The sequence below is a fragment of the Solanum verrucosum genome, unplaced genomic scaffold (assembly GCF_900185275.1).
Source record: "Solanum verrucosum unplaced genomic scaffold, falcon-dt-bn FXZP01000060.1, whole genome shotgun sequence".
Classification (NCBI taxonomy): Eukaryota; Viridiplantae; Streptophyta; class Magnoliopsida; order Solanales; family Solanaceae; genus Solanum; species Solanum verrucosum.
Window position 1 is genome coordinate 2,734,460 of NW_026020129.1, and position 71,239 is coordinate 2,805,698.

The window sequence follows — 71,239 nt, forward strand, 5'->3', positions numbered from 1 at the left end:
TGATTGCATCATTCCAAGGGTACTTTGCAAGCCGAGCTAACGTTATTGTGCATCTTGTCGAAGCTATAGGTGTGTCATTAATTACTACTTGTGTTCCTTTTCGTAAATGTAGTCTATCTATCCTCCTTTCTATCTGATGATTTGCTATGCAGAGTAGCTCCCGATGCACGTTATAGTTTTATACTGTCATCCTCCTTGGATATTCATCCTTTGCTCTAATATGTTCTATGATTTCTACCATAGCACAATCTCTTAGTTTCAATTTCACTAGTTTAAGAAGTTCTTGACGATGTATTATATTTCTTCTAGATATATACCTGTTAGGAACAGTGATGTTAGTCTTCGGTATGGGTCTCTATGAGCTCTTCATCAGCAATCTCGACAAAGGAAAATCAATGTCAGGGGAGATAACTCCATATAGATCAAATCTCTTTGGCATGTTCACTCTAAAGGTTAGTCTCAGTAATTTGAAAATGTTTTTATGAGCTATACTTGTGTCAATACTAAGTTGCACCTGCACAACTCTATATTCTGGTTTTATATGTTGTAGTCTCTTCCATCCAATAGTACTCTAAGGACCCCTGAAAATTTCTTGCTCCGTGCTGATGCAATTCATAGGGTTACCTACTTTTCAATGAATCACATGCTATGTTGCTCAGACTCTTCAAAAATTTAGATTTGTGTCTGATCTTTCAAAAGTAATGCATTTTTAGAGTATCCGACATGGCTGCAACAACATTTTGGAGAGTCTGAGCAACATAGATCTCATGTACTTATCGGTACTTGTTGTTTTTATGATCACCAATGTCTAGCTCCTCCGAGTTGAAAAAGGAAAGTTTTTGAAGAGATGAACTCAAGTAGTACTCATAACTCATAAATGATTAGTTCATATGCTAAGGAGAAAAGGCAGAGGATTAGTTCATGTTGGTTCCTTCTTGCTTGAATGATTCTCTCCACACAATGTGATTCTTGCTTTCTACATGTCACTAAATTGCCAGGAACGACCAAGATGGTTGGAAATAACTACTGTGAGCGGGCTGAAAACCAAAATCGGACATGTTATCGTGATGCTTCTTCTCATCGGTTTGTTTGACAAGAGCAAGAGGGCTGTTATACATTCACCATTTGATCTACTTTGCTTTGCAGCTTCTGTGCTTCTTTGCTCTTGCTGCCTCTATCTCCTTTCAAGACTCACTGATGAGAACTAAGCATTTTATAGATAGTTTGCAGTCTACAATTCCTAATGAAATGCTGTGGTATGTTTTACATGTTCTTGCACATGTATATATTTCTATGTAAAAAGGGGCAGCCCCGTGCTCTCCTGCTATGCACAGAGTCTGGAGAAGGATCGGACAACAAGGGTATATTGTTCCTTCCTATGTATATTACACAAATGCAATGTATAATATAAACTCTTTTGAGTGAAACTTGGAGCGCTCTTTTATTTTCCTTGTGATATAATTTATTGCGAGATTTATAACATTCAGCTTTTCTATTCAAGAAGAAAAAATGAATTTGATTTAAGTCAACAAAAAGTGTTGAAATGCCATAATTAGATTCTACTACGGATGTCTCTTAAAAGATATAAGTCTTAATTGAGGTATTTAAGATGAAATTTCATGTCAACTTTAGACAATAAGACTAAGACAATATCTCGTGCGAACAACAACCTTTACTATAAATAGTTATTTGCTGTTTGTTGTGTCTCACGTCAGAGTGGAGCTACCATTCTATTTATTAGTTTGCAAAAATTAATAGTTTTAGCCTATGTTCTGTGTTGTCTTAAAAATTCACTTTATATGTATAATCTATACAAAATCAGGACGGTTCAATAGAAAATATAACCTAAAGTCGAAATATATTATCTTTTATTTGAAAGATAGTTGATAATTATAGTTGATTTTGTAAATATTCACAAACAACATATTTAAATGTACGATTCAATCAACTTAAGATTTAATATGCTTCGCAAAAGTTTCAAACTAAGTATTAATTCTAAACCCCTCATTCTTGAAAGAACAATTATTTTTTATTAAAAAAATCATACAATCCTTATATATTTGAAAAGAGGCGAAGTATTGTTGGTATCATATTAGCTTTGTTGTCTAAAAATCTCATTTAATTATCAAAATATTTGTAAATTATAGTACTCTTTCCTTTTTTTCAAAAATAGGTGTGGAAAATCAAATCATTATCAATAGGTGAGAGTTCACGTAGCCAATCGACTTAGCTACTAAGATTCACCGTCAATTATTGTACTCACTCCACTTAAGTCTATTTTTTTTTAAATGGGTTCAAAATAGTTGTGACAAACTAATTGTAAGCATCCAAATCTAGGGGCCACCATAAATTGGTATTTGTGGAAATTTTACTATCTAAAATACCAAATTCCACAATTTTTTAATTATTATTTTTTAGTTTCTTTCTTATTTTGTCTTTTTGCTTTCCAGATCATTTTGCAAAATTGCATCATTCGGTGGCAAATACAGCTCAACAGCTCAAATATGCATTTAATTATTTTCTGTCTTTGTGCAATTTATCTAATTCCTCAATCTGACCTGTAATTGAGTAACTTAATAGAAATTTTTCCTTTTTTCTTATTTGTAGAAGAGAATTTAAACTTCTTAGTCATAATTTTTCAAGTTGTGTGATCATTTTTCATTTTTAGATTAAGGTATTAAAAATAATATATTTTTCTTTAATTACTTATTATCTTCACATATTTTTCCTGAGTGACTTTGACTCTTTTCCATGAACAAGCATATATATATAATGAATGATATAAGATTCAAACTTAATATTTTTATCTACTCTAATATCATATTAGAACATACTTTTATTTGTTTAATTTTTTATTTTATTTTATTTTTTTTTAAACCCTCCCAGGAGCTCCCACCCCTTTTGCTCTCTTGATGACTCGAACTCGCAACCTTCGAATTAAAAGTGAGGAGTGCTTACCATCCGAGCAACTCCCTCTCGTCATTTGTTTAATTATCATCTTCGTTGAAAGAGAATATAAATACATCATAAGAGTACAAAATTTTAATCATCTTAGTATAATACCTAATATTGCCTATGTTTGTTTTAGTAAAATATAAATTTCTTTATTATTAATATTGAAGAAAGGTGACTGAAAAATGAATTCCTTAATTTCAAAAAAGTACCTTATTTATACTCCTTCCTTCCTTTTTTTCAAAATTGTCATAATTTCTTTCTTTATAAAAATTAAACTTTATGAATTTTAATCAGCATTTTAACTTTAAAAATTAATGAAATAATTCTTGAAAAATGAAACGCTACGAGTATTTTATAGGGGAGAAAATATAATAAGATATATTACAACTATACAATAATATAATCCCATCAATTATAGAAAATGTGTGATTAACCTCAAATTTTCCCCATCCCCACATAAACCTCTTCAAAACCAAAACAAATAAACATTTCCTCACTTCCAACCATAAAAGACACTCCCCCCCAACCCCCAATATGTCTCTCTCCTTCAACAACTTGAAAATCCACTAAAACAGTTAAAGAGTTGACTAGTTGAATAATTACAAATCAAGAATTGATGCCTATCAAATATTTCTACCACCAAACTATATATCCTTTGAGTAATCTTCAAGTTTTCTTTGTGAAACCTCTGTTTTTTCTCTCTTTATTCTTCTTTTCTCATTGAAAAAATACAACCCCATAAAAAGAAAAAAAAAGTGTTATGGAAAATCATCAATTCATTTACCCAATTTTTATCTCTTTTATCACTGCCCTTGCCCTTGTTTCCATCTCTCTATGCATAGCTGCTGAATTCAAGAAAACAAAGGTAATTTTTTTTTACTTTTTAGTAAAGTTTGCGTACATTCTATCCTCCCAGACTCTGTTTTCTAGAATTACACTGGATATGTTGTTATTGTTGTTTCTTTTTCTTTTCAATTGGATTTTTTTTTTGTTTGTTTAATTTTGTTTGATTGTTTTTTTTTTTTATATTTGTAGAAGGAAGATCTGAGGTTTGATGGGAAATTGTGTTACTTGCCAAAAAGTGTAGCTTTTGAATTGGGTATTGGAGCTTTAATTTGTTTAATTATGGGTCAAGTGATTGGAAATTTGTTGATTTGTATAAATGTCTTCTCAAGGGATCATCAAAACAATTCAAAGACTAGCAAGAAACCTACCATTACTGGCCTCATTTGTTTTATCTCATGGTAGGTACTCCATCCATTTCTAAAATCAATTTTTTTTTTTGAGTTTAAGTTATGTACATCGTGAATATAAAAAAGAAAATTATTAATATACCCAACACATAAGCATTCTTGAAAAGTGAGAACTACAATTTTAAAAATATGACAGGATAATTGCTATAACAAATAAAGATGATCTTATATAAAGTTCTTTATATTGGTGATATAAATCATTTAATACTTTTATCAGGTCTAAATAAGGGGAAATTATGAAATTTTAATAGAGAAATTTTTATACTTATTCATTTGATAGAATAGGAATTAGTATTGAAGTGGCAAGATACGAGTGTTAAAACAAAATGTGCAACATATGCACATGAATGTTTGAAGTTAAATTAATTCAAGAATTTTTTTTCGTATTTTAATTGATCAGGTTTCTCTATTTTTCTGATGACAAATAATATTGCATGTGGCTTATAGTTACCCACCAATAAAAGAATTATAAGTTTCAATATTAACTTCTTAAAAGTTCATTGCTACCTTCATTTTATAAAACAAATTAATTTATAAAATATTAGTACTATTTTTTCTTGATGCACATTTGGATAATTTTCCCATCAAAATATCCTCACCTTCCGCTTTTACTCGTTCAGTATTTACTTGGACACCTTTAAGGAACAATAAATAGAATATCAATTTTACAATATTGCCTTTTGAATGTAATAAATTTAATATTTTGAGAAATGACTATATTTTGCAGGTTGAGCTTTGTGATGGCAATAATTTTGATAGGAACTAGCATTAGCATGAGCAAAACCCAACCACTTGGTGAAGGGTGGCTAGATGGTGAATGTTACATAGTCAATAATGGTGTCTATATTATTTCAGCTATTTTGGTATTTATAACTTTGAGCACAACACTTGGTCCCCTTATCTTCAAAATAAGAAAGAAGGACCAAGTACAAACAAGCTGGCAAAATACCTCTACAACAAGTTGAATATATAGAAGAAAAAAAAAGATACAAATGTATGAGAAATTATGAATTACAAAATGCATAGACTTACTTAGCAACAACTTTTTTCTTATTCTATTTTTATGATAGAGAATCAATGCTCTCCAACCTCCTTTAAAAAAGCTCATAAGATCCAACTTCCAAATACAAATGTGTATCTCTTTCTTTTCTCATTCCTTTTTATAATTATGATGTTCATATCGACTTACACATATCTCAACTGATTATATTATATGGAGTACACCTTATTACCTCCTACATGTCAACACCCCTCACCCTCCGTTTTGGGGCCGGGGTAAGGGGTGGGGGGATGGAAGGAGAATAAAGTGAAGACCTATGTTTTATGTGGTCCCTTTCAATCTAAGAAAAAGATTGGAAATGCACAAACTTTTTTTCTTCCTCCACACATGGTGGTGATGTGTTATAAATTGCAAATTAATACATTGAGATCATGAGATGTATAATTAATATTTCAAGGAGTCAGAAAATGCACGTGTCCAGCAGAAAAATCCTCCACCATCTAGGAGACATTTGTTAATATCACTTGTCTAAGAAAATCTTTCTAAAAAAAAACACAGCTAAATTAGGGGACCAGTTCCTCTCCAAGAATCCTGTTCGTATTCACTGAATACGCCAAATATATGTAATTATTTATACAAAAGTGTCTACTTATGTTTTTTAATACTGAAGAGAAGACCAAGTTCATTTCCTCAGTCTAATTTGAGCTAAAGAAACTAACAGACAACTTACACATCAAATCTCCTTGATCTAACGACAAGTTGTGTGTATACCAGACGAGATAACAAGTGAACTGATTGAAAAAATCAAATCTCCACTAGGGCATACATACACGATAGCAATAGTCGTGTAAAGCATGTAGAAAACCTGGCTCGCTGGACCAAAAAATAAAACATGAACCAGCCATGAATAACAATTCCTAACACACCTGCAACTGTAGTAATTGGTAGTTTGGTAACATTTGGTATTGAACTCCTCAGCAAATGTCATAAACTAGCGGGAGATTTACTCTGCCATTGCGTTGAATACTGCAGAAAATGACATAACAAGACACCATGCAGAACTCCAATGAATACGTTACATCCTCATGTGCGCTCCTCCACGGCCCCTACCGCCATAGTTATTATACCCCCTTCCCCAACCATAGCCATATGCACCACGGTGCCCACCATTTCCAGGCCCATAGCCATATGCACCACGGTGCCCACCATGTCCAGGTCCATAGCCACCAGGCCCAGGCCCATAGCCACCATTCGCATAAGGCCTTTGTTGATGGTTACCGAAAGTCTGGAGGCAATAACAAAAAAAGGAGTGACTTGTTAGTTACTGTCACTAGTGTGTATTAGTAATTGATCAAAACTCAGTGAATATTTAGTTGAGGGGTAGACGAACCTCACTATCCTGCCTCATCCTCTGAGAAAGGCGATTCTGCCCATTCCTACCTCCACGAGCAACTGTATTGCGGGATATATTATCAAAGAAGTCATCCTTATTATAGGCAGGCTGTGCAGAAATCAGGAGGAGAATTAAATGATCAAAAACTTAAAACGCTTATGGCAATCATATTATATGAGTAATACGACTCAAAGGCTGGTAAAGAGGAATATAATGCAAAATAACATGTGGATAATTCGATTATACGTGTTTAAAATGCTTGACACCTACTTTGGGATCAGCATTAGAATCCAAGCCATGATCTACTTCATTCCCCTTGTTATCATTGACCAAAGCAATATCCACGCCGTCCATCTTTTTAGCTGTTTGTTTTGCTTTTCCAAGATAACCCCACACCTCATCTTTGTTGAACTTCTCATTCATTGCAACAAAATCAAACTCTTCGGTAAACTCTGAAGATGATTGCAACTGCAAAAGTTCAACACAAAAATAAATTCATAAGCTGGTTACGAAATTGCTTCCAGAGGCAGAAACAGTTTTTGACAAAGAAGAAACAAATTTATAAAGCAAAGGTAATTTGCATTGTTACGGAAGCATCGTTCGTTTTGGAACACTTTTGGAAATGGTATGGATCTTCAAGTCCCTTAACTTATTGATAACAGAGAATCTTAAAGAAGCTATGTTTGATGCAATTCCACCCTTTAGGTATTATGCCCGAGGAATGCAGGAGCTATAGGTTAATTATTCTCGTTTAAAATGTTAGACCAGTCATTTCATAAACCCCGACCGCCTAAACCCCTTATTCGATCTCTTACATTCTTTTTATGGCCCAAAACGAATACCACGAAAGCTCTTCTCCTTCTTCATCCTTCGCTCTATATTTTCAGCTTGAATTGCCAGTGGTAAAACCTAAAAGGTATACAAAGTGAATTCTCACAACACTCTTACTTTAGTAATGCTATTTCTTCCATCGTTTCTCCATCTCATCTCTCTTTCTCTACTGAAAATGCATCCCTTCTACCATCCCCTTCCGTCAGGGGCCTTAATACGTCCTACATCAATTTGCTAGGCTTTCACCACAACATATTCATACCCACCACATGCCTATACAGACACATTATAAAAAAAAACTTTACTTGAGCTTCAGACAGGTAGTAAGCAGGAATTAGCTTTTGCATCTTAAATCCACATTGTGACAAGAAAGCTGCATCTAGATTTATTGAGTTCTAGTTCTCCATTGCTTCTAGATTTTTCTTTTTCCAGAAAACAGTAAAATAAATGTAAACCCATTGATTGTTACAAGATAACCGCAAATATGCATAATTGTGTCAATCCAATCTACTTTACCCGTAGAAGAGTACATGCAACATACTATGTCCAGATCAATATAGAACACGGATGTAAAGTTTGAATTTAAAGGCAAAGGAGGAAACAGTGATAGAATCAAACTACCAAGCACATCACACTTTGACGAGCAAGGGCATAACTTAGGATCCTAGTAGCACCCAACCTCAAATAAAAATGGAAAGCAAGCAAGCATCGGATGTACATGGTCACTTGTCGAGCAATTAAATGAATGACAAGCAGAACCAGTTCCACAGTAATTCAACCACTTTAATACTGGCATCCAATGGACTTGCCACTACAAATCATAGAATAAGGCAATTGAACTACGTAAGGGCAGAAATGGTTCTATATCAATAATTACAGTAAAAATTCAACCAGACACTGGTCAAAAAATGAAGAGCAAATAACCTTCTTTGCAGCAGGTGGCAGTGGCAACAATGGCGCTTGGACTGCTGAAGTAGTAAATGATGACGAGGGATTCTGAGGTTCTGAGCTGAGAACACCAAGGTTCTTCTGATCTAAATATAATTGCCCAGAAAAACTAGGTAGAGATAACTGATCTGGAGTTAGCAATCTGGGAGGTTGTTGTGGAAAGACACCTGATGAGGAATCTACAACTGGGGATACAGGATATAAGGGTGAAGCATTAGAACCTATTCTAGAAAAGATTGGAGCACCAGAGTTGCCCACAGTTTGACTAGATTGGGGAAATGCAGGAGTATATGCATAAGAAGGCATGGAAGAGGTTACAGATAATAAGGGAGATACAATGTTAGTACTGGGAGCCATAGGAAGTTGCTGTGGTGCAAGACTTTGTCTGCTAGTTAAAGATAAAGAATTTGCAGTGGTAACCACAGGCACTGGAGCTACGCTTTTTGGTAGAACAGCTGAAGTGAAATGTTCAGGGCCTTGGAGTGGGTAAGCCTGCTTCAAATCCTGCATCATCACATGTGAAGCAGAAGGTGGAAGAGAATGTTGTGAAGCATGGTGACTGCTAGCGGGTTCACTGTATCTTTGCTGGTAAGAGGGAGCTGCATAAGAACCCATGTTGGATTGAGTTGCCTGAGAAGCGCCATATTCAGTCTGGTTTACCGATTGATGCAAAGGTGGCACACTATTCAAGGAAGCAGGTCCCTTGTAAGAGCCATATTCTGTAAAAGATCCACCATTAAGTGACACCGATTTTGAAGAGCTTGGGGAGACTCCAGCATAGCGTGACTACAGAAATCAAAATGGCATTATATTACTGTGGAAGAAAAATAAAATCTAGCAACTACTATCAGATTTTTTGGGTACATATTATCAGCATAATCTCCCATGCAAATTTTACAATAGATAGTTTAAGGCATCATCTATTGCAAATAAAGCAGATTAAGCACCTGAATAATTGCAGGATCATTATCCAATGATTCTTCCACTTGAGGAGATGGCGAGGATTTTACTTGCAAATCCTGAAAGAGAAGATATTTTTCTTAGAATCAACCTTCAAAGGCAAAGAGAGAAAATGCTGATCTTCTGACTAAAAGGAAACCGATTACCACAAAATCAGTGAAGCACAAAATTTACGAATAAATTGATGCAATGAAGTCACTCCAATTGGTCATTGCAAGGACAACAACCAGGCAGACTTCTTGTATGTAACCTCCTTCCGTTAATTGCCCCACCACCACCCACCTTTTAGGGACAGAGAGTTATTTTAAGAATGGGAAATAATTTTTCTGAACTTATTTTTGAGAAAGGCAACAACTTGCATATATAGCAAAAGGCGGCAGTGCCGGCACTTGGGTAGTGCTGAAATGAGTAGTTACAAGCTCATATAAGAGCCAAAAGGAGACTGTCCAGAACTATAGAGCTGCACTATTACAATTTTACCTATTTTGATCTATCAAATCCCCTGTTATCCCCAAAAAGATTGTGTTTACACCAAAAGTAGAAGAGACTACGACACTTCATCCTAATTTTGTGAATGGAGCTGCTTGTATCTTCAAAAATTCTTGAGTTTTGCTCTATCCAGACTATCCAGCATATGCAAGCTGGGATCAATTGCCACTAATTCTCACCTCTATATCTTTTTCCAATCTCCTTCCAGTTACTAAGTACATCAAAAGTGGTTATGGGCATGACCCAGCTGATACCTAGGATACAAAAGAACATGTGCCACAAAATTGTAGTTATCTTGTGATAAATTAATAGGTGCATTGACTTTCAACTCAGGGTCAGGGCCAAAACACTGTTACAGAGGTATTATAGTTTAGATTCCAATACACAGATTTAACAGTGAAGATTTCTTCGCTATTCAGCTTCCAACTTGGATTGTCTGGAACTTTAGCAGTCATCTTGAAAGCTTCCAGAATGTGTAGCAAGTTTGCTACTTAGTTGAGTTCCCCGTCATTTAAAGCTCTCCTAAAAATCAGGTTTCATTTGTGTTTGCCCATACCTGATTAACCTTTGGTTGTAGTCGCATGCTGATAGAGTATAGTTCAGAGAAGAGGTTCTCTTTAGAGGACTTTGACCCGTCGAAATATCATCCCAAAAATCAGTTTTTAGGCCATTCCCAACCTTGACACATATGGTTTATTTAAAGCTGGTCATTGATTCCTGATTATTCACCATAAGATGGTAGTCTGGTACCATAAGTGGATCTACTTGGCACTTGCTAATGTTGTCCATTGGCTTGGGCGATTGGCAAAACATACTTTTGGGAGATGAACTTTCTCCAGATTGTGTTGTCTTCAAAATTGAATCTCCATACCCATTTTTGGAGAAGACTGATTGTGGAAACTGAGGTTCCTAATGCCCAAACCTCCTTGCTTCTTATTGAGAGTTAGTTTCTCCCATTTCAACAGGTTCCAGCTTCTTCTTTGTTTGTTGTCTTGCCAAAGGAAATCTCTTCTCAACTTATCAATCTTTTCTTCCACACTCCCGGGAATAGGAAATAAACCCATCATATAAGTTGGGAGAGCATCTAGTACTGAATTGATTAGAGTTAATCTTCCCCCTAATGACAAGTAGTGGCTTTTCAGTCTTGCTAATTTTTTGTCACATCTTTCAATTACCTCATTCCAAATCTAATCTCCTTAGATTAGCTCTTTGCACCAACTGGCATTCCTAGATATCTATTGGTAGGGATCCCAACTGACAGTCTAGATTTCTAGCAAGTGCATTGAGCCCATCATCAACCTGATTAACTCGATAAAGATAGCTCTTAACCCAGTTCATATGTAGGCCACAGAGGGCTTCAAATATGGTAAGAATGGATCTGAGGTGCCTAATCTGAATCACTTGTGCATCACAAAAGATTAGAGTCATCTGCATAAAGCAGGTGGGTGATCTCCAGATTGTTGCAATGTTGTTAAAGGATCCAAAGCCCTTGATCCATTTGTTTGATTTAGATGTTCTTAATATGTGGTTTAGGCCTTCCATTGCTAATTAAAAAAAAAAGGGAGATGGAGGATCCCCTTTTCTTAACCCCTACTTGAGTGAAAGAAACCTTCGGGGCTTCCATTAATTAATACTGAAAACTTAACAGTTAGATACACCGGTTTATATATCTTCTCTAAATCCCATATCCCTCAGAATCTTCAAGAGAAAGGACCCATTGACATGATCAGAAGTGTTTTCGACATCAAGTGCATACAATTCCAGGTCTGTTTCATTTAGTCCTGGAAGCTACCAACTCATTTGCTAGCAAGGCTGCATCCAGGATTTGCCTCCTTTATAAGGCCATCTGATGGTCATTGACAAGTTGCTCCATGCCAGTTTTTAGCCTTTCTGTGATGAGTTTTGAGATAATTTTGTGAACTCCTCCTATTAGGCTTATAGGTCTATAGTCCTTAAGCTCATCTGCTCCATTCTTCTTTTGGATAAGGGCAATGAAAGTAGTATTTACTGAAAATACCAAAAGGTAGAGAATCTACAAAAGGATATGCTTCTCTACAAACTCCACCCAATCATCTATACAATAAGGAACTTTTTGTGTACATCAAAAGAAAATGAGGGAATGGAGACTAACTCCTCAAATTAAGAGAAACTCGACTCTACTCCTACAAAAGCTCTCTTATTTCTCTCTCTCCAAACAACCCACATTAACGCAAGTGGAACCACGTTCCAAGCCCTACGTCTTCTCCTCCTCCCATTCTTCCAGCTGAACATCAACTCTTTCACAGTTTTCTGCATTGCCCATGGAGTGTCAAACCACCTAAACATATGACAAATCCCAGAATAACCACATGGTTAAACCACAATTTAGCAAGAGATGATCCACATCCTTGCCCATCTCCTTACACATGTAACACAAACTAACACAAGCAACCTTCTGCTTTCTAAGATTTTCCGCAGTGAAGATCACCCCTCTAGCGGCTAACCAAGTGAAAAACCGAACCTTCCTCGGCAGCTTGGGAATCCATATTGCATTACATGGGGAAACGTACTCCTCCCTAACTAAAAGCTTCTCATAGAAAGATTTAACAGAGAACACTCCATTATTTCCAAGCCCACCACCAAACATCGGAGTTCTCAACTGGATTGACTTCCCTATGTAGTAAGGCTAATAATCTTTGTAACTCCAACACTTCCCAATCTTGAAATTCCCATCTAAATCTCAAGCCCAAAAAAAGTCTCCACCTTGTGTCCCCCTAAGTTGTAATATTGTCGATTCTCTTTGGCAATATATTCTGTACAATCTCTAAAAATCATCTTTCAATAATGTCCCCACACTAATTATGACCCTAAAAATTTACTCTCCCGTCATCTCCAACCTTGAATGAGATATTTTCCCATAAAATACTCTCATACCTTCAAGAGATTCCTTTATAGACCACACCTGAAAGGCAAAGTGATATCTCTAGACCATATTTATCAGCTATCCCCCCCCCCCCCCACACACACAAAGCTTGTACCTCCACCACAAACCTCCATAATCATTTGTCAAGAAAGGCTTTATTAAACACCTTTAAATCTTCAATGCCAAGACCTCCCTATTTTTACGGAGATGGGATAGTGTCCCACTACACCAAGTAAAATTTCCTTGTCTATCTGCCACATCCCACATAAAATTTCTCCAAATCTATTCCAATTTTTCCGTGACAGAAAATGAAGCATAAAACAAACACATGTATTAAGTAGGGATGCTCGAAAGTGTGCTCTTATTGAGCACTTCTTTTCAACCTTTCAACAAATATCTCTTATGCCACCTTGTTAATGTCCTCTAAACTCTCTAAATAACCAAATTCCACACTATGTTGTAAGAAGAACCCCAACCCTACATTTCAAAACTTGAACAAGCGATCCAATGTCATTCTTGTATTTTTGTTGATGTATTCTTGTTTGACCGTATCTTTTTGGTTATGTACCCCCATATACACCCTTATTTTTTTGTTGTTTGTATTTGTATTTGACTTTATTTTACTTGACTATATTTTGTGATGTATTCTTGTTTGATTGTATTTTTGTGGTTATGAACCCCCTATATACACCCTTATACCAACGGCGAAGACTTTATCTACTAAATTGCTACTTCAATGGCAGACAAAGTTCTAAATGGTTTCGACGGCGGACGAAGGTTTTATCTTATCAAATGAAATGAAGCTTTCATGGGTGATTTCAATGAATTTTTTAAATGTATTTGCAACAGGAATAATCTCACACTCCCTCAAATTAATTTTTAAGTCCTGTCCCTGCCTGTCACTGAAACCAAGTGAGAACTTGGCCTAAATCATCCAACTGGGTCTCAACTGCATCACAAGGATCAACGTAACATCTGCAAACAATAAGTGAGACACCAATATCGTCCCTACACCCCCAACGAAAGAATCAAAACCCTTCAAGTAACCCTCCAAAACAGTTTGATCCATCATCCTGCTCAAAGCTTTCAAACTTAGAATAAACAACGCAGAAGATAAAAGGTCCCCTTGTTTTATTTAAGTTAGTTGTAAAGAGGAGCTTGTGTGTATAGAACAGTTGGATCAATTTTTTGGAAGCCTAAGGTTGTGTGCAAATATGTACATCAGGCACCATTTTGGTGTTAATTTTTACACCTGATTGAATATATATTCACAAATTTTGCACAAAATACCCTCTAGGTTGTCCAGTACAAAATTATCCTCGCGAGTCTAACTAGTCAAATCAGATGAAGTGAATCATCAAAGTGCGCGCAAGATGGCCTAGCCCAGCCCGGACACCACGGTTTATCAAAAAAAAAAAAAAGACATAGTCAACACGACATGGCACAATAAACTCCCTGTACGAACAAAATATTGGTTTCTAATTTGAGTAATGATATGTAAGTTTGAAAGAGAAATTAAGAAATTTAGGCACATATACTTTGGAATGAGCATATACAAGTCAAAAGTAGAAGCATCACGTTAAGCAAACTGCATTGAGTCTCTTTACTAAGAGTAGAAGTGAGATTTATACCAATCAAAATATATGCATGTACCTTAATATCACTCCCACGAAACAAAATGAATTCAAAAACTTTATCATTTGGAGGAATCTGTGGACCGTCTTTCTTACGCCCCTCAGTTCCATATGATCTCACTGCAAATAGATCACTGGTTAAAATAAGGCATTTTGTCCATAATTGATGAGAGCTCCGAAATGGAAATAATCATAAGCATAAAGCCAGCATCCAATTCTGAAACTAATATTCCTGACCCTCTATCTCGGGAATGCACAAGTTCTTGAGAAACCTATATGGTTGACAAAAAAACGCACTAAAGCAGCGCTATAGAAAAACTAAGCTTCATTCCATAAAAAAACAGTGTTTCACACAAGGGTGGAGAAGAAGATTCTTCACCATTTGCCCCATTTTGATGCAACTCAGTTCAGCCACGCATGATTAAACTCCAGCAATGATAAAAGTAAACTTATTTACACATCATATTAAACTTTATTTTCTAGGGAAAGAAAAACATCCTCAGGTTCATCTGAATTGCAGAAATGATATTTAATATTAAGTTGGACCAAAATTAAGAGGATTTAAAACCCAATGGTGTAAAGCCAGTTATTGGTTACACAAGTGTGCCAAAGATTTGAAATATCCTTCTGTTTCACTTAGAATAGACAAGAGAAGAGCTGCACTTGAGGCTTCAAAGAGTGTAAGATTGGTGTCAACCTTCTGTTTCACTCCAAAATCCACAACAACATGAAACCATGTACCAACTTACAAACTCACATCTAGTTGAGAACTTTTTCCTGGCATTCCTTTTTTTTGTTATTGAAGATGCAACAGAACCATGTCATCATTTAACAAAGCCAATATAATCTTTGAAACAAAACAATAATCCATTTCCAGTTTCACATCAACAACATATACAGATACAACAATGCGTATAATTAATACGAAAAATTACAACACGACGCTAAAATCTAACCGTTCTTCAAACCAAGGGAAGAGTCCTTAGTATTAAGAAAGTCCAGCACTCCTTCATAACGAATCTCGGACTTCGATGTCAGACTTATGAAACTACCGATATACGAATCCGGCGTAGATGACGGCGATGGTGACACCGCCGCCGCCGCTGTCGACGGCGGTTGATTGATACCGGAATCATTCGCCATCGTTTACGAAAGAGGAAAAATCAAAATTAGGGCGCTGCGTGCGTATAAATTTTTGGCTGTTTATTTGTTATGGCTTTGCTTTTTTTGTGAGAAGAGAGGGCGGTTTCTATTTTGGGACCATACCCTTTGGCTTGTAAGGGCATCTCCAATACATTCTTGTATTTTACTTTCTAAATATAGAAAGTTTTTTATTTATTCAGACAATCAACTTCAATTCAATTCTCTATTTTACTTTTTAAAAAGGAATTTTTTTCTCTCTCCTCAATATTATATTATTATTTCTATTTCATTCTTATTTTCTTATTTCATAATATAAATCATTTATTTCTTTTTCCCAAATAATTACTTTATATAATTTTTAATGTGATATAAAATTATTTTTTATTCTAAATTTTTAAATAACATAAATTGCAAGAAAATATAATATAATACATAAATTAGGGGACAAATTCAAATAAAAGTGACATACAATTACATAAACACTCAATTTTCAAAATTATTACGTTGCTCCCATAAATGCTCTATTAATGCATTGCGGAGTTCAAAATGAGCATTTTTGTCCTTAATTTTTTTATGTCTAGCTAAAAATTGTTCAAACCAGAGATTTTCATCTACCACCATTTCTATAGGTGGAGTTGGAGCCTCTACGACATCTTGAATTGGTGCATTGAGATCACGTTCATCCTCAATTATTATGTTGTGCAGTATAATATTTATATATATTTTACTTACACAATTTTGATTCATATTTTTGCAGATTAATCAAGCAAAAATGCTACTTATGCGCGAACCAACTTATAAAAAAAGTTTTAAGTTTGATCATGTATGGAATCTAATGAAAGATTTTGAAAAGTTTTAGGATATCGACACCGGAAAGAAAAAAGTTCGAGGACAAGGCACTACTTTACAATCATCGGAGTCCGAGGCTCCTAGTCCTACATCACCTATAGTATCATCTCCTAACATATCATATTTTTCACTTAATTTAAATGAGAATTTTTCAGGTCATTACACTTCATCTGAACGGCCTATTGGGGTGAAGAAATAAAAATTAAAGAGATCAAAAGATGAAGGTCTTTCATCAGCTATGAAACTTTTCGAAACCGAAAATAATCGACTTGGGAAGATGTTATCAGAATCTGCTACATCCAAACAACAGGGCGGCGAAAGGCTAGATAGATATATCAAAGCCAAGGAATTTAGAGACGAAACTAAAATTTTAATGAAAAATTTAGAAACTATTAGTGATCCAAATATTCGTGATTACCTGCAACGAGAACAACAACGAATACTTGAAAAAAGAAATCGACAATCACTACTGCAGTCATAATCGCAATCAGAACCACAATCGCAACAATTCTCGGAATCATATCCTAATTTTTTTTCAAATAGTGCTAAATCTGGAAACGACCTACCGGATTTCTAAATTATTGTTGTGATCAATTAATTATTATGTTATGTATTGTATTTTATATTGTATTTAAATTATTATGTTATGTATCATATTGTATTGTTATCTTGTATTTAAATTATTATATTATGTATCATATTGTATTGTTATCTTGTATTTAAATTATTATGTTATGTATTGTATTGTTATCTTGTATTTAAATTATTATGCTATGTATTGTATTGTTATCTTGTATTTAAATTATCATATCATGTATTGTATTTTTAAATTAATTTTTTTCATCTTGCCATTTTAATTTTGCATATTCTTTATAATGAAAATTAATAATAAAATAAAATTTTATTATTCACGAAAATTAGAAAAAAAAATTAAAATACTATTAATTTGAAATTAAGATAGTATATATTAAATAATATTTTTTTTAAATATTATATTACATTTAAAAAAGAATTATGAATATTAGGTATTTAATTAATGGAATTATATGTAAAATAATATGTTAATTAGAAAGTAATAGAATTAATAATAAAATAATGAAAAAGTGAAATAGAGAGTGTGAATAGTAGTTCTCCAAATTTGGAGAACTACTATTCAACTCTCTATATTTGAAGAATAGAGGGTGATTTGGAGGTGGGTTGGAGTGCCCATTCTCTATTTTACTCTCCAAATATAGAGAATGGAGAGTAAAATAGAGGTGGGTTGGAGATGGTCTAAAGAGGGATCTTTTCTCGAATGTTCTTTTAAAAGTTATTGGGTTAAATCATCAACTCAACAAATATAATGGAGGGAAATGCACAAATAGTTAAAAGTTTTGGTTCCATTCTATGATTTATTTTTAAAAAAATGATTTTAGTTTCATTTTTGTCCATAGGTTAAAAGACGTTTATGCCCTTGTTATACCTATCGCACTTTTAGTGGCAATGGATTATCAATTGGGAAACACTTAGGGGTCGTTTGGTGTGAGAGATTAAAAATAATAGTGATTGGATAAGGAAATAGTGATGGGATAAAAAAAAATTATCTTGTTTGGTTGTCATGTTTGGATAACTATTTGTCATCATATTTTACTCCATATGTCAAATTTTTCATCATATGCTATCAATTGAATAAAAAAAGTTATATGAATAACTAAAATATCATATACCAATTAAAAAATAATTATATTAAAAGAAAGAAGAAATTTAAACTATATGTAATATATCTATATATTATTTTTTCAATGGGCATAAAACTGAACTATACAAATATAGTACATTAATTACCACTACATAACAATAGTTTTAATTTTCACCAACATAGCAATAGTTTTTTTTCAAAAATAGGAAATAATATTAATTAAAAAATCAATAAATAAAAAAACAGAAATCGTGGTATTAATGAGCCACAATATTCTCAACCTCCCTGATTTTCTCCCAATCTTTTACCTTCTATGATTTACTCAAATTGGTTACACAATTCTCTCAAAAAGATTTTAAAAAAAGGTTTTTTAATCAAAACAAAACTCTCTACCTCCCTATTCTGAAAGATTGTACAATTATGAATACCAATAGTGTTTCAATTCTAATTCAACACAATGAACGATGGGACGCGTCAGGTATGTGTAATAAATCATGAATGGATTTTAGTCCGCAATCTAAACCTATTAACATTGTATATGATGGTGTATTTTATGTCACTAAAAAAAACAATTTGTGTGATTGGATTTGGGTTGATTAGAAGGTTTAATTACTTTGTTAATAATTATAGTCGGGTCCCAATTCCCAAATTATAATTGTATATGATTGTGTATTGATATCATAAGTTACGTTGTTATAATCTGTTTGTATTTGTTTTGGCGTATTGTAATGGTATTAATTGATTATAAAATGAAATTCGTGATTTTATTTTTGTATATTAATTGGTAAAATTGATATTATATTTGTTGTTGGTGTATTGGTGAAATTGGTGTATTAATGTCAAAATATCGTGAATACTTTTTTAGTAGATGATTAGGTGTAATTGATATTGTATTTGTTGTAGCTGATTTGATGTAATTGATAGTGTATATAGATTGTTAATCAACACCAAATTTCGTTATTATTTTTTTGTTATGATCTGATGTATTTATATATTTTATGACGTATATAATAACCAAATAACGTGTTATTTTTTTTGGTTCATCTATTGATATATTAGATAATGTATTTTCTGGTGTAATTGACGTATGTAAACACCAACTAATGTGTTCATTTTTTGGTCCAAATATTGGTATATTAGATAGTGTGTGATTTGGTGTGGTTGATAGTTTATTTTTCTGATGTAATAGATAGTGGATGTAATTTTGGTGTAATTGATAGTGTATTTTTCCGGTGTAAGTGATGTATGTAAACACCAACTAACTTGTTAATTATTTGGATCATCTATTGGTATTTTATATGGTGTATGTGATTTGTTGTATAAACACCAACTAACGTGTTAGTTTTTGGGTTCATGTATTTATATATTAGATAGTGTATTTTCTTGTGTAATTGAAATATATAAACGTCAACTTTTATGGTGTTTATATATATCTACTTTTTGATGTAATGAATATAGAATGTTAAATTTTTATAATTACTAATTTAGTATGGTTTCAAATGAAGGTATGTGCATCAACATAATATCTTCGTAGAGTTATAAATGGTGCAAAAAGATTTACTGTATGTCTAAATACTCAAATGTGTAGTTGTGGAAGATTTCAGCATGATGAGATTCCTTGTAGTCATGCAGTTGCTACTAGAAACAACATCGTGAAGATTATTGTTCAACCTATTATAGTAATAAGAATTATCAAGATACTTATGCAATCTCATTTGAACAATTGCCTTACAAAAGCACTTGATATTCCATCACATGTTATAGAAGAGACAATGTTACTGCCAATTGCAAGAAAACAACCAGACAGACCATCAAATAACGATCGTAAGAAGAGATTCAACGAAGGAAAATTCAAAAGGTGTAAAGTCACTCATAATTAATGTGGTACATCGGGGTATAACAAAAAAAAATTGCCCCAAATTTGCGGCTCAAAATTAACATTGGTGTTTTTTTTTGGTTTAAACAAGTATACGTTTGAATCTTTTGGATTTTTGTTGAAATATAGATGTTTTTAATGAATGTTAATTGCAGTTTAAACAATATTGGTTAATGTTGATTGACTAATTCATATTATTGGTGTATTGATTTTATATCGTTGGTGTTTACTTGTTTGTATAAAAAAATTGTGAAAAAGTTGTTGCGCAAATTTTTATTTGTATGATTTACGTAATATTAATGTAATATTTAAAATAGATTGGCTAGTTCAAAGGCTCAGTTCATAATATTGGTGTAATTACTGTTGTAACATTGGTTATAGTATATTGGTTTAATACATTATTTTCTTGGTGACATAGATACTAATGTTTAAATTAATTGGTGATATATAATGTCTAAATTGTTGTTATTATATATCAACCTCACATGATGAATATGTAAAACAACTAATTAGCTTAAATAGAATATTTTGACAGCACAATGACACATTTTGACAATATATACATAAACAAAATTGTATGTTTCTGTCAGTTAATTAACCACAATATAAGCACCAAACTGAAATATTCTTCATAATATTAGTGTAAAATGTAAGCGGTAGTATATTAATGGCTGAATTGTTGGTATAATATACCAACCTCATACAATGATATCTATACAACTAATTAACTCAAAAGAGGTGGTTTGACACAACAATGAACACAATATCTTGAAACCATATACACAAACAATTAAGAACCTAAACAGATCAAAATACATAAAAACACTAAAACTAATCAAGAATAACCGAACATGCCAATTAAAGTATCTTTTAATTAATTAAACACAATATAGGTACCAAAATTGATCAAAAATACATGACCGTTCTGCCTATTATATTAATGGCTGAATTGTTGATAGAATATACTAACCTCACACAATGAACTATTAAACTTGACAATATATACACAAACAACTAAGAACCAAAACATATCGAAATACAAAAAAGCACCAAAATCTGATGGAAAATACCAATTAAAGTATTTGTGAGTTAATTCAACACAAAATAAACACCAAAATTGATTGAAAATAGTAATTAAGTTGATATCCAAAAGTGTAATAATAACATTTTACAAAGAACAACAATTCAATAACCATATTTTATAAAATTCTTTCTTGACATAACATGCTCTTTTCAATCCCTCCCTTTCCGAATAAACTGACCGCCACTTTCAGTTGATTCACTTTCACTAACAGTATCAGTGTCAATCTTCCTCTTTTCGTAGATCCAATGTAATGCTTCATATCTCCAATGAAAATTTGCAGCATAAAAAATTGACGTTGAAATATTCATATCTCCTCAACAAACAAACTCTGTGAAAGCACAAGTATTCAAACCACAATCACTATAAAAAAAATAGAGCAATAATCAGAATCCAAACATTCTATAGTACCAAACTATTAAATAAATACAATATACCTACATTGATTCATCAACAATTGCCATTGAATCTTCAACCAACAACTATAATTGATGTAACATCTCGCAACTAGAAAGAACTAGAAGAAAGTTTAAAATTGGAAATAGTCATTTTTGGAAAGAATGAAAATCTGGAAATTTGTTTAAGTTAGGAAAAATTGAGTTTTTGGTCAACTTCAAAACGACCATAACTCCTATCTCAGGATTATTTAGGTGTAGTTCCAGATATGGTTCGAAATCTCTTGAAATAATCTTTCCAACACCGCCGAGTTTGTGCAAATCCGAGTTCGTATGAGTGAGTTATTCCCTTTGGAAGTTGGGCTGTTGGAATAAGGAAAGTCCAATCCGAATTTTTAAAGGGTAAAAGTGTAACCGTTTTTGGTAATTACTTAGGGGTCCAAGCTGAATTAGATCAGTTTACACTTTTACCAAAAGAGTTAGGGTTTTGAGAGAAGAGAAAAGAAGAGGAAAAAAGATGAGAAAGGAGAAGAACGTTCAAGATTCGTCAAGATCGTCGAGTTAGCTTGTGGATTTCATCAGAGGGATCCCTACAAGGTATGTGAGATCACATAGTGTTGAGTTAGTTCACCCACACGCCAATCTTGTTTCAACTCAGCGAAATTAGGTTATTTGAATGCAAATAAAGTGAGTTCTTGAAGAACATTGTTGAAAATTCGTTCAGTTCTTAATGATTGTGCTGTTGAAGTCTCTTGTTGATTTGATTCATGTTTCCGGGTGAAATTTCATGTTGAATCTATTGTATATTGAGGGTATAAATGATCCTAAGTGTTTGGGGAAAGAACCATTGAATTTTAGAGGGTTTAGAGATGAAAAACGAAGGAGAAAAATCAAAGTTTTCTGGGCAAGGGCTTGGGGCGCCGCGCATACCAGAGCACCACAAAAGTTCCTCTGAACTTTGGCCTCTAGCACGTCACGCCAGCCAGAGCGCCACAGAAAGTTCTCTGAACTTTGAGGGCTGGCGCACCGCGCCTCTCAGAGCGCCAGGGACGCCAGTTCTCCCCATTCGTTCCCCACCTTTTTGTACGTGTTCCGTAGTGATGTACCTACGTTTTCTAGTTGATTCCAACACTCTAAGGTACATCTAAACATCATGAAATCATCCATAAACATGAGATCATGAACCTTGAATCCGTAATCCGATTCAAGGAAAATTAAGATCAAAGTCTAAAGAAGTAAGAGTCAAGTCAAGATAAGTTCTTAGAGTTTTCCAAAAGTCTTTTCCAAATGTTTTAACTTTGTTTTAAGTCTTAAAGTTCAAGTTGAGTAAAGAGTAAAGAGTAAAGAGTAAAGTTTGAAATTCATTTCTTTAAAAGTATATGGGGACTAAGTATTCCCAAAGAGATTATAAAATGTTTTCACATTTAAATAAGAACGGAAATTGAGATTTTCAAAGAGTCTTCGAGCTAGTTTTCAGAAAAAGTAATCGTTTTCTAAATGAAGCAAGGGGGAAACTTTGATTTCCAAGATAGCCTTTGAGCTAAGTTTTTGAGCACTAATCTCAAATCACAGAAGAAGTATGTTTTTAAACATAAAGAGCTAGTATCATTTTTGGGAGTAGTATTGAGGACCGATGGGGAAGAGTTCATACAACTATCAGCCCCCTTAAATCATGTAGCCATCATGGGTAGAAAAGGGTCATACTTTTAGATGAACCCTTTTCGCATAGACTAGTGGATCCATTTAGTAATTCAGGACTTATACCTTTGGCCGGGTATAGGATGCGCTGGCAGCGTGAGGGAGATCGTTGTATCATCACAATAGCTCTTATGTGATGGTTGTCGGTTAGAAAAACTCCCACAGAAGTTATTGTATTTTTATATACATCAATTTATTGTATTTTTACGTATATTTCAGAGTTTATTATATTTTTACATACATTTCAGAGTTATGTTGTATCCTTGTATACACACAGAGTTGACAACATGTTTTTAAACAATTTTTCTTTATATTGCACTTGTTTTAAACTGCTTTATATTGAAATTAGTTCAGTTAAGTATTCATGAGTTGAGAAGAACCAAGGTAAGTGTTTTTTTCAGATTCTCTTTCCAGCCTATGTTGTTTTAGCATTCCAACTCGCATACTCGTACATTCAATGTACTGATGTCAGTTGGCCTGCATCGTCTTATGATGCAGACACAAGTAACTAGGATCGGCATTCCAGCGCACCATTGATCCAGTGAGCAGTTCAGAGTCAGTCGGTGAGCCTCTATGCATTCCAGATGACTCATTTTTATTGCTTTCTAGTTAGTTCATTAGGATGTTGTGGGGGTTGTCCCAACATCCATCTCAGTTGTTTTAGAGTCTTCATAGACAGTCAGATGTTAGTCCTTTGAGTCTTTTCATTATCATTTCTTATTGTTTAAGACTTGGGTTGCCACTTTTGGCCAAGTTGAATGTTTAATCTTTAAAACATTCTCAGTTATTTTATTATCCAGTTCAGTTAAGTTCATTGATCATTATAGATATGAATATTGTCTTCCGCTGAGTTAAGTAAGCCAGGCCAAGGGTTCGCTTGGGCCAGCAATGGCTTTCGAGTGTCAGTCCCGCCCAAGGTGTAGGCTCGGGGCGTGACTCGATAAAGGAATTTTGGGTCTTCGGGGCTCATTTTGAAATGCAAAGGAGGAAGGAAAGAGTCCACAATGGACTCACCACGAGTTCACATGCAACAAAAATAAGCAACTTATAAGTAACAAACTCATATGATTTAATGTAGGAAAGTAAAGATGCACATCTTTATGCTACTGTCCCGACTCCAAAACATCACAACGAGGATACAAATACATCTTATTTAACGCTTATCACGACTAGAACCTAATAATTTGGGCATGAAGAAACACTACCCACAAAGCACATTTAAGAACCAAAGGTTATTAGGTAGTGACAACCGTCCACCAATGTTAGCTAAACTTAACCTCCAAATGACAATTCTTAACAAACAGAGAAGGAGAGGAAAAGAAGCAGATTGCTTAAACACAATTTTTTAGGGGTGACAATTTCATCCATGCCAATAATTACAAGTCTCTTAGGGAGTTTAAAGAAAACAACAAGGAAGATGTCAAAGGAAAATAAAAGAACTTAGGGATTATTCTCTAATTAATCGATGATTGAGTAATAATCTATGAATAGATGGACACTATGAATGAATTTGAATATCAAACAAATTGTCGTATTAACTATTACCCGAATAACAAACATAAAGCGTTTATGGAAGACCCAATATGCACAAAGTAAGTATGCTTTACAGATTGGGAAACTCGCAACTCAAATTAATCCAACATGACAAAGAGTAAGCAAAAGATACTTAAGCAATTAAGAGGGTGCTTTGTTCAACTTGAAATTAACTAACTACTACATAAATGATAGGACCCAATCGGAATACATCAAGAACAAACGAATCCGAGACAAAAGAAATGGTTCTCAATGAGGTTAATGAATTCAAGCAAGGCAAGCCAAATGATGATATAGCAGACTCCAAGCCAACAAGAGAAAAAGAGAAAGGGACAGTCAAAACCGATTCAGACATAGATAGGAAAAAAATTCATCGTGGTATGACTCTAAATGAGGATCAAAGCAATATACGAACATAGCTTTGTAAGCATAAACCAAATTCGACAGGGGAAAATCAATACCAAAACAAACATTTCAGTAGCATAAGAATGGACAGCTTATCAACTAATTTTTTCATTTCAACCAAATCAAACTCATCACAAGCTAACTAGTCAGGAAGACTATCAAAGTAATAAACAACCAGCAACATTAAAAAAAATAAGAATCTAGAGACACAAAACTCAATTAGCGACCAAGCACAAACAGAGGATTTCTAATCTCGTATCATGTCGAAATAGGAGTGATGAAGAAATTACCTTTCTATGAGCAGCGAGCCGGGACAATGAGTTAGAAAACGGCGAACTTCCACTACCACTAGAACTTTGTCGGAAAGTTTGGATGAAACTTCAAGGCAAGAGCTTAAATAAACTCGAACCTATTTTGTATGTTCTTTCTATATATCTATTTCTTGCTGAATATTTCTCTATGCATCAACTGAAATCCCAGCCCCCTTTTTTTTTTCATAATGAATAAAATGACAGTATATAGAAGAATAAGGTTCGTACTTGGGGGAAAGGGCTGAAGATTTCGGATAGACAAGGCCCATTTCAAAATTCAAACTCAAAGTTTTTTCACCATTAAGGAGAGACACCTATTCTGAAATTTTCGCCCCATTCCGAAAGAGGAAAGGGAGAACAACGGCTTTGATCGATTCATCGTCCTTGGGACGGTCTGAGAGAGACGTTAAAGAAGACGACAAAGGACGCAGTGTACTGCCTACGTACCTCGCTGCTTTTAAGCGTGAAAAAAGAAGAAGAGACGATGAGGTCGTTTTGGTGGATTGCTGCTACTGGAACACGTTGGAAATAAAATGGGCCGCTGGAGAATTGTTTTTCTGAAGGGCTGGGACTGTTTTAGTAGGCTGAAAGGATTGGAATGGGTCCAAAATCAAAATTTCTTGATGGGTTAAATTAAAGAGGTAAAAGGAATGGCTAAACTTGTAATCAATGAGAATTAAAAAGTTAGCCAAATTGAGTTTAATTGATGATTCAGTTAAAAATTAAATAAGACGATTTGATATAAATTAATTAATGAGCTTCTTAATCCTAACGAAATAAATAATTAACTTAATTATAAACTAATTAGCTCAAAATATAGCCTACAATTAAGCCAAGCTAATTAACAACGCATCCAATTAAAAACAAAACATTTTTGAGACGACTTCCGAATATTCATAAAATATACTAATTATATAAATAATTATATAAAACATATGTATTACTTAAAAATTATAAAATGATAAAATTAATTAAAAGTAACTTGAAAAATATTTTGAATTTTACAAAGTCAATTATTTCAAATTGTTGGGAATTTAAGAAGCACGGTGATTATATATGTGGTGGAGGTCCAAAATTGGGTGTCAACAGTTATCAGCACGATTGTTCTACTATTAAAGGATTGAAGCAAAGTAAATATAAAGAAGGTAAAAATATTTGTGTTTATTTCTCTCTCGGAAACAAGGTAAATTACTATATAATCTATTTTATATTTTACTTTTGATTATGCATCATTAGTTTTCTTACCATCTCAAAATCATATGAGTTCAGCAAGTTGCTTTTACTTTGAGCAAATTTTTAATTTGATCACTTATATATTTAAAAAGTAAAATTAGTTTTGTAAGTTATTAATTTGTAAAGAAATTGTTCTTTATGATCTTGTTTTATTAAAAGATAAGTTATTGAGTTATGTGGCATATACATATTGATTGGATTATCATTATTGGTTACTTTTGTACCTCTTTATTTTTCTTTTTCTAAACATTTACTTGTTGAGTTATTAATTTATTATTTGTACTAACAAAGTTTGTTTTGTGGTTATTTTAAAATGGTTAGTAAATTATGTTAAATCTTCGTAACAATATTGAGAAGGAATGTTAAAAGGTTTTAATTCATTTTAACTTGGGACTTTTACATGATTCCAACATGTTGTTCTAATTAATTGATTTTGTTCATTTTTCTTATGTTTTAAGTCAAATTCAGATTATATTTATGGGTTTCAATATTTATTTTTGGTAACTATTTGGTTTATTAAGACAATGGTTGAGCGTAAGACGATGAATTCAAGTTTCATCGCACCAAATGGGTAAGATATCGAGTTAAAGGCTCGGTGCGTCATGATAATAATATGTTGGGTTCAAGTCTCATTGATTTATGGGCTAAGGCTTCTTTATATGGATAAGACATTGGGTTTAAGTCCTAATGCACTATAGTGATAATATGATGATGACTAAGGCAAAATGATGAACTTTTGGTGAAAAGTCATGAAATCCACCCAATTGATTTGATCCATTCTCTTATGTGAATGTGGTAGCAGTGTATAATATGTTTGAAAGATGACAAGTGATTTAATGTATGAATATGGGTGTGGTAAAATGTTAATGGTCATCATTATGGTAATTAAAAGGAAAACAATATGGGTTCTTAAGATGATCCTTCAAAATGTCAAGGTAATTTTTATCCATTAAAGTGGTATGAAAAGTTATTGGCCACATTGTTGTTGGTGCAACCCAATTTGAAAAGTTTTGTAAATCCTCCATCAAAATAAAGGAATACAAAGTGGTGTACATTTGATACATTTGACCTCTTAAAATGATGTTGAGGTGAGTCACATAAATTTGATAAATGTGAAAGCATGACAATGAGTTTCTGATAAAAACTTATGGAGCATGTTCAAATGGTTATGGTCCATATCTTAAAGAAAATGTGACTTGTGTTCTTATGAATAAGAACATGTTCATGTATTGTTGGATAAATGTCACATCTCACCTCTATGGGAGGGTTGAGATTGAAAAGAAATATTGACATAAATGGTCATTTAGTCATATACTTTAAGTACTACACAAATATTGTGGTATGTTATATTATGAACTATTGAAGGACAAAAGAAAGAAATAATTCTTTCCTATAAAGGTTGTGGCAATGACCAAAATAAATATTGTTGTGTGACAACACAAGTTTGTCAAGAAATAAGTCTTGCATGTGATAATTTTAACCATGACAATAATAATAATTTTCTCCTTGAAGGAGATCGTCACCATAAGAATGGCATTGTGAAATTCGTGGTAGTACACAAAATTAATTGAGAGTTCCGAAAGGGCTAATTTGTTATTATCCGGAGGAATGAAATTGTTCATAATATTGGGGTTGTAGTAAGTCTCAAAAGAAACTTTTTAAGTTTCGGAAGAGTTGAAAAGAAAAAAAAAATTATATTGAGACTATAAATTATGAGAAGATTTAATATCTTCAAATTACTACAACCAAAGTATAAGATAACCCATTTTTCCCGTTGTTTGTTGTATACAAATATGGGCATGATGATGAAATCACATGCAAAAGTAAACTAGAAGTTTACTAGAATAAATATTAGTTGGCACAATCGGTTGGCCATTCCGATTCAAATGTGATGCAAAAGAAATTGAGAATTCATGTGACTATATATTTGAAGAAATAAAAGATTCTTCAAGAATTCTCTTGTGTTACTTGTTCTCATGATAAAATGATCATTGTACCAGTTAAGGTTGGGATTGTATTCCCTGAAAATATTTGGAACAAATAAAAATGTGAATATGGGCCCATTCACCTGCCATGTGGACCGCTTACTATTATAATTTAATAGATGCATCTATTGGTATGGTCACATGTGCATTTGTATCAACTTACAAATTGGTTTTTGTAAGGTTGTTTACTCAAATTGTTAAATCAAGAGCACAGTTCCAAACTATAAAATTATGTTGATAATACTGGTTGGTTTAGTAGAAATTGTTTGCCTCCAATTATAGCTAGACCATTGATTATGCGAACAAATCTCTCAAATAAAATTTGGTATGAGATGAGTTTATTTAACGTGTATGCATCAAGCCAACAAGGTTCTTCAATCACAATTGGTTCAGGGTCAGGAACTAAATAATTTCCATCTAAAAAGTTAATGTGTGCACATATGATTTTATTGCTACACCATGCACAAAGATGGATCCCTAAATTAGGTTGGGGGTAAATGTTAGATTTCCTAACATTATGGGGAGGTATGTTTAGCAGCTAAAAATTATGTGTGCGGTGAATTATCTAGATCCTCGTTAAAAAAATGTGAACTTGAAGTTCAAAAGATAATTCATTTGCAAAATGTTGCAAATAATTTGCCAGATGTATTTGCTGACCCAATATTTAATTAAGCTGCAAATGCTCCAATAAATAGTCTTTGAAGGACAAAATTTATGGTACGCCAGAAGCGTGATAGACCAATCGATTCCAAACGTAAAACTCCTTGAGGAAGGAGAGGAACAAATTATCAAAATGGTCATGATAATGAGATAAGTGCTTTGAAAGAGCACTATGACATAACACTTCATAGAACCATGGGAAAAGTTTAGGTACCTGAAAATGATGAAAACTAAAGAGATCTCAATAAGTTATGCCGTATTGGAATCGATATCAAAATGAATGTCGATGGTATCTTTGATATGAAGTAGCACTCAATGCTATAAGTGGTTACGAGGATCTTAAATTCGAATATGTCATATAATGTGGACAGATAAATGATTGATCAGATAAAATGCACTATTCAAGTATATTTAGTTTCACTTAGAAAAGTGATGTTTTTGAACTTATAGTTCATGGATCAAAATATAATGTCAGTGTGGTACAAATGAATCATTTTGCGAAAGTATAACTGTAGGATATAAAATGCAGTTTGTGCCTCGGGGCATAAAGGGTTTTTGCAAAAATCCTGACATCATTAAATGGAGATATATTCTATAATATTTTATAATATAGCTAATATTTTATAATTGTCTATGTACATTAAAATGAGGCATATTATCTATGGACATCCAAGGGGGGTGTTATAAAATATTATAGTGTGGATGTCCACTACACCAAAAAGTTACTCTCATCCATTATCTCCATTACTTTCCTCCATTAAGAAGATAATCATAACCTTCATAACCTCCACCTTTATAACAATTATTCTTGTAACATTTCACTTTCATAACCTCCCCTATTATATTTTTGTTTATGACTAACTTTTTGTATGCCTCTATGTCGCACTGTAAATAGAGGCATAAGGGTTCATATTGTATACACTTGAAGACTTGGAATAATAAGAAAAGCTCTCATCTCTTGTCTCCCTATTTCTATTGCTTTCATCTTCTATATTACTTGTCTTATTTTGCTTTAGTTTTACAACATTATGATGTATTTGTATTATAAATGGTGTGTTGAATTAGTTTCGGGTTGGAAGTTGATTCTCGCACCATGTAGTTTAGTGTGGGTGCCACTCACGACGATCTAGTTCGTGTCAGATTGGACATAAAATATCAAAAATCAAATTATCGTATCGAATTGAGGATTTTGATAGTTCAGCATTTGGTACGATTTTTGAGAGATTTTTTTTTAAATTATGATATTTGAGTTTGAATTTGGTACTAGATATTAGTAATATATGATATTGAGTATTTTTCGAATATCAAAATATTTACTTAATAAGTATTGAGAAACTTACATAAATATACTATATTAAAAAAATATTTACCATTTATAGCAATATCATTTTTTTTCACTTGATCACTTTTAATACATTTTTAATGATATAAAGTTTTAATACATATCAGAGAACAATTTGTAGAACACATATAATACAAGTTTTATTGATGGATAATACATTTATCACACATTTTAATACACTTATAATACAATGTGTCAATTTCCTAACAAACAAACATAACAATTTTTTTGTAAAAACAATTATAATACACATTATATTGCATACATAATTAAGTTTTGATACATATTGCAGATTTATTATAGTATTGTTATGTATTGCTATAAATGGTAATAAATAAAAGTATCGCTAAAATCAGTAATTATTTATTAAAAGATACCCGTCCACATAATTTTTCCATAAGAGTATTATATATCAGTAGACCCATCGATACAAGTTCAAAAAGAAAATTAAAGACTAAACATAAACAACTCAAAAACATATGTATCTAGAGGCATTAATAAAAAGAGAACGGTCATTTGATTTTACTCTTTTTCATGATGTTGATTGCTTACTTCTCATTAACCGTACAAAATGATACGATGTTGACAATATTACAATGTATGATATTCTTTAGTTACTATTTACTACTACATAACATTGCATTTGATCACAAAATATTAGAATCTCAAGAGATTAGACACAAATATTTCACTAACAATTTACCTTGGTTGTCCATATTATTTGGGTACATTGATTTCTAATTCCTTAACACATGCCTTTTAGTTGTGTCAATATTTTTTTATGTTCTCTTTATTTATTGATCTTCTATTATATTATGTCTTCATATTGAAAACAAAAATAATTATAACAACTGTATTAACTTTATAACGCAATCAACTTCAACTTCAATACAATATTATCGAATACCATATCAATCGAAATTTAATTTATTGATTATTGAGCTAAAATTTAAAATATTCCATATATACCGAATTATCAAATTTTGAACCAAATATCGAATGTCCACCCCTAATCATAACATACTCAAAAAGAAACAAAAAAAAAACAGCATGCTTACCACGTGCCAGCTAATTCAATCAAACACATCTACTAGTAGTATCTTTTTTTTTTCCTTCTATCTTCTCATCATCGTCGTCTTCTTCTTCTACTGCCGGGTCCCCAACACTGTCTTTTCCGTCTTCTGCATATTCCTTACGATTCACGCTCCCCGTGTATCAATATCCTTTCACCTACTACTTACACTCTCTGTTTCCCTTCTACTCTACCCATAGATCCACTCAAAATTCAAACCCTAAACCCCTCAAACGACGTCGTTTGATTCATCATCGATCCAGGTTTTTGATCCGAAAATCCAAGCTGGAGCAGTTGAAGACAATTGGTAGGGAGCTCGCAATGGGCTCCCAAGGAGGATTTGGACAGTCTAAAGAGTTTCTTGACCTAATTAAATCAATTGGAGAAGCCCGATCTAAAGCTGAAGAAGATCGAATCGTGATTAACGAGATCGAAATTCTCAAGAAACGAATCATTGAGCCTGATATACCTAAAAGGAAGATGAAAGAGTATATAATGAGATTAGTGTATGTTGAAATGTTAGGACATGATGCGTCATTTGGGTATATACATGCTGTGAAAATGACGCATGATGATAATTTACATCTTAAGCGTACTGGGTATTTAGCTGTGACACTTTTTTTGAATGAAGATCATGATTTGATTATCTTGATTGTGAATACTATTCAGAAAGACTTAAAATCGGATAATTATTTGGTAGTTTGTGCTGCATTGAATGCTGTTTGTAAGTTGATTAATGAGGAGACTATCCCAGCTGTGTTGCCTCAGGTGGTGGATTTATTGGGGCATTCAAAAGAAGCTGTTAGGAAAAAGGCAGTTATGGCACTTCACCGGTTTCATCAGAAATCACCATCTTCTGTTAGCCATCTTGTCTCCAATTTCAGAAAGGTGCATTCTTTTGCAGATTTTTTTTTGTGTTTTATAGTAATAGTTGAATTGGTTGTCCAGAATGCATTGTGGAATACATGTATTATTGAGGTAATTTGGTGCAATCCAGCATAAGTTATACAGAAATTCCTGTACTATTATTTTAAGCGAGTTAGAATGTTTTAAAAGAATACATGTCCAAGCAATAGTTGGATAAGAGTATATAGAGAAAAAAGATGCACTTGAACTTATTAGTTTAGCATGTGTTTTCCCTTCTCTAAATTTATCCTACTGGAAAAAAGTTATGAAAAATTACTAGTGTTTGAATTCAAGATTGGGACATAGGAGGATGCAATAGGACATGATCCAAATGCTGTAAGTTTTTTTTCTACTAACACTTTATGTTCTTTTCATAACGATAATGCCCGGGCCAACTTGCATACACCTTACTATTAGTACAAGTACCGGGTAACTTTGCCGACCAAGGCATTGGCAGATAGGCAGAAATCGCTTGATTTTCTAACACTTCCTTTTTAAGCTGCACAGTGGAGAGAGAATAGGATCTATTGATATTTTTAATGATTTTACAAAGCTCCAGAGGATATTAATGACCTTAGTATGGTGTTGTATCAAAAAAGAGAGGACTGAGGTGCTGGATAAAATTATGAGAAGAATGTGGAATTTGCCAGTGATAAGGATATAAGTGATGAGGTAGATAATGAACTGAAGCATGTGCACATTGAATGGCATGCAAATATTGTTTAGATGCATTTGAAGAGAAAATAGATCCCTTTTATGGCGTAACTGATCCTATTTGTTATTTAACAATTATTTTTGTTTGCAGAGGCTATGTGACAATGATCCTGGTGTTATGGGCTCTACGCTATGCCCTCTTTATGATCTTATCTCAGAGGATGTTAATTCTTATAAGGATTTGGTGGTCAGCTTTGTAAGCATTCTAAAACAAGTAGCGGAGCGGAGATTGCCCAAGAGTTATGATTATCATCAGATGCCTGCTCCATTCATTCAGGTATGCAATCAAAATTCCAGTTTGATCTCTTGCTGATATGTACACGAATTTTCTTTGTGAAAGTTTAAAGCTGGAAAGGTTGTATTTTTACGTATTTTGTCTTGATGCAATGTTTCTCTCAAATTATGGAGTGGCCATTCAAGTTCATGCTACCATCTTACTTTCTGAGGGTTGGGCCTCTGATTTGTCTGCGCTGTTGAGGTTCAAATTCTTTCATTCCAATAACAAATCTTACAATAACTATGTGTCTACACCTTAGATCCAAACCAATTGGGTATGCTATATGTATCCTCACTATCATTTAAGCTTATTTCTTATCATCATCATACTAAATAAAATAAAAGTGAAAAATTAAGTTAAATATTAAACCTATTGAGTAGCTATCAACCAATCACCTATATGGATCTTTTTTTTTTCCATTATGTCTTATCTATCTATAATTAAGACCTCATTTGTTTTCATTAAGATTAAAACATCATACTCTGAATGATTAAGTTGTTGTCGAACACTGAATGATTAAGATGGTTTGTTTTTTAATATTTGAAAGTGCATAATTATTTGTAAATATAGAAAATATACATTTCAAATAAATCAGTAATTAATACCCTTCGGGGTGGCCCAATGGTTTGGGCTTGGGACTTCCATGTTGGAGGTCTCAAGTTTGAAACCTCTTGCCAACGAAAACAAGGGGTTTGCCTTCTGGGTCGAACTCGTCGCACCGGGCTTGCTTAGTGTGGGTTACCTCTCCTATGTGGTTTGCAAGCTATTGCATAGGAGCGGGGTTTTACCCTGTGCGCATCCAAAGGGTAGCGGCTGCGGGTTTCCCTTGTCATCAAAAAAATAAATCAATAATTAAATATTATAAAAAATATAAATGTAATAAAAATCATGTGTGATTTGCGAGTTATTGCACAGGAGCGGGGGTTTTACCCTGTGCGCCTCCAAAGGGTAGCGACTGTGGGTTTCCCTTGTCATAAAAAAATGTAATAAAAATATAATCATTACTTGATTTGAAAAAAGTAACATTAGTGATGTTTGAGATGATTTGTAGTAGTGGTGGTGATAATTGTGATGGTGGAGGTGGTTGATGTTGTAGTGATTGACCTGATGATGGCGGTTAGTAGTGGTTGTGATGGTGAAGATGGTTGATGTTGGTAGTTGATGGTGATTGTGGACGATGTGTGGGTGGTAGTTGGTAGCGGTGCTAGTTGTGATGATGGAGGTGATTCGTAGTAGGGATGTGATGGTAATGGTGGTGGCAATTAATATAATTATGATGATAAAGTTGGTTGGTGTGGTATCGACTGACAATAGCGGTTGATAACGGTGGTTGGCGACAATGGTGGTGTGACTGTGACAATAGAGGTGATTAGTGGGGGTGACTAGTGATTGTAGATAGAGTGGTGGTGGTTAGTGATTGTTCAAGATCTTAATGATTTAGACTTTATCCAGATGAACAAATGCTTAAATTTTAATTTAAACAAATGAACTTAGTGGCCTAAGATTTGAACCATTTTGGTTCAAACAAATGAGGCCCAAGTCTGTAAGGAAACACCAGAAGAAACCATTACAAATTCTTTTAATTGTTATGGAACTTAAGCATAAAGAGAAAATCACAATTGTATTGAAAGTCCGATGTTTCTTATATACATTAGGCTCCCAAAAAAGTCTCATAATTCTTCTTCTTTTAATGAGATTGCCAATATGTATACACAATATGTAGCGTAAAGAGTTTTTGAAGGGAGTTTGCAGTATAAAACTTAACATCTTATAAATAAGTCTAGGAAGGTTTGTTTTGGAATATTATACTATCTTTTCATATGAACCAACTATTATTGCTTAAAAGTCAGATGGAGGGAGGTGTGTTTAGTATTCTAAACCACAAGGGAGGTTATTGTACAAAGGTAATCCAGAAGGGAGGTTGCTGAAATTATCCCTAAAATTTATCATCCACCTATGGGATTACACGGGGTATGTCGTCGTTGTTGTATTTTCAATTTTGTTGAGTTACCTAAGATCAATTTGTGGTATAGTTTGTCCCTTGTGAATCTTAATCTCTTTGTTTTTATTATTTGTGATTGTCTTTTCTTGGCTTTCTATTACTTTTTATTATCTGTGTGGTACGTCATTTTCTATTGCTTTTTGAATTAATTCACCTTTGTACAAGCTTCCACTATATTGTAAAAGTATCTTTATAATTGAATGAGACAAAATCTCAAAATATTAAAGTTGTTTTCTAATTTTCTTAGTATGTCTCTAAAATAGTGAAATAATTGTTTAACGTGATATTTGAGAATAAAATATTGGCTTATATCAAATGTTAGAGAGCAATAAATCTAAGAATATAGCTTAAGCCAATTTTATCCCCCCAAAAAAGAGAATATATCTGACACCTAAATTGATCAATTGTGAATAATTTGATTGTATGTATGTTGTCAGTAAATGGAGGTTTGCATAGTTTAAGATTTTCTAGCCTTGCAGAGTATCTAACTTTTGACAAATAGAACTTGATCCCATATAAAGGTGATGAAGAACTAACCACTTCTGCAAGTCAACAAGTAAACTCATGTCCATTTGCTGGCAATACATCGACTTTAGGGTCAAAATAACTTAAAGGCAAGTTCTACATTTACCCGTTTTAAACAAAAACCCTTAAAAAAGGCAAGTTCTACAAAGTGGTCGCTGGATCAACTTTGTTGTATGAGGCGGAGTGTTAGCCAGTCAAGAACTCTCATGTTATGGAAGTTGTGGAAATGAGGATGCTAAGGTTGATGTGTGGGCACACTAGGAGAGATGAGATTAGAAGTAAAGATATGCAGGATAAGGTAGGAGTGGCCTCGATGTAGGACAAGATGCAGGAAGGGAGACTAAGATGGTGCGAGCATGTGAAGAGGAGATGCATGATGCCTTATTGCAGAGGTGTGAGAAGTTGACTATGGATGGTTTCAGGCGAGGTAGAGATAGGCGGAAGATATTGAGGATAGGGATTAGACAAGAAATGACGCAGTTGTAGCTTACCGAGAACATGACCTTAGTTAGGAGGTTGTGGAGGGCATGGATTATGGTACAAGGCAGTGTTTTGGGAAGCGAGAAGCGGAAAAAAGCGACAAGGGCTCGCTTCACAGAAGCGAGAAGCGAGAAGCGAAGCACGCGCTTTTTTTAAGTAAAGCGATATTTAGTATAAAAATAAAAAAATATTAAATAACTGAATAGAGGTAATATATTCTTAGATTAAAAGTAAATAGATAGTCAATAATACTCATAAGTCATAACATATAAAGCAAAAAATCAAAAACATAATTAAATCACAAAAGAATCAAACTCCTATTCTTCAACAAGATCCTCAAACTCTTCAAGTGCCATAACCAAGGGTTCTACTTGGTCATCATCTTCTTCATCATCAGAAGGCTCATCAACAAGGTTTCGACTTGAACTGGAACCTCTAGCTCCTCTTTCATTGCCCCTTAAAGTACTCCCCCTAAAACTATAAATATTCTCCTCAACACCACTTGCCATAGAAACATCACCATAAGTGAGACTTTCTCCTTCATACACTTCTTCATCTTGGTGATCTTGGGGTGCTCCGGTTAACCATTCATTTGCCTCATCAATACTATCCAACAAAATTGGATCAATGGTATTACGAGCATTGTAACGACGCGCCAATGTTCTATTATATTTGATGAACACTAGATCATTGAGGCGTGTCAACTCAAGCCTATTTCTCTTTTTACTATGAATCTGCACATAGTACAAAGGAATTAATAGGAGGACTTAGGATGATTAAGATACCTATTAATTTAGTAATAATGTAATGTAGTTTCTCACATGTTCATACACGCTCCAATTTCTCTCACAACCGGATGCGCTACAAGTTAAACTTTGCACTCTAATAGCAAACTGTTGCAAGTTTGGGACATTATGACCATATTGCATCCACCATTCAACTGTAGAAGAGTTATTTTAAAAGATGTGTAATAACTTAAAAGTTGAAGCTTTAAACACAATTAAAAGATGAAATTCTCACCTGGTGACCTTAAGGTTCTAGCTCTAATGGCTGATTCAATTCCAAGTAGGCCATCCGCTTTCATGTACACACCAAGCTCCTCCCCTATTTTGTCTTGCAAATTTTTATCTGGGATCATCCTCTCAACACATTTATGATATCCCTGCCACACATCTTCAGTTAAAGTCTTCATGTCATTATTTTTATAATAGAGCCCTGGGTTCAAAATGTGTCCCGCTGCATGCAAAGGTTGATGAAGTTGATCTGTCCACCTTGCATCAATGATTTCAAAAACACTTTTATATTTCCTTGTATCATAATTGAATGCCTTTTCAATACTTTCTTTGGCCCTGTCCATGGCTTCATAAATGTAACCCATTGGTGGTTTTTTCTCCCCATCCACCATACGAAGTACATGAATTAAAGGACCACCAACTCTAAGTGCTTGAACAACGTCATTCCAAAAAAATGGACTAATAATGTGTCTTGCAACTTCTTTACCAAGAGTTTCCTTTGAATAGATACTCTCATTCCATTCAGTTGACATAAACAAAGTTCTCAAATTTTTCTTTTGCTTATAAAAACTATACAAAGTCAAAAAAGCTGTTGCGAATCTTGTCTTGGCGGGTTTTACCAAATTTCTTTGCTTTGTGTATCTCCTCATCATATTCAACAACAATGCCCTTTGATTGATATAAGCATGTACCTTAACTGCCTTACCAAAAACTGTTTAAAAAAATGGTAGTTAAAATGTAAAGAAGCTAACAAAGTTTAAAAAAGAAAATTAAATATCAAGACTCAAGTTCACCTGTAGAATACGGGGCTTCTTTGAAAATGTCACCAAACATCAAGTTGATACAGTGAGCAGCACAAGGAGTCCAAAAAATATGTGGGAACACTCCCTTCAACATGTTACCCGCTTTTTTGTTCTCACTTGCATTATCAGTCACAACTTGTACCACATTTTCCTTGCCTATCTTCATGATAGTCTTCTCAAACAAGTTAAACATCTTATTAGAATCGGTAGAAGAGTCACTAGCATCATAAGATTCAAGAAACACACTCCCTCTTGGAGAATTCACCAAAACATTAATGACCATTTTTCCATTCCTTGCTGTCCATTTATCCATCATAATGGAACAACCATATGTTTTCCATTGAACCTTATGTTCTTCTACTATCTTGTTTGTCTTTTCCACCTCCTTTTTTAGAAAAGGAACTCTTACCTCATGATAGGTGGGGGGCTTCATTCCAGGGCCATATTGGCCAACTGCCTCAATGAATTCACCAAAACTCTCTGTGTAATTAACACAATTGAAAGGAAGCCCTGCATCATACATCCACCTAGCAAAAGCAGATACAGCACGATCCCTCAAAATCTTTCTAGAAGATTCTAAGTCAATAGGTCCACCTTTTCTCTTTTCGTTTGGTTTTTGCGAGAAATAGAGATTCATAGGACCCTTGATAGTGCTATTGATGGAAGACCCACTCCCACTACTTGAAGGCATCCTTTGATGCTTTGAGGGAGGCCCCATTGGCATATTAACTTCAACTTCATCATCATCCATTTCATCATTATCAACAAGATTAACCATGGATGCTTCATGGTTCATTTGAATTTTAAACTCATTTTTCTTCAACAAATATTCTTTGATCTCTTCCTTCACTTTATCCGGGACGTTCGGGCATACTTTAACATCTCTATAGCCACCGATAAGATGCTTTTTGTGACGAAATATTCCGCCATTGTATGTCACATCACAAAAGCTACATTTAACTTTTGTGTTACTACCCATAGGAGTTCCATACGCCCAAGCCGGATCCCTTTTTTGTGACATTTTGAATAAGAAAATACAACTTCACTAGTTACTACAAGCAAAAAAGAAGTGTCACTTAGTAACAAAACAACAAATTTACTAAGTAAGAAAAATAAAGACTATTAAGATTTAAGAGCAGCAACCAGAGCAGTCGCACTGTCTTGAAATAAAAAAAAAACAGAGCAGCAAGCATACACACATCACTGATCACAGTTACTATATAGAAATAAAAAAGAAAACAGAGCAGCAAAAGAATTGGAAAAAACAGAGCAGTAATATTAATTGAAAAAAAAAGCAGGTCAGTAATAGAGATTGAAAAACAGAGCAGCAAACAGAAATTGGAAAAAAAAAATGCAGCAATAAAAATATAGATAACACCCAGCAGCAACCAAAAAAAAAAAACAGTAGCAGCAACCTCGAAGAGAAGGAGGAGAAGAAGAAGAAGAAGAAGAAAAAAACTTACAGCAGTGGTAACCTGGCAGCAACCAAAAATAGAAAAAAAATCGCAGATCAGTTGCAAAGAAAAAGAGAAGAAGAGAAGACGAGAAGAAGAAGAAACTTACAGCAGCAGAGAAGAAGAAGAGAACTTACGCAGCAGAGAAGAAGGAGAAGAGCAGTCGCAGCAGAGAAGAAGAAGGAGAAGAGCAGTCGCAGCAGAGAAGAAGAAGGAGAAGAGCAGTCCAAAAAGAATTTGAAGTCGTGAAAGAGTATATTAAGTCGCATAAGGATTTCAGCAATTAAAAAAAAAAAAAAACTTACAATTTTTTAAAAAAAGAAACCCTAAACTGTTACCTTGTCAAAAAAAAAAAAAAAAAAAAAACCCTAATTAGCGCTTTTTCAAATTAAGCGCGCTTTTTTTACGCTTTTGCTTTTCTGCGCTTCTCGCTTCTACAGTAGAAGCGAGCGCCTTTTCAATGTCGCCTCGCTTCACGAAATAAAAGCACAGGGGCCTCGCCTCGCCTCGCTTCTCGCTTTAAGCGCGCTTTTTTGCGCTTTTTACAACACTGGTACAAGGTTAGTGGGCAGTAGAGCGTTGACTCGCTTATCCTTCCATACTAGTAATCCTAGTATTTCTCGGCTCCTATAGTTTCTTGTCCATTGGTTTTTATTATTATCTAATGTTGCTTGTACTTCGACTATCACATTTTTTTTGGTGTAGTTACTGTTCTTTCTTTTTTTTCTCCGAGTATTTTGTCATGCTTTCTGTAGTATTTTGCTATGATCCCTTCGCCTCAGTTCTTTCATTTTTTGTGCTGCTTTGATTTGCTTTGCCTTGAGCCGAGGCTCTATTGGAAACCTCCTAACTACCTCCCAAGGTAGGGTAAGGTCTGCGTACACTCTACTCTCTCTAGATCTCACTTCTACTCTCTCTATATCTTACTTCTGGGATTACACGGGGTATGTTGTTGTTGTTGTTGTATGTCATTATAAGATGCAATTACACTATGCTTTTTTTTTTGGATGGAGGTAGAAATGTTGACATTGAGGAAATAGAAAAGGGGAGGTTTACGAGTTTTTGAGAAAGATAAACTAGGAGGGCTAGGACCGTATAGGTCCTTTCACAGTGTCTTTCCCCTCTGGAACTAGAAGGAACCGATCACTCTTTCTTTCCTTTACCTCTTTTGTGCCAAACCTAATGTTAGTAGTTTCTTCATTTGTGCATGGATTAAGAGGGAAAAAATATGCTGCTGATTTCCTTCATCAAATGTAATACTAGTCTGATACTAAGAACAATTGGGAGGAAAAGTAAAAGGCAGTGATATTCACATGAGAAGTTGTCAACTTGTTGGCTTAATACAGTATATAACTTGTATATGAAAAACCAGTAGCTCACTGAATAAAGTAGTGCAAGCAATCTGATGGGGAATGTAACCATCATATTTGATCAGTGTTTATCCATTAATCTTCTTTATTATCTGTTTGTAGAGATTTGAACTGTTCCATTGGCTATTTCTGTTCTACATTTTTTGACAAGAAATGGGTCCCTACTTGTAAGCTCATTTTTTGTTGTTTTACATGCAGATCAAATTATTGAAAATTCTGGCATTACTCGGAAGCGGTGACAAAAAAGCCAGTGAACAAATGTATACAATTGTTGGTGACATTATGAGAAAGAGTGATTCATCAAGTAATATAGGAAACGCTATTCTATATGAGTGCATATGCTGTGTTTCCTCAATACATCCTAACCCCAAGATTTTAGAAACTGCGGCAGAAGCAGTTGCCAAATTTTTGAAGGTTCGTCTTCTTCATCCTGCTGTGTGTACCTTTCTGTTGCAGTGGGAGTGCCTCGTTGTTAGAACTTAGAAGCTAATTTGTTCAAAATTACCTGGTGCACAGAATGATAGCCATAATCTAAAGTACTTGGGGATTGATGCGCTTGGTAGATTAATAAAGATAAGTTCAGAAATTGCTGAGCAGCACCAACTGGCCGTGATTGATTGTTTAGAGGTAAGAAACGTTATTTCTTGGGTCCTTTCTAAACAAAGGATATTTCAATTTATGGATCCACGACAATTTTAGCTTGTCCTTCCTGTTTATGCCTGCAATATATTGCTAGAACGTTCAGATATTCGATTTCAGCATTGCAACACCTTTATTTGCGATTGCATGCCTTCTTTTTTTTTTCTCTTTCTTTTGGACTGTATCATGTCAACCATACTATAAGTTATATCATTTCGGTGCTTTTCTATCAACAAATGCGGGTAAGAGCAATAATTAGTCTCTTTCACTTCATTTTTTCCTTTTTTGACATGCGCTAATTCAAAGAAGACCAAGGACCTTTCGGGGTGGCTCAGTGGTTTGGGCTTGGGATTTCCATGTTGGAGGTGTCAAGTTCGAAACCCCTTGCTAGCGAAAGCAAAGGGTTTGCCTTTTGGGTCGAGCTCGTCGCACAGGGCTTGCCTAGTGCGGGTTACCTCTCTATGTGGTTTGCGCTATTGCATAGGAGTGGGGTTTTACCCTTTGCGCACCCAAAGGGTGCGGGTTTCCCTTGTCATAAAAAAAAAAAGAAAAAAGAAGACCAAGGTGATTCCACCAAAAGAAGCAATAGACCTACGTTACAATGTCTCAATAGAATGGAGCCTCTTGGCACCCCCTGATTTCTTCTCTTACCTTAAATTGACCAAAAATCTGGAGTACTTTTGATCATCTTTATAGAGTGCTCAATTGCGTTGAGTACTAATATGGGCTTACTTCCGAAGGTTAATGCAAAAGACAGAGAAATGAAATCATGTATACTTTGCTTCTTTGCTTTTTCTCTTTTTGATTGGTATGTTGCTTCTTTCCCTATACGGTGGAAGCCAAATTTTCTTCTTAGGGTCTAAAATTTGGACCGTCTGTTTAACACCTGCAGCACAGAGTCTGCCCATATTTTATTAGAACCTTTTTTCGGTGAAATTGAACATTTTCTTTCGCAAGCCTTGGCACCTTTAAATAAACTTTGAAAGCAATTTCTTTTTTCCCCCCTTGCAAAGCCAGATTAAGAAACTCTTAGCGACAACTGCTGGAACTTTGGATTTTGAATAAGATAATTATTCATCCTAGTTATCACTGCACGGGTATATTGCACATCTTTAAAGTCCACATTTTGAGACAACATAGAACCAAGGGCTTATGGGCTTTTCTTTTAACCAACTTCTAAGTACCTTTTGTCTTCCACAATTCCGGTTATTTCTTTACATTATGGCTAGTTAGCTACCTAGTTTGTTTTATGGTATATTTGGGTAGTACTGTATTCATCTATAACACTGAGAGGAAAATGAATTTTGGCTCGATTTATTCATTTCCCCAAAAGGAAAAATTTCCTCCCTTTTATTGTACAGAGGTAGCTATTAATCAATACGCTTTGGAAGATGGAGATGCTTTCTTTGATGTTTCTGTTTCTGATGCTGACCATTTTAATACAGGACCCAGATGACACACTGAAGCGGAAGACTTTTGAGCTGCTGTATAAAATGACAAAGCCATCGAATGTAGAAGTTATTGTTGACCGTATGATTGATTACATGATGAGTATAAATGATAACCATTCTAAAACCGAGATAGCATCCAGATGTGTCGAACTTGCTGAGCAGTTTGCACCGAGCAATCAATGGTTTATCCAGGTCAATTTAGTTTTGCAAATTAATTTTCCCTTAACATTTTCTGTATTGTTGTACCAACTACAGTGTTTTGATGTGCTTACAGACCATGAATAAAGTGTTTGAGCACGCAGGAGATCTAGTGAATTTAAAGGTTGCCCACAACTTGATGCGGCTGATTGCTGAGGGATTTGGAGAAGAAGATGACACTGCAGATAGCCAGCTGAGATCATCAGCTGTATGTCTTTTCAACATTTTTGGTTCTTTTTTTATTGATGAAGTAATGTGTTTCATTAACAAAAAGCATCCAATTTAGCCAAGGAGTCAAAAACATGTTCCAAAGATCAGTGGCTACTAGGCAATGCAAAAACAAATGATTAATATTTTCTGAGCTTTCCTTACACATGTAACATCTGTTGACCAATTGAATGCCTCTTCTATTAAGTTATGTAGTGTTAGGCAAGCTCCCTTCAAAAATTGAAGCAGATAACCTTGGTTGGGAACTTGGTCTTCCAGATCAACTTCCATGATCAGATATCAGAATCTTGATTCTGCAAACTAAACTGCTTGTAACACTTTTTAACTGTGAAGTTGTTTCTGTTCCCCCCATCAGAATGTCAGGTGGATTCTCCACAATGGTATATTCCTCAATCCTAGTTAGTAGGTCCAGTAGACTTCCCAGTTCCCAATCTTGTATAGCTCTTCTGAGGTGAGTGTCCCAACTGTTGCCTCTTCTGTTGTCGTTATGTAGGCGTCTTTGGCATGAGCAATCTGGAAAATTGTGGGGAACTCCACCATGAGTGATAAATTGTTCAACCATTTGTTTTTCCAAAATATAATATGTGCACCAATTACCAGCTTTAAAGTGAATATTCTGAGAGAATTCCTGTCCCAGCTTGCTGATGTATTCCCATGGTCCTACCCCATACGGTGCATTAACAATTTTGGAGCACCAGTTATCCAACACTCCATGCTTGACTTGATGACCTCTTTCCAGAGGGTTGAGTCAGTAGCAGCATACCTCCATAACCGTTTCATTAGTATACACTTGTTATGCATGCCCAAATCTCTGATGCCCAGACCACGCCTAGATTTAGGCTGAATAACTTTATCCCATTTGACTAAATGAAACTTGTGAGAGCTGTTTTTTCCTTCCCATAAGAGATTCCTTCTGATTTTGTCCAGCTCATCCTCCACCTGCTTTGGAATGGGAAATAGAGGCATGAAATAGGTGGACATGCTATCAAGAACACTGTCAATGAGGGTTAGCCTACCCCTCCACAGACAGATATTGTCCTAAATCTCACAGTTCTTTATGACTCCATTCCACATCTCACAGTTCTTGAATTTGCCCTCAAGTGCAAGACCTAAATAGGTTGTAGGGAGAGAGCCTAATGGAGCATCCCAAAATACCAGATACCTCTTCTAAGTTAGGCGCATTGTTTACTGGATAAATTATACTTTTCAGCTTGTTGACATGTAGCCTTGATAGAGCCTCGAAAAGTAGCATGGTCAGGTTCAAATAGAACACTTGTGATCTGTCTGCCTCACAGAAAATTAAGGTATCATCAGCGTACAAGTGGGAGTCCAGGTGGGAGACATTGACTGTGGTCCCAGCATTTAGGCACACTGTTTACTGGATAAATGATACTTTTCAGCTTGTTGACATGTAGCCTTGATAGAGTCTCAAAAAGTTGCAGGGTCAGGTTCAAAAAGAACACTTGTGACTTGTCTGCCTCACAGAAAATTAAGGTATCATCAGCATACAACAAGTGGGAGTCCAGGTGGGAGACATTGACTGTGGTCCCAGCATTAGAACCAACCCTGAAACCCTGAATCCAGTCCATTTGTCTAGCCTTTTCAAGCTTATTACTGAGACCTTCCATGGCTAGAATAAATAGGAATGGTCAAAGTGGATCATGCTGTTTGATCCCTTATGTGGGGAAAAGAATGTCACAGGACCTCTATGAACAATTACTGAGTATTTCACTGTTGTGCTACAGAACTCGACGCATTTTATCTATCTACCCAAACCCCATCTTCCTTAGGGTAGATAATAAATAAGTCCAATTGAGCTGATCAAAAGCCTTCTCTGTATCCAGTTTGCACATGATACGAGGGTCACCACTTTTGTACCTCCAATCTAGGACCTCATTGACAATTAATGTTGCATCAGTGATTTGCCTATGCTTGATGGAGGCATTTTGATGATTAGAGACTAGTTACCCCATTACCAGTATCAACCTTTCTTCTAGTAGCTTGGCTAGGATCTTATACACACTACTAATCAAACTTATAGGTCTAAAATCTCTAATCTCAACTACCTCCTTTCTTTGGGAATTGGAGCAATGAAAGAGGCATTGCAAGATTTGACCATATAACATTCAACAAGCCCAATGAAATCCCACTAGGTGGGGTCTGAATTTGACCATATAACATTGCGGGTGAAAATGATTGATGATACTTCATTACCTCTGGCTTAATAAAGTCACATGACTTTTGATAGAAAACTATAGTAAATTCATTTGGGGTAGGTGCTTTGTTTGGTGCACATGACTGAATCACAACACGTACCTCATCTTCCTCAGAAACTTTCTCTAGTAGCTCACTCTCTTCTCTTGATATTCAGGCAACATCATCAAAGCTAGCATTGGGTCTCCATGCCTCATTCTCAGTATAAAGGTTCTGATAAAAATTCAGAATCTCTTCTTTGATCACCGCCTTATCCTCCGTTAGGCCAGTGTCCAGTCTGACTTTGTCAATGTTGTTATTCCTCTCATGTGAGCTAGCAATATATTGGTAATATCTTGTGTTCCTGTCCCCTTCTTTCAGCCATAAACGGATTTTTGCCTCTAAGATATTTCTTCAGCTTTGGCCAGCTCCGTAAGTTCTATTTCAAGCTGACAGCCTTCTGCTTCTCAGGTTGGATTAAGGGTCTGTTTTCAGCAGCCTGATCTTTCGTGGAAAGCTCCTCCAAGGCCTTGTTTCTCTTTACATCCAACCTCCCAAAGACTTCAGTAATCCAGTTGCTAATGTCCTTGAGGTTTCTTAGTTTTTGAACCAGAACAAAATTTGGGTTGCCATTGCTCACATAGTTCTGCCACAAATTCTTTATCATGTATAGGAAACCTTCATGCTTCAGCCACACATTTCAAATTCAAAGTAAGAAGGATTTGTGTCCCATTCACCACTCTCTAAAAGGATAGGCTTGTGATCAGAGACAGTGAGTGCTCTAGAGAGAGCTGTTTGCTTGACAGCTTAAAAGCTTTCATTGCATTAAGCTGAAATGATAAATCTGTCGATCCTGGAAGCTTGAGTGTTGTCTTCCCCCCTTGCCCAGGTGAAAAGAGCACCTTGAAGAGGTAGGTCTATGAGCTGCAGGTCCATTATAGTATCAGAAAATTCCCTCATAGCTATGGATCTGTTTGTGCAGTTGGTCCTCTCATTTTCAAATCTACAGACATTGAAGTTTCCTCCAATCATCCCCATTCCTCTGACTGATCCCAATTCCTGTCAGAACTCACTCCTTTCTGTATTTGAATGAGGCCCAGACACACCTGTACTGTATATGGCCAACTGAATTCTTCTTGTAGGTTCTCAAAGAAACAAGTGATTGAGATGCTTCCTGGGAGTGAGTCATTGCATTTCCATATTCTGTTATCCCAAAGGACTAGAATATCCCCCTATTTGATGCTGCATTGCTTTTTTGGCTTTAATGGATACCGATCATTGTGATAAACATTACTGTCCTGTGCCTACCTTTTGGAATACTTCTTGTATATGCATTTTCCCCATGTATTAATGATTACCTTGCTCCATCTGTTAAAACATTACTGTCCTGAGCCTGTTTAATGTCTTGAATATATTTTATTTCTCTCAGATGGAAACTCTTAGAATGCTAAGAGCTGGCATAACTTTCATAGAATCTTCTCAAAACTAAGTAAATGAACTGATAAGAAGGAAACATTCCTATTAGTAATAACTTATCAAAATAAAAAAGGAAAACAAAAAAGGGAGAATATATGCTTAGATAGCTATTATGATAGAAACTGGCGGCTTGTCTTTGCATTTTCATTTAAGTAGTATTCTAGGCTATAGTTTATTCTTTACCAAAAGGTGGTTTTGGTAGTTGAGGGGCCTGAGCCCTGAGGTAAATTAGTTCTAAGATTGTTTTAAAGGAACTTTTTTATGGTTTTATAAGGAGTCATTGGTTACTTTGTTAATCTATTCCCATTCTGGTAGCCTGAGAATAAGATAATGGTTGTTCTGTTATTTTGATTTGTGAGTAACTTAAATTGTGTGTTTACTTCCTTGTTTCTCCGTCTTGGCAAGATGAAAATTTGAGATATTCTTGTTGCAGATTCTGGATAAGCTTTTGTTTCTCTTTATCTTGCTCGTGTTGTAAATAATTGCGCAGCAGATATTGTTTTCGTATATCCTGTTTTTGCACTTCTAACAGATAACTCTTTGACTGGTTGCAGGTGGAATCTTATTTGCGTATCATGGGAGAGCCAAAACTTCCCTCTGCATTTCTCCAGGTTTCCAAAACCAGTTGTCTCTCTCTCTTCTCTTCCCTCCATCTTTCTCTTCCTACTTGCAGTAACTAAATCATGTTCTGATCAGAACTCATGTCATGTGTATATAACATTCTCAGTTCACCTCATCTGGTGCTTAATTCACAATTTTGTGAATTGCAGGTTATTTGCTGGGTCTTGGGGGAGTATGGTACTGCTGATGGGAAGTATTCTGCCTCCTATATCACAGGGAAAATAAGTGATATTGCTGAGGCACATTCAACTGATGACATGGTCAAGGTATGTGAGGTTCAATTGCTGCTGCTGCGAGGTGCCTGCTTCTAGTATGACCTATTTCTGTATTATGATCCACTTGATCTTAAAAAGCTAGTAGACAATTGTGTTGAAAACTCACCAAATGAAATGTATTCTGATTCGAAAAGCTTCCTTAACTTTCTGGTTTTCAGAGCTGTGAACCCTCTTTGCCTTTTGCTCCTAATTAATTAGACACCCCTACTTGAGAGGATGTGATCTGAGCAACATGGGAGGATAGCCCCCATGTTTTGGTATGATTGTCCAGGACATCAGGTCCTAGAATTATGTGTTTAGATATCTGGAATTGATCTTTTTCACAACAGTGTGTGTTCTAAAAGTTGCGTGATCTAGAAGTTATTTTCTTTCATAATGGTATCTGAAGACCTCCTGCTGTCTTGTATCTTTGGTATTAGAAGGTACTCAGGTGGTGGCAACTCGACTGTTTAACAGGATAGTACGAATATGCTCTTTGTAATTGATTTTTGATCTCATTACGGTAAATACCATATTTATCAATTATTGGAACTAGCATGATGGTTAATAGACTTTCCAAAAGAGCCTTGTAGGTACTTGTTAATGCTGGAAGTTGGTTCCATAACAGCAGGTTAAGATATGAGTAATTTATTGCATATGATTTTTTTGTCCATTACTATGTGTTCTTTGTTCACTTGTTGAGACAAGCAAAAGGAAATTGTATAACAGTACAAGCAATTTTTTCTCTGAAGGTGGATCAGACTTTCTTCTCTATTTTTCCTTGTTTCAGCAGCATTCTATATTTCTTTGAAGCAGAAATGCTGACAACTATTCATTTCTTCAACTGCAAGAGATTAGGTTATTTTGTTGGGTAAAGATGGTAAGCAAACAAGAAATCCTTTGAGCTATATCCTGGTCCTATTGTTAAAGATATATAATTTTTTGGTATAACCAAGAAATTCCTGAGAAACTGTGGCGCATGGTTTGATACTTGGGTTAATGGACCCACCCTTCTACCCGTCTCCACTTAAATAACAAACTTTTGTCGGCAGGAAGGTTCGAACCTATGACCTGCACCAAACCCATTGCACTTTAACCACTAGACTAAAGCCTTGGGGGCCATTGTGAAGAAAGGACTTGTAGCAGACAAAGCATGTGTAAAGTTGGTGTTAAGAAGTTTAATCTTTACCTTTATGGAACTAGGAAATTCTTAAATTTGCTCAAATACAGGAGAATATGTGTGAAGATAAATAGAGTTTTGATAAACTTCTCCAACTTATATTTTTGGTTAACAAATGAAATATTCTTGGCAAGTAGCATTTTATGCATCAGGTTCTTCCTCATTTAGGAAAACCTATTTGTTACAGTCAAACTATTTGACAGGTTGTTTGTAAACTTTATGAAGAGTGTTAAAAGTCTATACAAAACCTTCACTGATGAGCTCTTAAAATTTGAACTCCTTATGGATTGTCTGTTCCTTTGTTGTAGGCTTATGCCGTATCAGCACTTATGAAAGTATACTCATTTGAAATAGCAGCTGGGAGGAAAGTGGACGTGTTGCCTGAGGTAAGTAAATTTACCTTTCAAACCAGGTCAGTTAGTCTTTTTTTTTCCCTTTAGATAAGATTGATTTAGAGATACTAGTGTCTATCCCAACAGTTAGGCTGATAGGTTTTTGTTTGTTTTGCTGACTCCCCAGATCGTACCTTTTGGCATGTGATGTTATCTTCACCTGTTGGTTCCATTTTGAATAAACTCCCATGTTTCCTGTCAAAGAAGAGAAAGTTCTTAGCAAGGGAGAAAAAACATACCCATTTTTACAAATGCAGAATAATCACCACCAACAAGAATTACGCCTCAGTCCCAAACAAGTTGGGGAGGATAACCATCTTATTTAATTTAGTTTAATGGGCTTTAGGAAGTTCAGATTATCATTAAATATAAATTCTTAGAATCATAAAGCAGACTCTTTAGTTATTTCTTCTTTCTGGTAGAATCATTTGTAAAATGTTCTATTGCTGATGAGGAGCTTAACACTTCAAAGTTATATCTTAATTAAATGAGTTTCATGTGGGCAAGAAAATGAGAATGAACCGTGTATCTTTGTCTTTTCTCCCAAGGAATAAAAGAACCACATTGCCTTAATATGTATGTTCCATAAAAGATCATTTTAGTATTGGAATGGAATTTGCCCCATTAGAGTGGGATGGACAGAGGATTCATACAGCCAATCTCAACTACTTTTGGAATTGAGGCATATTGATTGATTGCTTTCTTATTTAAAATGAAACTGCTACCACCAATGGTTATGATGGGATAAGATAGGATGCCTCCACCCTTGACCAAAGGACTCAGGGTTAATCCCTGAGTTTTTTTTGGTAGGGTGCTTTTCCTCCTTTAGTAGGTCTTAAACTGGAAATCCAGGTAAGTTGGGGTCCCATAGTGGGTAACTGACAGTCTGGGGAAAAATTAGTTGAGGTGTGCAAAAGCTGGCCTGGACACCATGGTCATAAAAAAAAAGAATTGAAGAAAATCTACATACTATCTAACAAGGAGAGTAAATGTCTGAAATATCACTCCACTGAAGTCGGTAAATCGATGGACAGGGGAAGGGAAAAAAAGAATTATTTGATTGCCAATTTTATAAGTTCGAAAGACAAGTTCTTTGTTCATTTTTCCCATCTCATTTACTGTGAGAGAGGATGTGATGGTGGAAAAGCCTTGACATCATACAGTAAATAGAAGGATTAGTAATGTAAGACACCAAGATCAAACTCCCTTTACTTGTACCTTCTTTTTGAGTTTTTTCTGTTATTAATAAAATGAGCCACCAACTTTATCAACAACAAAAAGCCACTAACCTGGTTCTATATTAGCTTTAAAAAAATAATGAAGGCGAATTTTAGGTTTCATCAGAAAAGATCTTGTGAGATTATCTATATAGGGAATGTCTCTGGAAATTTCATTAAGTTAGGGAAGGGAAAACATACCTTCAACTCTCTCTCTCGGTTATATGCAACAGATGTGCAAGTAAAAGAATCAGATTTAACGAGAAAGGATGGATTAAGGATCTGTTTGGGGTCAACCTTAGGAACAACTGTAACCTTCAACACTAGCGGATAATGGGCTTTCCTAGTGGGGATGAGGAAAGGCAAAGGTAGGCCAAAGAAGTATTCGGGAGAGGCGATTAGACAGGATATGACGCATCTTCAGCTTACCGAGGATATGGGCTTAGATAGGAGGGTGTGGAGGTTGCGGGTAAGGGTAGAAGTTTAGTAGGTAGCCGAGCGTCGTCTTAGTATTAGCTTATTCATGTAGTCTTTGGCTTTTTGTATCTGTTAGAATTTGTTGTTTGCTATGTTTAGGTGATCGCACCTTATTGTTGATGTTACGGTTCCTTGCATATATGTTCATACTGCTTTCCTATTTGTTGTCATGTTTTTCTTCATTGTCGTTTCTCCTTTCCATTATTACTTTGATTTGCTTCACTTGAGCCGAAGGTCTTTCGGAAATAACTTATCTACCTCCAAGAGGTAGACGTAAGGTCTATGTACACTCTCCCCTATCCAGACCCACTTTGTGGGATTTCACTGGGTATGTTGTTGTATGTCTAAAAACAGGATAAGGGAAAAAATACAATGTATTGGAGTTTCTTGTTCAATGCTAGATTTTCTTTCAAACCCCAATACAAATTCCAGAGTGCTGAAGTATTGGCTCAATGCAGTGTCAATCATTCATTGAAGAGTTGTTAGCATCAAACTCAACAGATCTACAACAACGAGCATATGAACTTCAATCGGTTATTGGCTTAGATGCTCGTGCTGTTGAAAATATTATTCCAATGGATGCTAGCTGTGAAGACGTCGTGGTAAGGACTGTTTTCGGAATTTATTGAATGTTTCATGATGAAGGTTATTTCAAGTTATTAACAGGCTTAGACATATTGACGGAGTTGTCAGAAATTCATGCTTTTACTGATCAATTCTGTTATGAATTCTTCATCAATAGCAGATAGCTTTGTTTAATATACCTGGTTTCGTTATTCTTGTATCACCCTGTTTGGCATTATCCCCCCATCCCTGCAAAATATAAAAAATGAAGAAACTTATTTAACTGTTTTTGGAATATGTTCTCAACCTGCCAGAGTACAATTTCTGGGGTAAAATGTGGGTCTTCTACCTTAAATGAGCCACAAATCATGGATCTATCTTTTCATAGCAGGCTTTATATCACTGATCTGCCTGGAACTTAAAAGTTGGCATGCTTATTTTTCGGATTCCTGGAGATGGCATTCTTCATGTTGGTGCTTCAAATTTATCCCTTAGAGCCTGTTTGGATGGGCTTATCCGTAAGTTAGGAATTCTAACCGTCTTTTAGCTTATTTTTGTCTTAAAAACAAGTGCTTAAAAACACTTTTTTATTTTACCCAAACACTACAAAAGTGTTTAAAAGCTATTTTGGCTCAAAAGCACTTAAAATAAGCCCATCCAAACAGGCTCTGCCCTCTTTTCTCAAGCTACAAATACTTAACTTTCTCTGGGATGAAACTGAAAAAAGTTGGGGTGCTGTTATTTCCGTGTTGTGGGTTTCATATTACTAACTTATTCTCTGTGGATGAGTGAAAGAGGTTAAGATTTGATGTTTCCACTTGCTTTTGTTACTGGAAAGATATGATTTAAGTTTACAGTGTCACAACTCACAAGGCTCGTTTTTTTGTTTTTCAATTTTTGTTTTGTTAAAACTTGAGGGCAACTATTTTGAAATTTTTCTGCAGGTTGATAGAGAACTATCGTTTCTCAATGGTTATGTTGAAGAGTCAATGAATAAAGGGGCTCAACCCTATATTCCTGAGAGTGAGCGATCGGGAGCTTTAAGTATCAGCAGTTTTAGAGTTGAAGAACAACATGGATCATCGGGACATTCTCTTAGATTTGAAGCCTATGAGCTTCCAAAACCTTCTGTACCATCAAGACCCCCAGTCCCACCAGTATCCTCAACCGAACTTGTTCCTGTACCAGAACCAACTTATCACAGAGAGTTTCATGAAGCTGTTGCACCAAAATTTTCCGTGTCTGGTACAGGCTCGTCTGAAATCAAGCTACGACTTGATGGTGTTCAAAAGAAGTGGGGTAAGCAAACTTATTCCTCTTCCTCACCATCTACTTCAGACTCTGATACCTATAAGACTCAGAATGGAGCGACCCAGCGTGATGTACCAAGCAACTTAAGCTCAAAAACACGTGATGTATCTTACGACTCAAGAAGGCAGCAGGAGGAAATTAATCCGGAAAAGCAAAAACTTGCTGCATCCCTCTTTGGTGGTGTATCAAAAACTGAAAAAAGACCTGCTGCTGGCCACAAGGCATCAAGGCCAAACAGCCATACTGTAGACAAGTCTCATGCAGAAAAGAGTGGACCTTCTGATGGAGGTGCTGTAAAAGCAAGTCCCCAACCACCTCCAGACTTGCTCGACATGGGTGAACCGACTAGTATTAGTAATGCAACTTTTGTGGATCCTTTCAAGCAATTAGAAGGGTTGCTTGATTTAAATGAAGGAACTGCAGCTCTAGGTTCCAGTAGTGCTACTAAAGCACCTGATTTTATGTCTCTTTATGGTGACACTTCCTTAAGTGGGCAGAATATGGGAACGGCAGATCTCCTTTCAACTGGTAGTGGTGATGCAAATCTTATCCCTGGAATTTCTCATGCACCTGACAAGAATGGCCATGGGACAGGAGGTGCAGTTACTCTGTCAGCACAATTAAGTAAGGGACCAAATACTAAAGAGGCTTTGGAAAAAGATGCACTTGTGAGACAAATGGGTGTGAACCCAACAAGTCAGAATCCCAACTTATTCAAGGATTTGCTTGGGTAAAGTATATGACATGGTTGTATTTTGAAGTCTATTGAGGCCCTTTTGGAGAGTCTATGATGATTGATATAGATTTGTGTTGCTGGAAAGCTACAAGTACGTTTGATGGCCAAGCTTACAATTGAAAGTACAATTTGCAAGGAACTAATAGTTGTATGAGCCTGTGGTATATTTTATTGCAGTTGCAGGTGGGAAAGTTTTAAGTACAAATGGTTTCGACCAGTAGGAATAGGTGAGGCCACGTTAGCTTTTCACCTTGAGGTTTCCAGAGCAAAAGCTTGTCAAGTTTGGCGCAGTCATGACAATGGATTTGCCATGCTTTTCAAGTTGTCAGAGTTGTGTTTTATGTGAATTTTCCCTTCTGTCTTATCTTTATCGAGACCATTCAATATGTTTTTTTGGAGGCAAACTGTACCATTTGGAGAGGTATTGTACCCTTATGTTAATGTAAGTAATAATCATTTTTCTGGTTAAATTGATACTGGCTAATATCAGTGGAATCTGGATACCATGCCAAGTCAGCTAGTTTTGCAGAAGCGTTGTTGTCTTTAAATAATCTGCATATGACTATACAACTCTTGTAGTTTCATGAATGAGCTCAGTATGTTTTAATCTAAAGCTCTTCACTTGTCTGCATTTATATGTATTCGCTTATAAGAAGAATAAGAATCTTATTGGTTCTACTTCTAGTAGTGAATGCATCAAGTCCTGTTTTTTGTGTTTGTTAGTCGTTTGCAAGTAGAAAAGGCGTGATTCATTAAGTGAGACGCTAACCGAATAGTTAGAGATGCTGCAAGCAAAGATCATATGCCTAACAAGTTGAATAAGCTATGACCCTCTTTAGATTATTCTGCAATATTCCAGTAAGTGAAACTATAAACCTTTACTATTACAACATACCTAGTGTAATTCTACAAAGTGAAGTTTGGGAGGATAGATGTACATAGACCTTACCTCTACCTCCAGGTAGAGGTTGTTTTTTATATACTCTTGACTTGAAAAGGAAATACAGAAATCATGACAAAATACTACAGAAAGGATGATGATACATTCTGAACAAGAACCACAACAAGAGTAAATATGATAATGTAAGTGCAAGAAGCTATAAAAAATAATAGAAATCGAGGGATAAGAAATAACAAGAGTAATACTACGACTATTGGTATGGATTATGTCTACTAGAATGGAAGGAAAACCCCTTTGCTATTAAAGTTGGAAAATCATAAGGAGCCATATGTTTTTTAGAAACAAGAAGTAAGATTTTACACTAATTGGTAATTTTGTGCAAAGTTAGTAGAACATGAAAGTTTTGGTCCCTCAGCTTGCTTGCTTGGAGATGTTTCATGCATTAGATCTCCATAAAAAATGTCTAGCTAAGCTTTAGGCAAAAATGTTAGATGTTTAATAACTTTCTTACTTTAAACGCGAATTTTTACATATATTTGAAGTTTAATAATAACTAAACTCGCAAATTATTATACACTGCGATTAGGCTATGCACTTGCCCCACATTTTTTATGAGAGTAAATTATGTCTTTTGTGAGAGTATATTCTAATATTTAAAAATTATCATCATACAAAGTTCTGGGCGAAGTAGTGGTTTTGTTTTAATAGTGTTGAATAACACAACTCACTCATATTGTTAATATCAAGCTCGGATTAAAAAGAAAAGTGACAATCATCATAAAATTAGCCCATTTTTGAAAAAGTCCTCACAATATGAATAGGCGAATTTAAATGGAAAAATATATACCAAACTTATTTTGGACTACGACTTGTCATTGTTAATTTTTGGACATGATATGACTTTCTTCAAAATGCACATGCATAACTTGAAATAACTGTTTTAATTAGCTAAAGGGGGTGAGTTGAAGTTCCACATGTTTTAATATTATCCATGAATTTGGAAAACCTAAAGCTACAAGTCAATAATGTCATAGTCATGCTTTAATAGGATTGAGAAATCCACAGTGAATTCAAAGTCAACATACTTCAAAATATCTCTAGGTTGTTTTTGTTTGTTAAACACATAAGAAAGAGCGGTCAATTGAACACCCTTTATTACAAAATTACAGATCAAAATTGTTTTCGTTGATCATCATCCTCAAGTTTTTTTTTTTTTTTTTTTCTTTTCAAAATGACAAAAAATCAGGCCTGAAATTCCACATCGGTTGCCCTAGGTATATAAGTTAAATATAGCTTTCAGTTACTGCAGTAATTTATTTTTTTAGCAAAACAAGTTGAAAATTTTAGGATGATTTGAGTTTTAATTTTCTACTCCATTAGATTTTGTTTACTTGTTGGGATATTATAGATTTTTTGAATTATGAATTATACAAAAAAAAATTGTTGTAAGTTGACTATTTAAAGCTATCATACGCTTAATAAAAATATCGAGAAACAATTTCAATCATTTTAAAACTTTTTGTTGCTCCACCATCTTTTTTTCTTAATAAAAAAATCAACAATATAGAAAAATCATATTGTATGTATAGGTGTCCAAAAAATTACTTTTTATATTAAATATTAAATATTCTTGACATAATTTCTGATTCCGTTAGGGGATTCAAAAGAAAAAGATCCTAGCTCTGCCCACAGAGTGATAATTGGTAGAATTAATTTTTGTTGAAACAATCACTCAACCATACTATATTTGACTTTATAAGACTATAGATAGTTGCAACACACACACACATATATATAGGGACCAGAATCTTATTGCTACTTAATTAATTTTCTCTTTACCAAAAATTTTATAAAAATTCAGAAGCCTTTGTTCCAACCAAATGCTAACTAGTTTTAGTTCTATCTATCTGTCACATTATTAATTGATATCACATGCATCATATTTATGTGAAACTGAAATACACAGAGATTGAAACTTGGTTCCTCCTGCCTTGTCTATCAACAAATAACCACAATTCTACGTATTTTATCAGAGTCGGATTCAAAATTTTCAGTTTCGTAGATTTAATCTTTAAGGTTCATAGCATTGAATTCGTTTAATATTTGTTGGAATTTTAATTTAATGAATTTTTACATATAATTTTATGTTTTAGGTCTAAACTATTAGATTCAGATAAACTCGATTCGAGCAGATGCATGGGACATAGACAAGTGTATACGTGTTATGCTGGCAATTGGTAGGACTGAAAAAATAGAAAAAACTTGCTCCCTTTTGGTTGTTTGGTGACAGGTTATTAAACCTAAATGTAGTTAAAATTATGTTTAGGTATATATGTTTGACTTTTTTATTTTTATTATTTGTTAAAAGATTTTGTCCTTCAATTTTGGGTTCCAAATTCATAAATGTTAAGACTTTTGAATATATAGACCATTATTGTTTTTTTAGAGAAAAGGGCTAAAAATACTCCGTATTCGAAATAAAATAAATTTGTTCATTTCATCAGTTTCAATTTTGGCACAAATATGTCGTCACCATAAGTCAATTAGCTCAATAATTTCCTCACTACTTCAAAATTTTTACTATCGAACTATTTTAAAGATACACTAGTGTCTGTTTAAACTGTGAGATAAATAATGCTCTTAATTAGAAACGATTGTGAAATCATTACTTTTAAATTTTAAATGAGATTACATGTAGGGACGACAAAGTTAAACTAGATGAGTTTGGACGGGTTATTGACCCATCTATTTATCAGCTCAACAATTAGAAGTTGGATTAATATATAGCTCAAACTGACTTATGAGAAATCTAGTCAAAATATTCTTAAAAAGACAACATTTTTAGTTGTAATCTTATATATAGTTATTATAAAGAGAACAATTTTATTGGGTACTAAAAAGTTACAAAGAACAAATAAAACAATTACTTCAAAACTTAATACATAAGAATTGAGCAGATTGAATTATGACCTACATTTTAGCCAATTTCAATTCATTTTAAATTTGAGGAAAAATTACTTGCATATGTACCTTTTAGTAAATAATTACTAATTTTAGCGAGATTTTATTTATTTATTACTACCATTTATAGCAATAATATGATAAATCTACAATATGTATCAAAAGTGAATTATGTATGCAATATATATGTATTAGTAACTATTTTAAAATATATTTTGTTTGTTTGGTAAGAAATTGACACATTGTATTATACGTGTATTAAAATGTGTAATAAATGTACTATTCATCAATAAAACTTGTATTATATGTGTTTTATAAATTGGTCTCTATAATATGTATTAAAACTGTATTATAAATATATTAGAAGTGATTAAGTGAAAAAAATGTGTAAGTTTCCCTAAATTTAACCTGTTCAAATTTAGTCCAGCCCACCTATTTGATATCTCTGGTTACTTACATAAGAAAGTTAATTGTTTTTAGCTATATACCTTTGTTTACAACTAATTTATTTTTCATTTACTCAAAAATATGATAAAGAACGATCATCTAGCACCGTCCTTGTTAATTTTATTATAACCCTCCAATTATATTTAAACAAAAAAATGAGCTCAATTGTATATTTTATTATGATCCAAAAACTACTCCTTTTATTATTATTTTTGTTGCAAAATATATATATTCATACTTCCAATCTAATGAAGAAATAATTTCCAAAATCATGCTTACAAAATAAAATAAAATATATTGACAAAAAAAAGGTATCTTTATTCTGCATGCAACAATATGATCAAATGAGACAAAAACACTACATACAAGAAAAAAATAAATAAATAAAAAAAATAATAAAAAATAAAATAAAAAATATATATATATATATATATATATATGTATTAGGTTTTTATGAAAGATAATCAGTGCTTAAATAATGAAGTTTAGTGCTTAATAGTGAAGATTAACAATGATGAAAGAATAGTTTTCTTTTAAGATTAGTAGTGACGTTACGTTGACAAAAGAAAAAAAAAGTTGGTATTAAGAAATAACTAACACCTGGAAATTAATTAAATGAACTAAGCATTCTTGAAGACTTAATTATTTTCTTTAATTAATAAATTGTCATTGACATTTTCACTATGATCTTATTGACAATCTTGATTATGTAACCCATGTGGAGTTTTTCATTTAATTACACAAAGGAAGTTAGGCTTAATTTTGAAGAATTTTGTAAAAACTCATTAAAGGACGTGTGTTAATTAACTCTTGCTTAGTCCAATAGTACCTACAAAAGGTGTCAAGAAATTACTCTTGCTACGTTATAAACTATAGCCGCATCGGGGCCGTGCCACTATTTCTATCGTCAATCACTCTTACTTCTCTCGTTTCATCGTTGGGCGGTTATACATTGCATTAAATATTATTTTATATCGCATGTTCAAGTCGTTTAGGGAATTCCATCATAGTGATAGTGTAGGTGGTGATTAAGTGATGAAGTGAAGGCGAGGAGAGAGAGAGAGAAAAAAAGGAAACGGGAAGAGAAGGTGGTGGTGGAGGTGATGATGACAATAATCGAGTGAAGAGACAAGGAGGAAGGTGTAACATCTCGCAATTTGAAATAACTAGGAAGAAGCTAATAATTGGAAATAGTTATTTCTTGAAAGAATGAAAATCTGAAAATTTTGTTAAGTTAAGTTGAGTTTTGGTCAACTTCAAACGACCATAACTTCTAGCTCAGGATGAGTTAGGGGTACTTCCAGGTATGGTTGGAATAATCTTTCCAACACCGCCAAGTTTGTATGAGTGAGATATTCCCTTTGGAAGTTGGGCTGCTCAAATAAGGAAATGTCCAATCCGAATTTTTAAAGGATGTTTTGGTCTTTTCCATACCCTATTATTTTAATTCGTTTTTGGTGAATTAATTAAGGGTCAAAACTGAATTACGCTAGGGTTTTTGCAGAAAGAACGCAAAAGGAGAAAAGAGGAGAAAGAGCAAAGGTGTCGTTCTTGAAGGTTTAGCTTATGGATTTCGTCAAGGTGGTGATCCCTATGAGGTATGTGAGTCTTTCATAGCGTTGGGTTCATTCACCCATGCGCCAATCATGTTTATTTCAGCGAAGTTTGTGCTAGAAAGTTGAGACTTGATGAATCTTGAATGGTGTTCTTGAATTTGTTTTTCGTTCTTGAATTGGGTTGAATTGAGAAGTTCTTGAGATCTTTACGTCGAGTTTTAGAGTTGTTTTGAGTTAGGTTCATGGGTACAAACGTTGGGTATCTGAATCTAAAGAGAATTTGAGAAAAATAGTAGAGTTTAGGCGAATTGGGGCTAGAAAAACGAAGAAGGAAAAAGTCGGGCGAAATCTGGTGCCCAGGCCATGTCGCGGACCCACCCCACAGTTTTGAAAAATTCATCCTCGCATCGCGGAGCGGTCACAGACCGTTCTGCCTCAAAAGTTAATTCGTGACCTAAGATTTTAAATCACCTCCGCGTCACGGAGCAGCTCCCCAGAATCGATTCTTGATCATTTTCTCATGTTTAGTTATCTAACATCATTCCTAAATATCATGAGATCTTTCCAATCACAAATCACGATCCTTGAATCCATAATTCAATTCAAGGATCAGTTAAGAGTCAAGTTAAGAGAAGTTAAGAGTCAAGTCAAGAGAAGTTCATAGTCTTCCAAAGTCTTTTACAAATGATTTAACCTTGTTGTAAGGCTTGAGTTTTGAGTTCAGTAAAGAGTAAAGTTGAAGTTCATTTCTTCAAAAGTATATGGGGACTATGTATTCCCAGAGAGTTTAAAATGTTTTCACATTTAAACAAGAAAGGAAACCTCGATTTCCAAAGAGCCTTCGGGCTAGTTTTCAGAAAAGAGTAAATGCTTTCATAATAAAGCAAGAGGAGAAACTTTGATTTCCAAGATAGCCTTTGAGCTAAGTTTTTGAGCAATTATCTCAAATCACAAAAAGAAATATGTTTTTAAACATAAAGAACTAGTATCATATTTTGGGAATAGTATTGAGCACCGATATGGGGGAGCATTTAGAAAACCCATAGCCCCCATAAACCATGTAGCCATCATTGGTAGAAAAGGGTCATACTTTTTAGATAAATCCTTTAATGTTTTTTAGCATAGACTAGTGGATCCACTTAGTGAGTTAGGTCCTATAACCTCGGCAAGGTATAGGATGGTCCTTGGCAACGTGAGGTAAAGTGATGTATCATCACTATAGCTCTTAAGTGATGGTTGTCGATTAGAGAAACTCCCATAGCAATATTTTGTATTTTTATATACATTAGTTTATTTGTATTTTTACATACATCTCAGAGTTATATGTATATTTGCATACACACAAAGTTAACATCATGTTTTAAACAGTTTTTCTTTATATTGCACTTGTTTTTAAACTGTTTTATATTGAAATGAGTTCAGTTATGTTGAGTTGAGTTGATCCAGGTAAGTTTTTCAGTTCCTTTCAGATTCTTTTCAAGCTTAAGTTGTGTTTAACATTCCAACTCGCATACTCGTACATTCAATGTACTGATGCCAGTTGGCCTGCATCGTCTTATGATGCAGATGCAAGTAACCAGGATCAATATCCAGCGCATCGTTGATCCAGTTGAGCTTCAGAGTTATTGTTGAGCCTCCTTGCTTCCGAAGGATCGTCTTTTTCATTACTTTATCATTTTAGTTCATTAGGATGTTGGGGGTTTTGTCCTGACATCCATCTTAGTTGTTTTAGAGGCTTCATAGATAGTCAGTCAGATATTAGTTCATTCGTCATCATTTTGTTATTGACTTATGTTCAGATTTGAGTTGCCATTGTGGCTAAGTTAAATGTTTATTTTTAAAACTTTATGAGTTCAGTTTGAGACAGTTGAGTTATTTAGCATGTGAATCTTTTTCTTAATGCATATGGTCTTCCACTGAGTAATTAGTAAGCCAGACCAAGGGTTCGCTTGGGGCTAGCAATGGTTATCGAGTGCCAACCACGCCCAAGGTGTAGGCTCGAGGCGTGACAAAAGGAGGAAGAAAGGGTGATTGATGGTAGATATAGTGACAGAAAGTAGGGTTGCGTATCGATCGGTTCGGTTTGGTTTTGGAATTTATCGATTATCGATTTGTAATCATGATAAATCGTTAAGATATCGATTTATAGGTTATTGATTTATTGGTTAGTGATCGTTATCGGGTTAACCATTAACAATTCACACAATTTTCATTGAGAATTACTATTGGACTAATCACTAATTAACAGTACGCAAGTAGCTAGTAATCACTGATGAACTTTTCCATGTTAGTCCATTACTACATAAAACACTTAATAAAATTTCATATTAACATGGACAGAGATGTCAATATTGCCCAAATTGGCAAACTCAAAAGGAATTCTCATAACAACCAAGTCAATTTCGATATGAACTATAAAGAGAAATCATTACAACACTACTAACGAAAGCCATTAATGATCATCATGAGACCATTACTAATAAAAACTTTTTCATTGCAGATTGTAGTATTTCAATGTTGCAGGCATATCTCACTGACTCACTCATTGTAATTAATGAGAAGATAAAAATAAAGACTTAAAGTAAGGGAACCAACCATTTAAACCTCAATTTAGACACTTAGATAATGATATTCAATATAACTCACCGGTGTGGGAGCTGTGACAATGAATCAATGAGTGATGTCGTAGCTTTGGAATATTATTGTGAAATTTGAGTGTCGAGTATAAAGTCATTGTAAAAAGTCTGAAGAGTGAAGTGTAAACCCTAAAGTGCCTAAGGCCTTAAGTGATATAAATGTAATTAATTAAACTTCTTATCGGGTTATCGGGGCACCCGATTAGAAATTGCCAAACCCAAACCGAACCGATAAGCCAATAAGAAGTTTATAGTAAATCGAGATCCGAACTGTTAAACCATTAATCCAAACCATTGATCCAATGACCAAGTAATCGGTTTCGATTCGATTTTGAATAGCCCTAACAAAAGAGAGAAAGGAGAAACACTTTTTTCAAAATTAGGGAGAAGGATGAAATGCCTTTCAACTATATATGCGAAATGGTCAAATTTATCTCTGAACTATGTGAAATATTCAAATTTACTCTCAGTTTAAAAATGAGGGCAAGTTTGTTCATTTTTGCATAGTTGAAGGGAAAATTTGACCCCAACTAATAACGTCAAGGACATATTTAACCTAAACTATTAACAAATATGTCAAATATTCTTTTTCATTTTGCATAATTCAAAGACAAATTTAACCTTTTACCCTAAAAACTACAAGGTTATAAAAGTTTTTGCAACATAAAATTAAAGCAGACCATTTCTATTATATTCTTGTCATGGCTGTGGAAAAAGGAACCATGAAAATGAAAGATATGAAATTTATGCAGCCATTGTATTTTTATTTTTAATTTTTGTAAGAAATATTTCCATTTTCCATTTTTTTAAGTTGCAAAATCATGCTTCAAAAATGACAAAAAATTACAAAATGCAGTCCATTTCAATGACTATATTGTAATCTGCATGGCATGCAACATGAGTGATCACATCTCCAATGCAGACAAAAATAATGTTATCACAAAAAAATAATAATTAATAGGATATGTTTATTTAAGAGAAGAAGATTAATTAATGCGTCAATCAAGAAGATTAACGAATGATGAAAGAACTGGTGTATATCAAACAATACGTATTCCTTCGTCTCGAATCATCTGTCGTGATTATTTTTATACGCTTCATAAAAAATATTCATTCCGCTCATCTTTATTTGTTAAGTATTGATTTGACATACCTCTTAATGGTATTTTTGATCCTTTTCCCTAATTTAGTGGTTTGGGATATACATAAATTACGAACTAACTAATAAATTATTCCTTCATTTTTTAAAATAGAAAAGTAAAAGTGGACATCTATTTTATATAAACAAGTAAAAATGGACATAAATAATTACGAGTGTTCCATAACTGAGTTGTTTGTAGTCTTCAAAAAGAGTAACTATAGTGTGATAATTCTTTTTCAAACTTCTAAAAGGATAAATAATTTAAAAACAATTTTTTAAAAATATAATACCTAATTTGAGACGAAAGGAGTAGTAATTTTGAATTTTTGGCGTTGACAAATTAATAGATAAAGATCAGTTTATACTAAGAACAGATTACATTGATGATGATTGAAGTAGGACACTTGGAAGTTGGAATATTAGGAATTGAACACTTCATTCATCTCTTTTATTATTTTCTTAATAAAATAAAATTGCCGTTGATATTTCCATTATGATTGACAATCTTGATGGTGAAACCATGTTTTAAAATATATATATATATTCAAGGAAATTAGGCTTAATCTTTAATTAAGAATTTTCATTAAAAAAAAAAAAAACGATGATGGATGCGTGTACAGCTCTTTGCTTACATCCTATAAAAAGTGTTTAAGAGATTATTCTTAATACAATATAATTTATTATTATTTAAAAAAAACATATGATACTAATTTGAATTAGCTTAAAGCTGATCAAATTAATTTTTAAGTTTTTTTTTTGGCTTAATTATTAGCTTAATATATTAATTTAAGTGTTTATTGACTAGCTAAATATAGTGTTACACTTGGTTATAAACAAATCGAAATTAAAATTTTCAATTTTTAAAAAAAGAATTCTTCAATTTAAATTTCTTAAAACTTTATATGGTTTTGCAGGGAATAGTTAGAAAATAATAATAAAAAATTAATATGAGAAAAATTATGAATCATATGATTTTCCAGCTTAAATTCCAAAACAATGGATATAAAAGGAGAAGGCAAGTTTTCCCTACGTTCATAAAAACTAATTAAATGCCCCAAAAGTCAGCTACAATAATGTTAAGCAATATATTGATTCATCAAAAGTCAAAAGAAATAAATATAATGGAGTTATGGTGATGAATAATGCCACGTGCAAACCACACAAAACCTACTTCTATAATTATCTTTGGGATTTTATTATGGTGTTTCAACCAGGATCTCTATCCGCATAGAACGTGGTGGGATAATTAAGATTTTTTTGTTTTTAATCGAAAGTTGAAAATGAGAAAAATCCTATATTAGGAGTGCCGCCTTTAAGAGTCTTACAATGCGCAAATTCAAATTCAGTCGAACTCTAATATAATATCAAATACGAAGCGAGCTAGAAACCAAAAAAAAATAATATGTCATCATCTTTCTTGCCTCATGTTTAATATTCATTTTAGATCCTGACTAATCTGTATTCACAAGTTCATTAAATGGAAAGAAATTTCCTATTAAAGTTTCTTCATTTTCAAAACTAGAATTCAAGATAATTTAACTCAGCAATTCTTAGCGGTGATAGGTTTGTATATAAACCCTTATTCTGTAGTTAAAGAAACATTCGAAATTATAGAGGATTTAATAGATTAATAATGTACCTTTGAAAGTCCTGTATAATTAATCAGTGGGACAAATTAAAGATTTAAGTCATGTATAGCATAAAGTTTGTTAAAAATACATCTAGGTTAAACAAATAGTGCATTTTTATAATAGATTGATTTGAAAATTATAGAGGACTTTGTGTGTATAAATTGTATTGGGATTATTAATTTCCATTCTAACAAATTCAAGTAATTCTTAGTGTAGACATATTCATATACTCAAATGAAAATATATTTTATTTATTTCATATTAACTGAATTTTTGAGGCTTTTTTCATTTTTTAAAATAAATGAATTGTTCGAAGTTTAAGATGAATATTTAAATTATTCTTTTCCATATTTTCCCTTTATTTATTGAAGTTTTATATTTTCTAAGAGATAAATTACACTACTTACAAAGTTATATTCTACTTTACCATTTATATTCACCAAATTCATTAGTTTTTATCAAATATATTTACCAACCAAATTGACCAACAATTTTTAGTCATATGAACGAGAAATGCAAGTTCAACGTGAGAAACTATCCATATATACTATGAGGAAGGATTATATTAAAGAGTAGTAAACCATAACTAATTATGTTTAATTTTATTTTTGTATTGAATTAAAGCTTGATCAATAAATATTGTACTTTTTAAGAATACCTTTGTGATAGTATATTATGCGATTTTATAAACTTGTGCTTATTTGATAAGATTGTATAAAGAATTGAGACAATTTTAATAGTTTTACAACTTATGAGATTTTTATGTTTATGAGAAAACATACAAAATTAAAAGTTCAACTCACATGTCTAAACAAAACTTCAACTTCATATTCACTTCCTGATTTCATATCACATGGTCACACGGGCCCTTAGTATCCATTTGGTCTTGAATTGTTATAATTTTCTAAAATTGAAAAAAAAAAAATTGGAATTTGAAAAACTTCAAAAAATTGTTTTCATAATTAAATATCATTCTCAAAAACTTAAAAATAATTTTAATTGATATCATGTTCAAACAGAACTCCAATTTTCAAGTATTATTTAATTTGAAAATAATTTTTATATCTAAACGACCACTTAATTTTTCTCATCATGAATCAAGCTTGTGGAGGTTTTAAACCCTTATTTATTGGTCTCGAAAATCATTATTAAAAAAATATCATCTTTGTGAATGACAAAATAAATGTAACAGTTGACAGTACTGAACTTGTGCAAGTAAGTCTAACAACTTGTATATAACTTTCATGAAACATAACCAATTGACAGAGATTATGTTAACAATTCTTTTCACAAATATCCATGAATAATAGAACAAATAAATAAATACTCTTTTTCTTTTTAAATAATTTTGATAACTTTCTTAATAACTTGCAGCTCAAAAATATACACGTAGTACATTCATATGACTTTAGCTTCTATATTATTTTAAGTAATAGATACAAATATTATATTGTCCATTGTTCAACTTATTTATCAACATGATCAAAATATATAAAATATATACAATATATACATTATTAATATGATTGAAATATATATGAAATATACACAACATAAAATATATAATATTCATATAATTTATAAATTAAATGATCAAATGATTCAGATTGATATTTTTTATATTAAAGGGGAAGAGGGGCGGCAATTGGCAGAGAGAGGGATAAGAACGAATGTATAAATCTAATAACTGAATGAATCTCAGAGCAAACTAAATAAACAACAAAAATAAATAATATTGTCAACTATATATTATGTTGCTTGCAAGAAAAATGAAAATCAGACTTTTCATTAATTGCCTTGCGGACTTTTTACATACCACAAATAAATTCTAAAAAATTAAAAGGAAAAAATTACATAGCAAGAAAAAATAGAAAGAAAAAAAAACAAAAACAAAAACAAATCCCTATGTTTACATTAACTCCTTTCTTTTCTTAAGTTAGACAAATTAATATATATATATATATATACAAAATTTTCTTTTCTCTGTGATTGAATTTCTCCTTTCCCTTTAGTAATCGAAATATCTCTGAAGGTCAGTGACGTACGATTCAAAACTATAGTATGTTTTTGGACCCTTCTTAGGTTTCCTCATGAAGAAGGAAATTTTGTTTCATATATTTTCCTCCAAGTTGTGAGGGAAAATCTTTAGTTGATGGAATTGAAGAGATTTTCTCACAATTCAATGTTTTTATTTTATTTTATTTTAATTTAATTTATTTTATGATGATGTCTTGTGGGAGAGCATAATGGGCAGGCCATTTTGGGGAAGAGCAAAGGGTCCATACTGAATTCCATTTTGTGGGCCCATCATAGACCACCTGCCAAACATAGAGGAAATGGAACAGAATATTATGAGATGAGTAACACTTAAAACATTTCTATTTTTAGGAACTTCAATTTTAGTAGTAAGTTATAACTATAGATTTTTATTTTTTACCTCATCTTAAAAAAAGAAAAGGAGTTTAAGATCTACAAATCAGGGCAAAGTTAGAATGCTAGTCGTAGATTTAGTCAACTCTAACGGATTTAGAACTTATTATGATTGATCTGATACTAAGTACTTAACTCAAACGATAAATTTATCTTAAAATTCAGAATTCATAAACTTCAAATATCGATAACTTTATTACTAACCTATACTTTGTGGTCAGATGATGTACAAGGATCAAAATCTCCAGCTTGGCTAACTCATTGCCTGGACATGAGTGGGTCCCATTGCCAAATGGCATGAAAGTATTGGGTTTTGGAGTAACCTGGCACCATCACATAGAATAAAAATAAAAGATTTTTCTCAGTATCCGTAGGATATTATAAAAAATGTTTAATTAATTACTAAAATTTATACTTTGTGATATTTACCTCAAATCTTGAAGGATCAAACTTCTCTGGTTCAGAAAAATTATCAGGGCTATGGTGAATGTTTCTAAACAGTGGTAATACTTTCCATCCTTTTGGTATTAGATATCCTGAAATAAATCAAGAAGATAATTTTATTAGTCAGTATTAAAATTAACAAAATAAATTGCGACCCTCCTAATTTATCAAGTACCTAAAATTCAATTATTTTGATTCAGATAATTCAAGAATGTGTAATACACGCATTGTCACATAGATTTTGTTGTCCATGTAACTCGATAAATTTAAGGGGGTTTCGATCTATTCTGCTGATAAAATTTATCCAAACTATATTATAAAATTTATGACTAAATGAAAATATGAAGGGTCAAAGCTAACCTTCAAACTCAACATCCTCAACAGCTTCTCTGAATGTAAAAGATAAGATTGAAGCAGCTCTAAGTGTCTCTTGGATCACTCTTGTAGTCATAGGCATTTTCTTTGTGTCTGCCCAACTCAACACTTTCCCTTCTCTGATTATCCCCTCTTGCTCTTCCTACAAACACAAGAACGAAAAAAATTCGAGTCAGAATCTATAAAGTTCAAATCCTGAATATCGTTTACGAGGAAAATGCTAGTAGAGGATATAGAGTCTTACTGTGACAGCTTGTAGGACACTAGGATTTTCTCCAAGGTATTTAAGGATCCATGTAAGGACACTAGCTGTAGTGTCTCTAGCAGCAAATATGACACCAATTATGTTATCTGCAATTTGTTCATCTGTAAGATCTTCTTGATCTCCCATAAAAGATCCTAATAAATCTGTATGATTTTGATTTGTTTGTCTCCTAACTAAGATGATTTTAGCTAAGATCTTTGCTAGCTCTTTTCGTGCTTTCATTGATTTGTGAAAAAGTGTTCCTGGGAGATTGATTGGCATCGAATTGTACCCCGTTTCGAGCACGTAATAACACCTCTTTAGATCCTCCCTATACAGCATTTCATCTTTGCCAAATATCGAAAGCAATGCAACGTTGTATGTGTACTGCAAAAATGTTGCCAAATTGAGAAAAACAGGGGAAAACAGAGGAAAACAGGGGAAAAACAGGGGACTCTGTTTTTGCAAGAAAACATACTGTTTTCATTTCTTGGTAAGTGTTGATTAATCTTCCTTGCATAGATTCAAGTGAGTTTATCGCGATGGACTCGATGTCTGGTACGATGTTTTTGATGGCTTCTGGTTTGAAAGCTCGAAGAACTAGCTTCCTTAGCTTAGCATGATATTCTCCTTGATGAAAAAAAATTGCTTGTTTACCTAACATCCTCTCTTTACTAGCAGGAAATGTAGGTTTAAAAAGATGAGCTTTTGTCACCAAAACTAGTTTTGCTGCTTCTGGGCTTGATATCATCACACATGGACATCCCAATATATGAGTCTTGAAAATTGATCCATACCTGTTTTTTTCCAAAAAAAAAAAAACACACCCATTGCTCATTAGCAACTCAAGATCAAGAAAACCAAGAAGAAAATCAAGAAAATTGAGTAGTTTTGGTACTAACTTCTTGACTTTAGAAGCAAAGAAGAAACTGGGGTTTTGTGAGTAAAGCTGAAAAGTTTCACCAATATAAGGCCAACCCAAAGTACCAGGAGGAAGAGGTAACTTCTTAACACCAAAATCAAAGAGCTTAAACACAGAATGAAGAAGTAGAATTGAACAAGAAATGAAAGCAAACAAGCAAAAAATAGACACAAACTCCATATCTCTCTTTTGTTGTATATAAAAACACCAAAAATGTTACACAACTTGTGAAGAAGATGAAACCTATGAAATTGTAATGAAACCAAGTGTATGTATATATAGGTAAATACATGGGGGTAGGGGGTGGGGGTGGGGTGTGGGGGTGGTTGGGGGGTAGGGGGTTGTTTACATTTACAGCTCAAATCCCACACACGGAATCTCCACCTCCAGCTCATGCTATTTTAAACTAAACGGAAGATGAAGAAAAAAGAGACAAAAAAAATAAAATTGAAACAGAAGAGAAAGAGAAAATGGAAAAGTAAAATATCAAACGACAAACGGGAGGAAAATAGAGTGAATGGCACGTGTCACTCTATTTATGTTGAGAACATGTGGGAGAAGACGGCAATTTCAAAATTTTATTATGTGACCTCTTGGTGACGAAAGGACTAACCTGAAAATTTATCGAAAATAATTTATCTATCTTATAAACATATACTAATAAATAATACGTATATTCTCTTCCTTTTCTACAAACATGAAGTAAGTTGGTTCACTTGGACTTGAAGATGAAAAGTATATGAATTAACTTATTTTAAATATTTTTATATTAAAATAATTTTAAAAATCAATGTATAAATTAAAAGTTCATTCAAACAGGCTCGACGGGAGTTTAGTGATCATGAAAGAGGTGAGAGGTTTTTTTTTATGGCTATGTTGGGAGAGAGAAGAGCAAAGTAGGAAAAAAGGAAAATAAATAAGAGGAACATGGCTATCCGTACAATTTGTACGATGATTGAATCATATACGCAATTTTAAAGATTTTTACTAAAAAAGGGAATTTTAACTTTTGAAAATAACATCTAATGCAATCCAACTTTGACACGTAAAGACTAAAGAGTTAATAATATTTTTTGGTCTCTTAATTATGAGTAAATTTTAATTTTAAACCTTACGATAATGTATGTTTTTTATCCCCTTTATGTAAAAATTTATTATGTTTAGATTACTTTTGATTTTCTTAAAAGTATAGTTTTCAGATTAGTTTGTGCACGTCTCAACTAATTTTATGAGATATTTCTCTCCATCGACATGTATAAGACAACCCTATTTATCGAGACCAAAACCTAATAAGAAGAAATTGCCTATTATTTTTATTTCTGATAGAGTTTGAATATAAGATCTCATGATAACACATGATTTAGTATTTAATAGAGACAATTAATACTTTTAAAAAATTGCGATTATTCACAAGTATTATCATAATCAATCACTCAAATTTAGC

General features: G+C 33.8%; 6 protein-coding genes across 6 annotated transcripts in view; 3 read left to right on the top strand and 3 right to left on the bottom strand.

Annotated features, from left to right (window-relative positions):
- Nucleotides 1-1,427, top strand: part of LOC125826833 (uncharacterized) — a 2,992-nt gene extending 1,565 nt beyond the window's left edge. The window contains exons 3-5 of the mRNA XM_049506176.1: nt 1-69; nt 310-452; nt 999-1,427. The exon at nt 1-69 is cut by the window's left edge and continues 13 nt beyond it. Coding sequence (XP_049362133.1) covers nt 1-69; nt 310-452; nt 999-1,208 — 422 coding nt within the window. The 3' untranslated portion in view covers nt 1,209-1,427. The remainder of the gene's footprint in view (nt 70-309; nt 453-998) is intronic.
- Nucleotides 1,428-3,641: 2,214 nt separating this feature from the next.
- LOC125826837 (protein MODIFYING WALL LIGNIN-1) lies at nt 3,642-5,190 on the top strand. Its single transcript, XM_049506180.1, has 3 exons — nt 3,642-3,820; nt 3,991-4,199; nt 4,936-5,190. Exons 1-3 carry the CDS (start codon nt 3,716-3,718, stop codon nt 5,171-5,173), a joined length of 552 nt encoding a protein of 183 aa, XP_049362137.1. The 5' UTR covers nt 3,642-3,715; the 3' UTR covers nt 5,174-5,190.
- Nucleotides 5,191-5,783: 593 nt separating this feature from the next.
- Nucleotides 5,784-15,623, bottom strand: LOC125826827 (protein decapping 5-like). Its single transcript, XM_049506169.1, has 7 exons — nt 15,322-15,623; nt 14,385-14,485; nt 9,328-9,399; nt 8,357-9,166; nt 6,872-7,069; nt 6,599-6,709; nt 5,784-6,493 (listed from the first exon to the last, which is right to left on the bottom strand). The coding sequence occupies exons 1-7, from the start codon at nt 15,506-15,508 to the stop codon at nt 6,284-6,286; spliced, it is 1,689 nt and encodes a 562-aa protein (XP_049362126.1). The 5' UTR covers nt 15,509-15,623; the 3' UTR covers nt 5,784-6,283.
- A 16,102-nt stretch (nt 15,624-31,725) lies between these two features.
- Nucleotides 31,726-54,577, top strand: LOC125826821 (AP-4 complex subunit epsilon). The gene is made up of 11 exons (XM_049506163.1): nt 31,726-32,514; nt 33,338-33,523; nt 41,369-41,584; nt 41,687-41,797; nt 43,255-43,452; nt 43,535-43,666; nt 47,910-47,966; nt 48,126-48,242; nt 49,719-49,796; nt 51,955-52,098; nt 53,005-54,577. The coding sequence occupies exons 1-11, from the start codon at nt 31,948-31,950 to the stop codon at nt 54,103-54,105; spliced, it is 2,907 nt and encodes a 968-aa protein (XP_049362120.1). The 5' UTR covers nt 31,726-31,947; the 3' UTR covers nt 54,106-54,577.
- LOC125826831 (uncharacterized) lies at nt 36,698-38,249 on the bottom strand. Its single transcript, XM_049506174.1, has 3 exons — nt 37,551-38,249; nt 37,352-37,470; nt 36,698-37,264 (listed from the first exon to the last, which is right to left on the bottom strand). The coding sequence occupies exons 1-3, from the start codon at nt 38,194-38,196 to the stop codon at nt 36,848-36,850; spliced, it is 1,182 nt and encodes a 393-aa protein (XP_049362131.1). The 5' UTR covers nt 38,197-38,249; the 3' UTR covers nt 36,698-36,847.
- A 12,625-nt stretch (nt 54,578-67,202) lies between the features above and the next one.
- LOC125826828 (abscisic acid 8'-hydroxylase CYP707A2) lies at nt 67,203-69,995 on the bottom strand. The gene is made up of 7 exons (XM_049506171.1): nt 69,776-69,995; nt 69,352-69,670; nt 68,874-69,260; nt 68,615-68,771; nt 68,240-68,346; nt 68,015-68,133; nt 67,203-67,698 (listed from the first exon to the last, which is right to left on the bottom strand). The coding sequence occupies exons 1-7, from the start codon at nt 69,973-69,975 to the stop codon at nt 67,599-67,601; spliced, it is 1,389 nt and encodes a 462-aa protein (XP_049362128.1). The 5' UTR covers nt 69,976-69,995; the 3' UTR covers nt 67,203-67,598.
- Between the last annotated feature and the right edge of the window lie 1,244 nt (nt 69,996-71,239).

Coding starts and splice junctions, on each gene's coding strand:
- LOC125826837 (XM_049506180.1), top strand. CDS start 3,716: ATGGAAAATCATCAATTCATTTACCCAATTTTTATCTCTTTTATCACT. Junction 3,821..3,990: donor CTGAATTCAAGAAAACAAAG/GTAATTTTTTTT, acceptor TTATATTTGTAG/AAGGAAGATCTGAGGTTTGA. Junction 4,200..4,935: donor CTCATTTGTTTTATCTCATG/GTAGGTACTCCA, acceptor TATATTTTGCAG/GTTGAGCTTTGTGATGGCAA.
- LOC125826827 (XM_049506169.1), bottom strand. CDS start 15,508: ATGGCGAATGATTCCGGTATCAATCAACCGCCGTCGACAGCGGCGGCG. Junction 9,167..9,327: donor ATGATCCTGCAATTATTCAG/GTGCTTAATCTG, acceptor TGATTTCTGTAG/TCACGCTATGCTGGAGTCTC. Junction 7,070..8,356: donor TGCCACCTGCTGCAAAGAAG/GTTATTTGCTCT, acceptor GAACTTTTGCAG/TTGCAATCATCTTCAGAGTT.
- LOC125826821 (XM_049506163.1), top strand. CDS start 31,948: ATGGGCTCCCAAGGAGGATTTGGACAGTCTAAAGAGTTTCTTGACCTA. Junction 41,798..43,254: donor CCGTGATTGATTGTTTAGAG/GTAAGAAACGTT, acceptor ATTTTAATACAG/GACCCAGATGACACACTGAA. Junction 52,099..53,004: donor CTAGCTGTGAAGACGTCGTG/GTAAGGACTGTT, acceptor ATTTTTCTGCAG/GTTGATAGAGAACTATCGTT.
- LOC125826831 (XM_049506174.1), bottom strand. CDS start 38,196: ATGATGAGGAGATACACAAAGCAAAGAAATTTGGTAAAACCCGCCAAG. Junction 37,471..37,550: donor TAGAACCTTAAGGTCACCAG/GTGAGAATTTCA, acceptor ACTCTTCTACAG/TTGAATGGTGGATGCAATAT. Junction 37,265..37,351: donor ATTGGAGCGTGTATGAACAT/GTGAGAAACTAC, acceptor TACTATGTGCAG/ATTCATAGTAAAAAGAGAAA.
- LOC125826828 (XM_049506171.1), bottom strand. CDS start 69,975: ATGGAGTTTGTGTCTATTTTTTGCTTGTTTGCTTTCATTTCTTGTTCA. Junction 69,261..69,351: donor CTTACCAAGAAATGAAAACA/GTATGTTTTCTT, acceptor ACATTTTTGCAG/TACACATACAACGTTGCATT. Junction 68,134..68,239: donor TTGATCCTTCAAGATTTGAG/GTAAATATCACA, acceptor TGATGGTGCCAG/GTTACTCCAAAACCCAATAC.